We start from the raw sequence: 71,774 nt of genomic DNA, 5'->3' as shown, positions 1-71,774 counted from the left end.
CTGTGAAGGCAAAACGAGGCCTATCCTCAGGGCATAATGGTATAAAAAAAAAGCAATCCTTAATATCTATAATAATTAAATTCCATTTTCGCGGCAGGGCAGATAACACCGGCAAACCACGTTGCACGGGGCCAAATAACTTCATTTGTGCATTAATGGCCCTTAAGTCATGAAGCAACCTCCATTTTCCAGATTTCTTTTTAATAACAAATATGGGAGTATTCCAAGGAGAGACAGATGGCTCGATGTGTCCTAAATTTAACTGTTCTTTTATTAATTGTGTTACTGCCTCTAATTTTTCAGAGGATAAAGGCCACTGAGGAACCCACACCGGGTCCTCTGTTTTCCATGGTATAGGTTGTGCTATCTCAGCGGCCCCTAGGAAAAACCCAGTCCCTGTTTTTTATAATTTTCCTTTGGTGCAATAGGCGTTATTCGTCCCTGTCCTTGTGCACCCAGTCCCTCCCCATCTCTATAACCCATCTTGGTCATGATATGCTTTGCTCTATCTGAATAGTTGCCTTCTAAGGAAACTGTCTCATTAGACAAGACGAGACTCATGTGCTGCATGATATCCCTTCCCCAGAGGTTAACCGGGAGCGGGAGCACATAGGGTACAAATTTTCCCTGCTGACCTTCGGGGGATCTCCAGGTTAAAGCAACAGAACTTATAGTGGGACAGGATTGGTATCCCAGACCTTGTAACGAATGAGATGATTCTGTGGTGGGCCAAGTTTTGGGCCACCAATGTGTGGAAATTATACTTTTGTCTGCTCCGGTATCTAGAATGCCCTCGAATTCTTTCCCATTTATCTTAAGGCGGAGCTTAGGTCTGCTATTTAACGATACCACTAAGTAGGCCGAATCACTTCCGGAGGAACCCATTTTCTTCACATCCTGTCCCACAGGCTCCTCTCTGGCATTATCAGGGAGGAGCAATAGCTGGGCAATCCTGTCCCCTTTGTTAATAGAGAAGACTCCCCGAGGGCTGGAACATAGGACTTGAATCTCAGGAGAGTGTTGGCGATCCACCACTCCTGGGTGTACCACCAAGCCTTGTAAGGTGAGCGAACCTCGACCAAGAATAAGGCCCATGGTCCCCGGGGGCAAAGATAATACAGACTCCACCGGGACCGGTTGAATGTTCATTTGGGGCATTAGTAGGAAGTCGGTGGCGGCACGCAGGTCCACCCTTGAGGGTCTTCCTGGGCCTCCTCTCTGGTTGCTTCCTGGGTCCTGAAAAATCGGTTCCCATATCTTTGGGGGCCCTGGGACCGGGGGCCCGGTTTCCCGTTTTTTGTTACACGAGGAAACTCTTTAGTATCATTAGCCTCCTGTGGTGCAAGTAGCCTGCCATTGATATCTCTGACAGACCGACATTGATCTGCCCTATGATAACCCTTACCGCACTTGGTGCATAGGGTAAGGACCCTCCTCTCACGAGGAGGGGCCCTGCAGTCTCTTTTGAGATGGCCAGGCTTGCCACAATTATAACATGTTTTATGTCCCTTTTGTCTTGTTGCTTGCTTTTGCGACTGAAGAATTGCAGCCGCCAGGCCTGCATTAGTAAGGGGTCCCCCCAACTCACGACAAACTCTAAGCCAATCCTGTAAGCCTTTGCTCTTTCTAGGGGCTATAGCTGCTCGGCACTCCTGTGTGGCTTGTTCAAAAATTAACTGTTCTATTAAGGGGTTTGCGGCCTCAGAGTCCCCAAAAATTCTCTCAGCCGCTTCTGTCATTCTTGCCACAAAATTGGAGAAGGGCTCTTGGGGGCCCTGAATAATTTTTGATAATTGTTGATTGGCCTCACCCTTGTTTGATAGAGCTTTCCATGCCCTAATAGCAGAATGTGCAACTTGCGCATAAGCTCCCCATGCATAGTTGTTTTGATCAGCCGCATACAGGCCCTGCCCTGTTAACAGGTCGAAGGTCCAATCGCGTTGTTCTGGGGTGAGTGCTGCCGCATTAAACCTAGCTAGATTTTGGGCTGCCTCATGCCATAGGGCTTTCCATTCCATATACTGTCCCATGGTTGGTAAAACAGCTTTGGTAATCATCTGCCAATCTGAAGGAGTGAGCGGATTTATGGCCAATCTATCTAGTTGCATCAATGTAAAGCTCCCTGTCACCCCATATTTCCTTACCGACTCCGCAAGTTCCTTAATTTGATTATATTCTATGGGTGCATAAACCCTACCTCCTTCCCCATTATCAAAAACGGGGAAGGCTTGTGTCACTTTATGGCGGGTTTTTTCAGAAAGAAGTGAAGAAGATGCAGGTCGTGCCCCATAAGGGGGTGGGGCAGTAGGGGTAAGCTGCATGCATTGTTGGAGTGGGGGCTGTTTTTTATTTTTATACCTTGGGATCCTTTCTTCATATCTAGCTGCAGCTTCCTCTAAGTCCTCTTCCTCAGAGGAGTCAAGTTCATCGCTCGAACTTGAGCTAATTTTCAGTTCTTGAAGTTCCCTTACTGGGTAGATACTCTCCCCTTTTTTCTTATCATTATTAGAAGGGTGATCCAACCTTATAGGTTGATCAGGCTTCTCTCCCCCTTTTTTACCTTTTCCGGGGGGTCCCTTTTCTCTTTTCTTGGATATCCCTTTTGTATGTGCTCGAGCACCCAACCTCTCACCTGACATGCTATCTTGGACTGATTCTAACGTGTGCTGGCCTTCCTGTCTTACTGGACCGCAGGTTTCATCCTCTAGACAGTTGTTAACCATCTTCCAAATGGCCTTGGTCCCAGGGTGAAGATCGTCCTCTAACAGTTTTCTATCTAGATCTTTTCCCAATTTTTTCCACGAGGCGCGGGAAAGTGATCCGGAGCAGGCGTACCATGGCGCCACACGGTCAACTTCCTTCACAAAATTTTTAAGTGTGCGGGGTGCAATCTTAATGTCCCTTTGTTTAAGAAGGTTATCAAGGGCTTGAACCACAGATTGGGACGAACCCATTGTAGATGGTGCCTGCGGTTTATCTACACCCGACTTACGTAGCACGGCAGATTTCTACCTCCTCGCGGCTTATCTACGTCTGTCTGACAGGAGATCTGACAGGAGATCTGACAGGAGATTTGACAGGAGATTTGACAGGAGATCAACGGCCGAAATGTCAACGGTCGCAGGGCCGCTTATCTACGTCGGACTTATCCGCAACCCTCAACAATACAACACCAGGAAGAAAAGGAAGAAGACTCCGATCACTAACACCGCCGCCTCGGGCAAACCCTCCCAAGGTGGAGACAGTTGAAGACCAAGATTAGAAAAAAATCCGACACACCTCTCCGGGCGGAGTCCACTGCAGTTCTGAATCCACCTCAACGCTGAGGGGTCTCCGGTGGTGCGAACGATGTCTCGAAGTCCCGGGTTTTCGGCACCACTTCTTGCGCGCGTCCGACTCGACCAGCAAGAACGACACGGCACACAAGTAGGATCCTTCTGCAGCCAAGCTTTAATGCATCTTGAGAGGGAGAGCATAAGCTTACACACGGATGCGAAGACTCTGAGGAACCCAGCCCTGTGCCTTATATAGAATTTTTGTCCCGCCTCTGACGTGGCGCATCCTCACAGGGCCATTTCCAAACGGACAAGATAACGTACTTAACGGATGTATGTCCTCGCGGACAGGGACTATCCAGAGACATGTGCAGTAAGCCTTTTTACTTGTTCAAACACCCAGCTCATGTGCCATCTTGTAATGGCGAATGTGGGAGCGGCTTTCCACAGCAGGAAGCTTAGCAGAAAGTAGACTTCAGGTAGTGCAGGCCAGGAGAACCAGCTGGGTCCCCGACATGAGCAGTCACCACAGTCATCCAGGAATACTAAGGCCACTAATTGGCCTGGCTAAACTCCTCCTGGAGAGAGGCCAGGCAGTGAGGCCAGACTCCTGAGGGCCTCAAACCTTGAATTGAGGGATCCTCTCTCCATGAACTGTGGTTCCACCTAGCTCTGGGTGCACCAGTGATTGGCATTCAGGATTTTCCTGTGGGTCCCCATACCTTATACCCTGACACCTCAAAAGGCCATGTATGTTCTGAGGGACAGAAATCCAAACATTCACCATGGCCTGCTCCTGAATGCCATATTCCTTTCATCTGCCTGCTATCCACTGTTACAATGTCATACTGAGGACAAGGAGACCCACTGTATTAGGGAGGGCTCCCCTTCCCCCAGTAAATTGGTCTGGCAGCTTCCTCACTGCTAGCTAGACTTTGTAGTTTGGGAAGGTGTTATGCCAATATGACATAGGGGTAGCCAACGGCTTTCTGATTAGACCTGAGGCCTGTGACCCAGGAAGGAATTCATGTCTGACACTTTAAACCTGGTCTAAATCCCTGGGCCGGGGAAGTGACAGGCCCTGATGTAGGAGCTCAAGTTGTTTTGCTGAATGGATGTGATGTGGTCAAGAAACGGCCCTTGAAATATCAATGCTTATCTCTCACTGTGTTCTGCCAGAAAAGCTTCTGTTGTTTGTTTTGAGACAAGGTCTCTCTCTCTAGCTTTGGCAGCCCTGAAACTTGCTTTATAGACTGGGCTGGCTTTACACTCAAGAGACCTACCTGTCTCTGCCACCAAAGTGATGGGATTAAAAGGCGCCACCAGTCAGCCTAGAGAAGCTTACATTCGGGGCAGCAGTAACTGTGGACTCAGAATGAATGGCCATTTATTTATTCTGAGAACACTCAGCCATAACTGGCACATCTGTGTCACCAGTGTGCTAAGGCTTGAGAAACAGCAGGGAAGAGAGGGCAGAATGTAAGAGCGGACAATGAGGTGGACTGCTGTCACAGTGGAACACACAGCACAAGGCCTGGACAAGAATGGGCCTGTCAAATCCTGACATGGAGGAGGAGGGACACACTGGCTCCAGACTTTCCTGAGGTTGCCGGGGAGCGAGACATGAGTGTACGCACATATACATATAAAAGATGAGTTGTAGGTTGGGCCCACCATCATCACATAGGGCCATGGAGAGCTATACCGGCCTGCAGCTAAGCCCAGGAGTGGCCACTGGGGGCCGCCACAGCCCTGAATGTGCTGCTCAGAGATTGACACAGCCTGGCCTGGGGAAGAAGGCTCCGGACAGAGATGCCCCTGAGGGATGACATTATACACTGCTGACTTTTATGAATAAATGAAAAAGTTAGTTTTGATCCAATTCTAGGACAGCTCAAAGCCACCTCCCAGGTCTGGAAGAAACTGACTGAATTAAGCCTTAGACCCTACTCCAGCCAGGAGCTGAATATCCAAAGTGCCCACCCTGAGAGGAGCTGACTCTCGCCAAGGAGGGCCCTCAGACGTCTTATCTGGAACCGTGCACCCACAGACCCTTAATCCAGGGCTTCAGGTTGGAGGGAGGTGTTAATCCCAAGATTTGCAAAAGAAAAACCAGTTTCACAATTTTTGAGACAAATTTGAAGTAAGCTTTAATTAAATACTGACCAGGACCACCCTCTGGAATTCCCAGCAAATGGTGATGACACAGGATTGTAGGGGCTTCTTAAGGACAAACCCCTATGGCCATCGTGTTTCCCCATATGACGTTGTTATTAAGAACTACAGCTCCCAGCATTCCAGGAAGTTACCTGGTCCTTGGGGCAGGGGGTGGGGGTGGGGGGGCTTACAGGTTAACTTTGGGTCTTACAAAGGGAGAAGAGTGTTGGAAATGTCTATTGCCTGGACAGGTGAAGGTTGGTGTGTCGCTCAGGGGTTCCCAATAGAGCAGAGCAGCCAGGAAGAGGATAAGGAGCCCTGGATTCTCGTTCGTGACTCGCAGTCCAAGCATGACTGTCCCTACACCCCTGGCCAGGCCCTGGTGAATGCCCTCTGCCTGCCTCCATACTTCTAATGACTGATCCTGCAGAAGGGCCCCAGACATTCAGGAAATCCCACAGCTAGAGAGAGGCTATTCTGGTAGGTCAAGATCTTGCTGTCCTAGAAGGTTCCAGACATTGATGTGACCGTGAGCGATGACTGAAGCAGGAGCCAACGACCCAGTGCCCTCAGGGAAGGCAGGTCTGTCCCTCCTGACCCTTCCCATCCTGCCTCACAGCCACTCCCAGGGGCCTCAGTGAGACTTGCAGGGAAGGGAGAGTCCTGCCTCCAGGATGCCAAGCCAGCCCGCCTGCCCACTGTCCCCTCACCTCCAAGTACTTCAGAGCCCTGTCAGCAACACTAGGGTCTGAGAAGCAGCCAGCCCAGAGTGGGGTGAGGTTGGAGGGATAAAACTCCAGGTTCTTCTTCCCCTTTTCCAAGTCGTAGTCGAACCAGGCACCCTTCTGCTCGTCCCACAGGACGGCCTCCATGGCAGCCAAGTGCTGGGCCTGTTCCTGTTCATCTGGCTTTGGTAGCCTCTGTATTGTTCTGCCTTTAGTCTCAGCAGGCATGGCTCTGCTCTTGGGTAATAAGGAAACTTTATCCTTTAGTAATTTCTAGAACAAAAGGTATTATCTCCTATCTCCACATCCTGCAGGAGCCTCCCAGACCCCAGGAAGGTCCGGCCAGCCCTGACATCACCAGGATGCTGAGTCTATCTGCTGTATCCTGTGGGTATATCAGAGACTCACGTCATGCTGTACCATCTTCTGTCTCACTGACAGTAACAGTTGCTGCAGAAGGTGGTCCTGTGCGCAGCAGTTCTGAGGGACTGTCTTACCTTTTTTGTCCTCTGAAGTCCTTGTTATACCTCTTAGAATAAAATCTACTAGTTGTCCGATTGCTTCCTTTATTGTTTATTTATTTTGTATGTTTGTGTGAGGTGTGTGCAGCACACACGTGAGGGGTGACTATGAGCACACAGAGACTAGAGAAGGATGTCACCGCTTTGTCCCCTGGTCAGAGTTTCTCACTGATCTGTGCTAGCCTGGCAGCTGGTGATCTGCAGGGACACCCTGCCTCTGCCCTCCACACACTGGGGTTATAGGCCCTGTTGGCAATGCCTGGCTCTTTACTTGGGTTCTGGGGATTTTAACTCAGGGTCTCGAGCTTGCACACTTGCCCTCAGCCTGTACAGGTGCCCCTTTCCCATCATGCCCCATGACTGGTCATTCATAAGCATGCACTATAGCTCAGTCTTCAGAACACATCCCTTGTCAACCTGCTTGGCCCCAGCCCCAGCCCTACCATGAGCCCTGACCCCCTCTTTCCTTGAGCCATCTCTGTTCCGTGACCTGCTCCTGCTTCTATCCCAGACACCCAGGTCTTCGTGACCCTTGAAAGATAACCTCAGGCTCTTTGCACTTCAGACTCTTTGTCTGGCTGTGCTCTCTCTACCTGCTCAGGGATGATTCTGTCCACACTTCACCTCCTCTGAGACATGTCCCATCCTGTAAAACACCCTCTGCTCACCTTTCCCATGGTCCCACAGTTCTCCTTGACTGTTGTTACTGCTATTGTACGAGATGGGTGAGCGTGTTGTGCGCCCGCACGGAGTGAGGCAAGACGCTGCCCTTGTCTCTGGTTTTGCTGCTAGAAGCTGAAGCTCAGAAGGAGGTTTGACATCTTCTGACAGAGAGCATCAGGGTAGGCTGAACCCCAGGGGCTCTTCACCCCTGGGCTCCCCTCACACCCAGACTGGGAAAGGTTTGCTTGAACAATGGAGAGAACAGCCCTGGGCGGTCCACATAGCAGCCCAGAAGGAAGGCTATGTGGCCAGCAGCCCTGGGGCCTCATGTGACTGACCACAGCTTGTCGTCGGAAGGTGTAAGGTTGATCTACCTGAGGGAGGCAACTTTGCAAGGAAGAAGGCTGAGGCTTCCCCTCGCAGAGAACCGTCCAGGGTCCACAAGGGATGCTTGCCTCAGTGGGCTGTCTGATGGCAGAAGGGAATGCTTGGTGGTGTGACCTCTTGGAATTCTGTGTCCTACTCTGGGCTATTCCAGACAGGAAAGAACTAGTTGGGGGCAGGGGGGGGGTGCGGGTGGAGCAAGGCCTGCTGGGTAGGGGTGGAGGAGGAGAGGTGGAGGAGAGGTGTAGACTAGGTCCAGGCACACCGGACTTACTTCTCTGCAGTTTAGCTGCCAGCTTGAGCCCTGCCCTGCCATCCCTCACCCCCAGGACAGAGCCTCCCATTTGGCCAAGGACTCTACTCAAACCACAACCACCTGTGGGTCAAAAAAAACCACAGCCTTTGTATACAACAACCGGGGGGCAGGGGCTGGGGAGAAGCATGTCTCAGGCATCCTTTTTCTTTTCTGCACGGGACAGCAATTTTGCAGAAAGGGAGTGGAGGAGGCATGTGGGCCCCACAGCAGGCAGCTGCCGCAGCCTGCCCGCCTCTGCCTACTCTACCTGCCCAAACTCTTGTTAGCACCCCAACCACCGTGGCTTCCTGTCTCCCCGTGGGAACATGGCATGGGGTCTGGGTGCCCACCATGCCCACATGACTGAGCAGCTCCCGGCCACAGCTCATGTCAGCAGAGTCAGTGCCACCTGAGGATCCAACCCGGGTCAGGCTGCCCCCGTGGTCACTGTCTGCTGTGCAGTGCCTGAGATTCACAGTGTTCATAAATCTCCATGAAAGACATTTTAAACCCTAGCAAAGCCAACCGAGGACTGGGCTACACCCTAACAGGCTCAGGGTCACTAGTTGGCTGAGTTCCTCTGCCTTTGTAACGCTTCCATTTTTGTCTTTTTTGGTGTGTTTTATATTATTGATTTTGTTTGGTTTGAAACAGAATGGATCTCACTACGGAGACCTGACTGGCCTAGAACTCAATGTATAGGCCAAGCTGTCAGATTCACAGAGATCTCTGTCTCCTAAGTGCCGGCATCAAAGAAAGGCCTTTGCTATCATGCCCTGCTAGTTTGGTTTCTGTTTGTTTGTTTTAAAGAGAGATGGATTAAGTTTGTTTTTAACAATTTATTTATTTTATTTATATGACTACACTGTCCCTGTCTTCAGACACACCAGAAGAGGGCATCGGATCCCATTACAGACAGTTGTGAGCCACCATGTGGTTGCTGGGATTTGAACTCAACACCTCTGGAAGAGCAGTCAGTGCTCTTAACCACTGAGTCATCTCTCCAGCCTGTTTTGTTTTGTTTTGTTTTGTTTTGTTTTGTTTTGTTTTGTTTTCTTTAAGTCTTATTTTTAAGTGTGTCTGTGTGTGGATGAGCCCGTGTGGGTCAGAGGCATTGGGCTCCCTGAAGCTGGACTTACAGGCTGTTGTAAGGGCCTGACATGAGTGCTGGGAACTCAGGTCCTCAGAAGAGCAGTACAGACTCTCTAGAGCCATGGTTTTGTTTTTGTTTCTTTCTGGGATAAGTTCTGATAGCGCAAGCCGGTGAAGAACTAAGTGGCCCAGGTTGGCTTCAACTCATGGCCATCCTCCTGCTTTAGTCTCTTGTGCTGCACAGTCTCTTTAACCCACTAATGTCCTAGGCTCCTGTCAAATAAGACGAACACACTTCCTCCCTGTTAAAGTCAATGTTTCTCAGATTTCTGTCCTGTCTGCGGCTGAGTGGCATCTTTAATGGCACCCTCTGCAGAATGGTTCTTGTTGATCTCTGAGTTTGGGGTCAGCCTGGTCTATAGAGTAAGTTCTAGGACAGTGAGAACTACACAGAGAAACCCTGTCTTGAAAAACAACAAACAAACAAACAAACAAGCATAAAACAAATAAACAAAAACAAAAGAAAAAACCACAACCCCCTCCCCGCAAGCCCCACTTCCCATTAGGACCCATATGTCCATGACATTTCCAGTCAGGTGACAAGGTCTTGTCCTCTGTCTCTTTCTGTGCATGTAGGAGTGCATGTATTAGAAGGCAGAAGGCAGCGTGAAAACTCTTTCTCAATTGCTCTGCATTTCGATGTCTGAGGAAGGTATTCCTACAAAACCCAGAGCTCACCGATTTCACTACACTGGCGGACTAGAAATTCCCAGGGATGCTCCTGCCTCTGCCTCCTCAGCACTGAGACCACTGGCGGAGTGCTGGAGATCCAAACTTAGGTCCTGCAGCTTGTGAGGCAGGCATTCTGGGGTCTGCGCCATCACCGCAGCCCCATTTGGAGCTGTTCGGTATTCGTGCCTGCCCCATCTGCGGCCAGCTGAGACTACAGGAAGAGTTAAAAGCGCTCAGCCCTTAAAACATACAGACAAGTAGCATTCTACAAGCTGAACAGGTTGTATTTATGTATCTAGGTATACACACACACACACACACACACACACACACAGAGTGATAATTTATGCAAAAGAGAGGCAATGAGCCGGGCATGGTGGCACACGCCTTTAATCCCAGCACTCGGGAGGCAGAGGCAGGTGGATTTCTGAGTTCGAGGCCAGCCTGGTCTACAAAGAGAGTTCCAGGACAGCCAGGGCTATACAGAGAAACCCTGTCTCAAAAAACCAAACCAGAGAGAGAGAGAGAGAGAGAGAGAGAGAGAGAGAGAGAGAGAGAGAGAGAGAGAGAGAGAGAGAGAGAGAGAGGCAATGAATTTGAAATAAAAAAAAGAAGGGGTATTATAGTCTCAAAAAATAAGAGAAATAATTTTAAAGGCTGTGTTGTCTACATAGGCATGCTAGCAGCTGCTCCCCTGCTGGTGTAGGCTGCCAGCTGCCTTCCTCACCCTTGCCTGTCAGGTGTGCCCCTGTGTCAGCCGCCTGCACTTCAAGGCCTTCTCAGGCAAAGAGCTCCTGGTTCTCTGGATGTTTGGTGATGCCACAATGACATGACTTCTTTGTCCCAGTCCTGGGGTGCTGAGGTGGTCAAGGTCATGACCCGTGACAAGATATCTATGGACAGCAAACTGTTAAACTGCCCCACGTATCCTGCTCTGCCGTGCCCCGATATATGTAGCCAACTAGAATGTCATTTGAAAACTAAAAACCCCCATCAGGCTGGGCGGTTTGGCCCCATTTGGCAGGAGGGGAAAGGGCCAGTGTGGCTGCAGGCTGGCCCTAAACATCAGCTTCCAGCCCAGGGAGCTGCAGGCTTCCGGTGCTGGGCGGGGCCAGAGCCGTGGGACCGCAGGCCTCGGTGGTGTGACTGATCCTCTGAACACTAATAGGAAGCCACACACCGTTCATTCTCCTAGAATAGCTACGCACCTGCAGATAAGCAGTTTCTGTTGTGGTGAGAAACAGCACAAGAGAGAGATGTAAAGGTAGGCCAGGGCCCAGGCGGTCCCGACCGTGACAATTCTTTTTTGTGGTGAAGTTTTTGTGGTCCTCACACCTCCTACTCACTTTCAATCAGTGCCACCTGCAAGCCATCGGCCACTCGGGCCACACAGACACCTGTGCCGAGGGCCAGCCAAGCCTGTCCCCAGACCACTCACCTGAGATTGCTGAGGCCACTCTCACTGAGAGCCTTAGAGATGGGCCCTGGTTTGGCCTCATTTGGTCTCCATAAGTCCATTGCAGTCACTATGGCTTGTTGGGGTCTTAGTTTCCTCTTTTGCAAAGCAGGACTAATGGTAGCTCTCTTCAGAAGCTGTTGTGAGATGGAAGGACCACATGTGGCCAGCTGAGGTCGGTGCCTGTCCTGATTATGGGTGGAGATGCTCCAGTTGGCCTCCTGCCCTATTGTGCAGCCTGTCCCGTGGCTGAGGAATACTCCACTGAAGCTTGAGAGAAGGTTTGACTAAGATGTGATCTGTGTGCTGGCTAGTTTTATGTCAACTTGTCCCAAGCTGGGGTCATCAGGGAGGAGGGAGCCTCAGCTGAGACAATGACTCCATAAGATTGGGCTTAGATGAGCCTGTAGGGCATTGTCTTAATTAGTGATTAATGGGGGAGGGCCTAGCCCATTCTGGTTGGTTCCGGGTTCTATAAGAAAGCAGGCTGAGCAAGCCAGGAGGAGCAAGCCAGTAAGCAGCACCACTCCATTGCTTCTGCATCAGTTTCTGCCTCCAGGATCCTGTCCTGCTTGAGTTCTTGTCCTGACTTCCTTTGTTGATAAATGGTGAGATGTAAGGGTAAGCTGAATAAACCCTCTTCTCCCCAGGTTGCTTTGGTCATGGTGTTTCATGGCAGCAATGGTAACCCTGGGGTCCATTGCTAAGGTCCCTCTAGGACAGTGCTCTTAGTCTTCCTAATGCTGCAGCCTTTCTTTCATTACTATTATTATCTTACTACTGTCATGAAATGTGATACAAACATCTGTGTTTTCTGATGGCCCTAGGCAACCCTGTGAAAGGGTTATTTGACCCCCAAAGGGTCTCGACCTCTAGGTTGAGAACTGTTGCTCTAGGAGGGCTTCCTCAGCCACCACAGCACAGCTGCTCCTTTTGGACTTTCCTGCTTATGTGACCCCAGCCTGTGGCCTGAGACAAAAGAGGAGGGCTCACCTGGGAAGTGTCTTCACAGCACAGGTCAGATAAGCAAAGGGCCGCCTCAAAGCACTGGAACAGGACCGTGTCCTACAGGGCCTTGTCCTGGTCTGTGTGGTGCACTGTCTCCTAGCTCAGCTACTCACATGAGAACAAGATAGCGTACAGGGAAGATGAAGATGCCTAGGGCCACAGCTCAGCAAGGGAAAGAGAGAGAGCCAGAAGAGAGGAGGGAGAGGAGAGCAAGGGGAGAGGGAGGAGATGGAGAAGGAGTAGTAAAGAGGGAGACAAGAAAGAATAGGAGGGGAGCAAAAGAAGACAGAATAAACGGGGAAAGCAGAATCAGAGTCGGTCAGATGCAGCACTCATCTTAGCACTGGGGAGGCAGAGGCGGGCAGATCTCTGAGTTCAAGGTCAGCCTGGTCTATATAGTGATTTCTAGGACAGCTCAGGTTACATAAAGAGACCTTGCCCAGGGATGGCTCAATGGCCAAGAGCTTTGGCTGCTCTTCCAGAGGACTTAGGTCCAGTTACTAGCACCCACATGGCAGTTCACAACTGTCTACAACTCTAGTTACAGGTGATCCAACACCCTCATAGAGACATACATGCAGGCAAAACACCAATGCACATGAAATTGAAAATAAATAAAAGAAATAATTTTTAAAAAGAGACCCTGAGGGGCTGGTGAGATGGCTCAGTGGGTAAGAGCACCCGACTGCTCTTCTGAAGGTCCAGAGTTCAAATCCCAGCAACCACAAGGTGGCTTACAACCATCCATAACGAGATCTGGCGCCCTCTTCTGGAGTGTCTGAAGACAGCTACAGTGTACTTACATATAATAAATAAATAAATCTTTAAAAAAAAAAAAAGAGACCCTGGCTCAACAATAAAACAAAAAACAAACAAGAAAAGAAAATCTTGGAGGTGGGATAAGCCAACGTAGACAGGTTATCTCCAAAGCTTGGCATTCTTTTTTTTTTTTTTTTTTTTTTTTTTGGTTTTTTGAGACAGGGTTTCTCTGTGTAGTCCTAGCTGTCCTGGAACTCACTTTGTAGACCAGGCTGACCTCAAACTCAGAAATCCATCTGCCTCTACCTCCCAAGTGCTGGGATTAAAGGCGAGTGCCACCATGCTCGACAAATCTTGGCATTCTTTTTTTTTTATTTTATTTTAAAGATTTATTTAATATCACACATAAGTACACTGTAGCTGTCTTCGAACACACCAGAAGAGGGCACCAGATCTCATTATGGGTGGTTGTGAGCCACCATGTGGTTGCTGGGATTTGAACTCAGGACCTTTAGAAGAACAGTCAGTGCTCTTAACCGCTGAGCCATAACCTCACCTAATTAGCTTATGTTTACCAAACCTTATCACTGTTGGGAAGGTGTTAAACACTCAGCAGCATAATTTAGAACTAAGCATTAGCCAGGTGAGGTGGTCCATGCCTGTGGTCCCAGCTCCTGGAGAGGCTGAGGTGAGAGGGCCCGAGCATAGTGGTTGAAACCAGCCTAGGCAACATAGCATGGCCTTGTCAAAAGAAAGAGGCAAGTAGGGAGAAAGGAGAGAAGACAGCATGTCCGGGACTGCTGGATCAATCAGGGGCCTTGTATCTTTCATTAGTTCTGAAAGCCTTTCACCCAGTGTCTGTACTTTCTGTCTGTATTTTGCCAGTTCTCCTTTTCTTCTTTCCTTCCCTTTGTCTTTGGATCTGGAAGCTCTGGGCGGGATGCTCTATGCATTCGTTGGCTCCTGTTTAGTTCCCTCTAAACAGTGCAATCTTCCTATCAAAGTGATATTGTTTGTTGCATAGTTTCATTTCCTACAAGAACTGGGACCATAGCTCAGCTTGTCCCCCAGAACCATATAAACTGGACATGGCAGACATGTCTATTATCTGGGTATTTGGAGAGTAGAGAGGCATTAGGATTTGAAGTTCGAGATCACCCTTAGCTATGCATTGAGCTGAAGACTAGCCTGGGAATCTATTAGACCCTGTCTCACCAAACAAAATATCAGAACTGTAACAAGTCTCATGGAAGGGGAGGGTAGCAATTTGTCCCTGTCGCTTCTCCTCAGGCCAGGCTCAAGCTGCTTTTGGTTGAGGCAGGGACCTCCTTTGACTAAGACACAGGGCTAATCTTTATTATAGCTTACCTGGTAGGAGAATGGGAGAAGACAAAAGGAGAATTAATAAACAATGAAGAAATGCTCAGAACAAGTCTTTTCTGCAACTAGTGGGTCGCCCATGCATGCTCAGTGCAATTTGCTTCCTGCCTATACTTGTCCTGAAGCTTTGTGGGCTGAAACAATCCACATTTTTTTTTTCAGACCTGGAGATCAAACCCAGGGTCTTAAGGATTGCCAGGCAAGCATCCTACCATTATGATACATCTCCAGTCCAAACTGTCCTTGAGGCATATGGGCTGTCAGCTGTGCAGCCTGCCCTGTGACACTATCCCTTTTATCATATTGGATGGGAGCCCTGGGGACCTACCTTGTCACAGACATGTTCTTCCTTTTTTTGTGTGTTTGTTTGTTTTTCAAGATAGGGTTTCTCTGTGCAGCCCTGGCTGTCCTGGAACTCACTTTGTAGACCAGGCTGGCCTCAAACTCAGAAATCTGCCTGCCTCTGCCTCCCAAGTGCTGGGATTAAAGGTGTGCGCCACCACACCCAGCTAGACATGTTCTTCCTTATCCTGACAGTAGTTACAACCCAGTTTCATTTTTCCAATCAAGACTGGCTACTGAATATAGTGTTAAAATGCCTGTGGGTCCCTTAGTCCCATGTGGGCAAGGGGCAACCTGCTTCTAGTTTTAAGGATCCATTTTGAGTTCCCTGGTGGAGGATTCTCCATTGAGAACCAAAACTTCGGGACCAACAAAGCTCAAAGCTGCCTTGTAGCTTGAACTAAGTAACACGTAATTTGTGGTAGGCAGTTCACAGCCCCTTGACTTGGTAACACATACTTAATGTGGTGGCTGAAGGCTCAAGTTGTGCTGTGTAGCCATGGCTGTCCAGAACTTGTTTTGTAGATCAGGCTGGCCTCAAACTTGGAGATCTGCCTGCCTCTGCCTCTGGAGCACTGGGCTTAAAAGGCGTTCGCCACCACCATAAAATCTAATTTTCAGTCTGTTTCCTGGGGCCACTAATAGCGTGTATCTATCAATCTAGAGACAAGAAACAGATAACCCACTCTGGACAAGTTAGCGTGAGGAGGGCTTATTAACAGGCAGAGGGGAATCTAACAAGGAGCTGACAGGAGGTGGGAAGCAGTGACAGACTTCAGTCTGAGATGAGTTGAAGCAGCTAGAGAGCCCACCATAAAGGAATGGAAGGAGCTAGAAGACTGTACTCTCCTCTTTTTCTCTGAATCTCTGAGGGGTGGTGAGAGGGTTGGATATCCCTGATAAGTAAGTCTAAAAGGAAGCTGGCAATCTGAAGCTAACTTAGTTCACACAGTCAATCTATGGAGAAAGAGAGGAAGCACCTGGAAGGTAGATGTTTGGTACCCTAGACTTAAGGGAGGATTAAAATGTGGCCATGGGAACCTTACTCCTCCAGCATGGAGCCCTATCCCTACAGCAATCTCAAGTGGTCCTTAGGTAGAGGATACTCCCGATGCCTTCATAATGACGATGTAGCCACAGAGCTGATTTTCAAGGCGGATATGTGAGGTGTGACTTTCACACATTAAAACTGTATCTGCTTTAAATCCTGAACTCCTGTTATCCTAAGACAGCACTTGTGTTATACTCCGCATCACCAAATCTAGCAAGATTAAGAGTTTTTGAGGGGAGGAAGGAGAGAGAGGGAGGGAGAGAAAGAGAGAGAGAGGGAGAGAGAGAGATGGAGAGAGACTGGAGTCTTTTTGTCACAACCTCCAAAGCATCTAAACCCTTAGGTCAGCATTCTGTCTCATACCCCTTTCCCACACAACTCTTTGCATTGGCAAACATGCCTGGAACCTACAAACTTTTGAAGCAGAGGCAGAGTAAGAGTCAAAAGGCCAGCATGGGCTGCATACAAAGCTTTCTCAAAATAAAGAAGCAAAGCCCAACTGTGCATCCTTTCGGGACTCATCTGTCCCCCAATTCTACAGTGCTCTGGACAATCATCTTTGAGCAGAGCCCTCCACATTTTCATTGCTGTAGCATGCCTTCCCATTCAGTTCACAACAGTGGGTTTCTACACGCCTGTGGCCGGTTGGGACCCCTTTGGGTTGGAATGACCCTTTCACAGGGATTGTCAGAGGCCATAGGAGAACACAGGAATTTACACTAGCAACATTTCAGTTAAGTGGCAACTAAAAAAATCTTATGGTTGGGGGGACCACCACATGAGGAGCTGTATCAAAGGGTCACAGCATTAGGAAGGTTGAGAACCACGGGTTTACAATCAGTTTATGGGTATTTATAGAAGTGTGCTAAGCAAAAAGCCAAAAAAATTTTAAAAGTTGCCTGGCAGTGGTGGAGCACACCTTTAATCCCAACACTTGGAAGGCAGAGGCTGGTGGATTTCTGAGTTCCAGAACAGCCTGGTTTACAGAGTGAGTTCCAGGACAGACAGGGCTACAGAGAAACCTTGTTTCAAAAAACATAAAAACAAAAAAAGTGTGCTAAGGTTAGAAATGCAGACTCTGAGCTTAAACTAAGGGCATCTTGCAGTTCCCTCCACCCTCTTTCCACTAGAGGCTGATCTTTGCCTAGCAGATTTTGTTTCATCTAAGTAGACTCCTGGGGCTGGGAAAGGACTGGCAGGATCCTTCCTGGGAGTGTCTACTGATTTTTTCTTGTTCTTTAAGATTTAGGAATATACACAGCTTTACACTTGACAATAACTCTGGGAGCTGATGATTTAGAATCGCAACCAATCTTGGTTCTTCACCTCTGCAATGGAAACTGTGTGTGCAGTGGGCAGCCTAGGGTGGAAGACTACTCAACTAGTTTACTCAACTAGGCTCACAAGAAAGTGGGCTGGCCGCACCACTTCAAGTACAATGGTAACATATTCTCCGATTCCTAAAGGCACAACTTGCTTCAAGAACATACATACAAGACACCTGAAGTTCCAGTGGGCTTTTATTGAGATAAATTAACAAAAAGAATCAAGATTTTACCAACCATCTTTTCTGAATGAACCATGTATATAACTCCTTAAAGACTCAGGTCCATAGACATGTACATACACTGTAACACATCCCAACAAAAACAGACCCTCCCCACTGGAACATTTGCCAATTAAACAGAAAGCCAATTTTCCCTTTCCCCAAATGTTTTCAAATTTTTAAGTTCCTACTGCTCAAGGTGGAACTGGTCCCTTGTGACTAGGGACATTAGAATTTTCTTATTTTTACTAAACAAAAAAAATGTTTTTTTTTTTTTTCTAATTTGTTTTGTTTCAAAAAAGGGAAGTGACTTTGTATTCTCCAGCATCCCTCCCCAAGAACCACTGGTTAAAATACCGCAGCCTGCAGCTCACTAACCCAGGCCCACCCCTCCCTTGCCCTGCCCAGCTCTGTCTACTGGAGATTTAAATACACTTCTGTTGGAGTCTGTCAGCTGTGGAGGGGCAGAGTCCAGGCCAGGCCAGCTCCCTCTGACCTCATATCTGTTACAACCCTTGGACACTTAACTCTTTATTCCAAAGATGAGTTTTTACATTAGAGAAGAAAATAGATTTGCTTTGGGAGTTTTAAAAAACTATCTTTATGAATATAAAGTAGAACTACAAACTCACCAAAGTCCACATAAATTCACCCAAAATCTGGCTTACTTCACCTCCCATGAGGCCAATAATTTTGCCTGACAAAGTTATTTGGCAAGAAAATCATTCCACAGTAACAATTTTAAAGATACACAGAGAGTTGAAAAAAAAAGTATCCAATTAAAATAACATGGCTTAATTCCCACAAACTTATTTCATCTTTTTGTTACTCATCTAAAGGTCAGGAGTGTGTGTGGCTAAAGGCAGTTTCCCATGAGGTTATGAGCTTCCAAAGTGTTTCTAAATCCTTAGTGCAGACACCCTCCCTTTTGGGACACAGTACCCTCCCCTCCCACCCCTATTAAAAAAAAAATAAACCAAATGATCAGAATGAGATGTTTTGTTTCCAACATGTCACTCCAAGCTCTGTGCTGTGCTCTGTTCTCACTGAGCATGATGGTGTCCAGCACAAAGCAGGTGGCCAAGGAAAGATGCCCTCATCTCATTCTGAAAAACGAGTATGACAACCACCCACCCCACCCCACCCCACCGGGTCAACCAATTGTTATGATGCTGGTGCCCATCTGGAAATAATTTAGAGCTACTTAGGTTTTCCTTTCCAGGAAAAACATTTTATGGTAAATGTATTCCATTCCTAAGAAAGTTTCTTTCATGTTCAGAATACTAAGGGAGAGAAAAAACAGGCCCTGAGCAGCAAGGTGTGTAACAGTCTGTAACTTATTACACAACTACATGACCAGAGGCTAAAAGCATTGAGATGGATATTAAAAATAGGACATAGTTTTTATCGAAATGAACTACTGGAGAAAACCAAAACATAACCATTACTTTAAAAATTACTGGAAAGAACCTGAAAGACAATTTCCAATAGTAGCAATATTCCTTATTAAGAGGGATTAAAAAGGATAAAAAAACAAAACAAAACAAAAACAACCAACCAGGCTTTGACCTGGTCAGTAGGGCATCTTCCCATTAACAACAGCTCAAGTGAGCTAAGCACCACCCCAGCACCGCCTCTCCAGGCAGCGATCTCCGGGGTGGGTGCCCAGCTGTCCAAGTGCCACCCTCAGCAGAGGCTGTACTTCAGAACACTCCCCATGGAGTCTGTGCTTTAAGAGGGACTCATAGGCATGCGGCACCTGGCAGAGCAGTCCAAGGTTGGCAAGAGACTGCACTTTGTTGATCACCCACTTGCCCTCTGGCGAGACAGCAGATTGCATTTGTACTCCTTTCCTGCTCACGTTGCCCTACGGGGCGATCCCTCATCTCGCCAAAGGCAGGAAGGAGGAGAGCTGCATCGGTACAAGGGCAAGATCTGTTGGTCAAAATAAAGAGTTTTTAAGACCCCACTCCCACCCTCCCTAAAAAAGTGACTTCCTTATTAATTTGGTTTGTTTTGTAGCCAACACTTGACTGGACTTGCCTTTGGGGGTTGTACCGTGCAGCTCCTGCTACAGTTGTTACAGAGTCAGGGTTATCTCGGATAAGGAGGCATCTGTAGGATTTTGATCCCCAAAGAATTTGGGATAAGTCACAAATAGTTTTGCTTTAGAACTAGGCAAAGTCAAAGCAACTTTGAATAACCGACTCCTCTCTTCAGGCGAGTTAAGCATGGAAGCAGACTCGACATACCTTGTCATTTAAGGTTTTCAAAGTGATGGAATATGAAAATCAATTTTTTTTAATTTTGTTTTTTGCTTTTTTTGTTCCCTAGATGCCTCCTGACCTAGTATACTGGGTTAAAAGGGAATTAAAAACATTTTTTAAAAAAAAGTTCACTGGTTGATTCACCTCCCTCCTTTTGCCTGGAGATCAGGCCAAACATCAAGCGTGTTGGGAGGGGCACAGTTTAAAGCAACACTGCCCAGCTAAAGCATCTGCCAGCGATTTACAATGCAAAACGACAGACAGCAACTCTTAGTGCGGCACAGAGAACGGGCAGCAAGCAGCTTTCTGCAGCATGGAAGTTAACAGCTCTAACGGGCTGCCCCTTCCTGCAAAAATGTATTTATCAAGGTAGGCAGAGGGCGCTGCTCACACACAACAGGAGGGGCCGCGGATAACTAGGCTCCACAATGGCCAAGCCCGCCGAGGCTGCACTGGCTGGTCCGGTGACATAAAAATCCACGCTCCACACACTCTCCTCTAAGACTGCACTCTGTACACTTCTCCCACTCCAAGGAAGAGTCATCTTTGTTCCCCTTTGCAGAACTTGGGAAGTTCCTCAAACGTTTAGGACAGGAGAGCCAAACCACAGAGCTTCTCAAAGCCCTCAGGGACCACAGCCTTGCAAAGCTCTCTTGCTGTCTGCTAAGATCGCTGCCTGTGCATTCATTACAAGAGCAGTGTGGCTGGGCTTCTGGGCCCCTTTCCAACACAGGGCCTGCAGAGGTCTGCTTCCTACAGTTAAGAGGCCAAAGCACTTTTTAGAATTTAGTGTTGCAGAAAACTGAGCCCCTCTCATCTTTAGCTGCTCCCATAATCACTCTAATCCCTTAATCCCAGCAACCTTCATCCAAAAAAAATAATATATATATGTATGTATATATATATATATTTATATATATATATATGAACCCAGAAAAAAAACTTATTTACAAAGTTTATACAAGTATACACATCCAATTTTCTACGGGTCACGCTTTGCCACAGAGGAAAGAGGATCAAGGCTCCCTCCGACAAGTCTTTACAGCGAGTGCCTTCCTGCTCATGGACGCGTGTGAGCCAGCGTAGTGTTCTGCTGTAGAGCACAGAGGCTTATCATCTGGCTCTTGCAGTGAGAGGCTGCTCTTTCCTTTGGGAGCGACGATGGTGCGTCTACTCAGCCCGGAAGAAAATTTTACTTGGTATTGTTTTTTTAAATACATGTATGTACAGTGTGGATGGACTGCAGTTGTGAATCAACTCCTCCATATAAAGAAAAGGAAAATGGCGCTACCATCACTAGTCCACCTTCCGGCCCTGGGCGTGAGTACTGGTAGAACAGGAAGTGAGACTTCAACTTGAAACCAAAATGAAGAGGCAAAGAAATAAAAAAGAAAATAGAACATGACTCTGTTGATTCCTTGGGCTGTGTGTAAAGATGATATTCTTAATGGTCTTGTAGCATAAGGCACTTCGCACAAATAAGTAATAAGCTCTTCAGGCTTAAAAACGGATGAATAATCAGGGAGAAGTTGAAATGCAGTAGAGTCAGCTAGTGGAGAACTTTAGACAGGTGCACGTGTTCACCCAAATTCTTCTCTTTTTTTTAGGGTTTCTCCCCTTCTTTTCTTTTCCTCCTTCCTTGTCCCCTTTCCCCAGAAAACATCTTTAAAAACCAGCAGTTAGTGCAACGAATGTTCAGTCAGCACACAGTGCAAACAAGTGGAACAAAAAAGGTCTATGTCTTCTTTTCAGTTTTTCTTCACCAGTTTAAAAAAAAGAAAAATGTCTGAGCTCTTATATAACTCTTCATAGTTCCAAAATAAAGATGAAAAAACCCACAAAGAGAAGAGCACCCCCCCAAAATGATGTGTCACAGATCCAAAGAGCCTTCTGTAGTTTGTCAAAGCCTATGGGAAAAGTTTAGAAATTTAAAATTAGTATCCATATATCCACTTTATATCCAATATAAAAAAATGAGACGTGTTTTCACAAACCTTACAGTAAGCTCTCTCTAGCACTTTCTCCTAAAGTGATCTACTAGTTACATGGAAGATTTCACTTGGCTGTGGCAGCTCGTGCAGGCAAGTCCAGTCTGTTTCAGTTGAGCTAGGGCTAAAGGCTGGCTGAGAAAAATCAACTAAACTACAAGTTTCCCACATACCCCAGGACAGAATGAGACGTTCCAAGTTCTGACTGCAGGCAGCCTTCATTCACAACTAAGAGGCCACGGGTGTGGCCGTCATCCCTAATGCCAGCACTGGGAAAGTGGAAGCATGAACATTGGGTTTTCAAGACTATCCTACAGTAGATGAAGAGTTTGAAGGCACCTCTGGCTGCCTGAGCCTCTCTCAAAAATAAATACATAAAAATTAAGTGAAAGAGAAGTATCACAGAGAAGCCTTTTGTGTTCTGAATAATAGGGCTATGCAGCCCTATTGACTTTAGTTCCCCAATTCAAGGTCTCCAGAGTGCAGCGACTGCAGGCGCTCGCTCGCTCGCTCGCTCGCTCGCTCACACTGGGCAGGGTTTGGAAATCCTTGAAGGTTCTAAGGTTCTGTCAGGGTACTAGGTACATACGCGCTTGTTATGGTTTCTCGTCTTCTGCAGGCTCACTGTGGTATTCTGCCACATACAGGCTCTTGTCAATGTTGCTTGGGATGGGTTTGATCTCTGTCCCCAGCTGCTCCTCAATACTCTTCAGGTTGAAGCGATCATCATATGTGATCAAGTTGATGGCTAAGCCAAGATGACCAAAGCGACCTAAAGAAAAATGTGCTTAATGAGTTTAAAATTGGCAAAAAGTTTAAGTGGTAAATAAAGTGATTCAAATATAAAAGTATCTATCTCACATGTTGTGAGAGCAACATGTATGTACAAGTCTGTAATATGCCAAAACACAGAGCAGCAATAGATTCATTTGGTGGCATTCTGAATGGCACAAACAAGACTGAACAAATCAGAAACAAAACAACTTAGGTCTTTCCCTTGGCACATCAACTGTACTGAACAGGCAGCAGACTTCCGGACAACTACTCCCTAACCATACAGTGTAACATATACACCGGTTATATGCTAATACCACAGGCTTTTAAGAACTACCCAGACTTTGATGTCCGCAAGGCTCCTGGAGCCCATTGCTCATGAACCCTGAGGACAGCTATACTTAAATTTTCTGGTTTTGAAATGACAAACTGGATACGACTGTCAAAATACACACACTGAACAATACACTTGTACACTACACCGTTCAATCAATCCAGTTTTCTTGTGTTTCACTTTAAGTATATAGTAATTACTTTAGCCCCTTTCTTTCCTTCTTTCTTCTTGTGAGATACTATGTGACTTAACTTTTTGTTATTAACAAGGTACAGTCACAAGTGCTTTTATGTCACCTGATGTGGGTGCTGGAAATCAAACAGAGAGCTTTACAGGCTCTGTGAGAGCAAACCCATTTCTCCCAACCCCCTACCAACTATAATCATGATCCTCCTGCCTCAATCTCTCAAGCACAAGGATTACAGGGTATGTGCCACCATTTCCAGCTTACTTTAACTCTCCCAACCCCCGAAATTGAGTCTCAATCATGTTTTTTGAGGCTGGCCTCAAAATCAGTTTGTAACCCCAGCTGGCCTCTTAACACACAAATGTTCAGATGTCACCTGCCTCCTCTTCCCAAGTGTACCTACCACATATAGTCAGCTTACCTTTAAAAAACATTCTTTAAAAAGTTTTATAATTTAGCCGGGCGATGGTGGCACATGCCTTTAATCCCAGCACTTGGGAGGCAGAGGCAGGTGGATTTATGAGTTTGAGGCCAGCCTGGTCTACAAAGTGAGTTCCAGGACAGCCAGAGCACAGAGAAACCCTGTCTCAAAAAAACAACAACAAAAAATACATTTTTTTATAGTGTGTGTGTGCTGACAGCTGTTTCTCTCTTGTTACATAAGTACCAGGATTGGATTCAGGTGCTCTATCAGGCTTAACTCTAATAAATGACACAAGGTCTTGGGAGACTGAGGCAGGTACATTTTAAATTCCAGTATAGCCTGGGCTTTCTATATATGTAGCCAGACCCTGTCTCCAAATATAAATGATTAATAAAAAAAATTACTTAGTTTTAAATATCAAACAAGTCAATTGCTGTGATTTCACTGCTCTCACAGCTATTATACTTTACTTCACAAAGGAAAAATGAAAGATTGTATTTCTCATCAAGCAATGTCTGCGAGGCTACCCCTATTCTTACTTACCTGATCTTCCAATACGATGAAGATAGGTCTCTGCCAGCTTTGGGAAGTCAAAGTTTATTACCACATTCACAGCTTGTATATCAATACCTCGGGTAAACAGATCTGAAAAAACAAACAAACAAGTAATGATTTTCATTATTGAAAGGTAATTCACTAATTATGCTTTTAGAAGTCCTCCATCCACTTATGGAAAACAATTTACAACTCATCTAAGTAAACTAATAGGCAAAGTCCCTCACACTCACAACAGGGTCATAATCAGAGTTCCTTCCTTTCTCACAACAACCTTCCAAAATCACTCATGACACTGAATTCTATTTGAGGTGGGGACTGCTGGTGGCCCAAGCTAGTCTTGAACTCATGTTCCTCTGTCAAACCCCCAAACATCAGGATTATGGGCACACACTGCCATTCTATGTAGACCTTTATGGACTATTCTTTTTTTTTTTATTACATCTTTTCCTCAATTACATTTCCAATGCTATCCCAAAAGTCCCCCATACCCTCCCCCCTACTTCCCTATCCACCCATTCCCATTTTTTTTGGCCCTGGCGTTCCCCTGTACTGGGGCATATAAAGTTTGCATGTCCAATGGGCCTCTCTTTCCAGTGATGGCCGACTAGACCATCTTTTGATACATATGCAGCTAGAGTCAAGAGCTCCGGGGTACGGGTTAGTTCATAATGTTGTTCCACCCATAGGGTTGGGGATCCCTTCAGCTCCTTCAGTACTTTCTCCAGCTCCTCCATTGGGGGCCCTGTGATCCATTCACTAGCTGACTGTGAGCATCCACTTCTGTGTTTGCCAGGCCCCGGCATAGTCCTTTATGGACTATTCTTTTTTTTTTTTTTTTAAAGATTTATTTATTTATTATATGTAAGTACACTGTAGCTGTCTTCAGACACTCCAGAAGAGGGCGCCAGATCTCATTGCGGATGGTTGTGAGCCACCATGTGGTTGCTGGGATTTGAACTCTGGACCTTCGGAAGAACAGTCGGGTGCTCTTAACCACTGAGCCATCTCACCAGCCTTTATGGACTATTCTTAACCTAAGTCTTCAAACTTGAAATCTTTTTTTTCTCCACATCTCAAATTTACCCAGTCCATAAAGCCAATTAATACCCCATCCCTTCTGAAACTACTTGACAGCTATTACTCGTGTATTCTAATAATCACTAGGATAATAATTACATTACTCCCTTGTCAACCAAGCTCAACCATCTTTACTACAGGTCACTGTAGTTCTAGCTGGCCTCTGGCTAGCAGAGAGCAGGAAGGTCTTGAACCTGAAGTGACCTTCTTGCCCCTACCCCAAGTGCTTGCTGATTGCACAACACCTGGCACCAACTAGTTTTGTTATTGTTTTTTTGGTTTTTTTTTTTGTTTTTTTTTTTTGTTTTTCGAGACAGGGTTTCTCTGTGTAGCCCTGGCTGTCCTGGAACTCACTCTGTAGACCAGGCTGGCCTCGAACTCAGAAATCCGCCTGCCTCTGCCTCCCGAGTGCTGGGATTAAAGGCGTGCGCCACCAACGCCCGGCTGTTTTTTGTTTTTTATAATTTTATTTTTAATGCTCATTCATTTGTACTCCATCTTAAAGCTGATTCTGAGATGGCAAAGTCAAGTACTTTTAATGAAGATGGTATGCAAGTTTTAATACTAACTTTCTAATTAATTTAACATTCCTTGAAGGAGAAGTGGCATTTTCTTATTACTCTGCTTTTTTGAGACAAGGACTCAATCTGTAGCACAGGCTAGCCTCAAACTGTGTCAGCCACCCTAACAGGTAGGATTTTATATACCAAAGCATTCCACATATACATTAAGAATCTTGAATGAGTGCAGTGCATAAAACCCTAACCCTAGGCAATCCTAGGATTCCAAGATCAAGTAAAACTTGGCAGATTGGTACCCACAATCCTCTGCCTCAGGAGAGGAAGCAGGCCATCCCGAGCTGAACTTTAGGATCTCCTGGCTTACATGAGACTCTGACTCAATAAACAAATAAACCAATTAACCGGTGTAGTAATACTATCAATGTCTGTCTTTTTCTTTTAATGTTGGGATTGAATTCACAGCTCTTAAGCCCCAACTTTTTTTTTTTTTTAAAGATTTATTTATTTATTATATGTAAGTACACTGTAGCTGTCTTCAGACACTCCAGAAGAGGGCGTCAGATCTCGTTATGGATGGTTGTGAGCCACCATGTGGTTGCTGGGACTTGAACTCTGGACCTTCGGAAGAGCAGTCGGGTGCTCTTACCCACTGAGCCATCTCACCAGCCCAAGCCCCAACTTTTTATTTAAAGTTGAAAAATGGAGTTGTGGACAGGTGCCTGATAGCAAGAGTCTCAATTTTCTTATGAATATTCAATTTGACCAGCAACTTTTACTTTCACTAGTAAGCTATTTTATAGGTTTCCCAAGTGTCCAAAAACAAAAAACCATCTATACACAGCTAAATATTTAAACAACTTTAAAAAGCTAACCACTCAATAACATGGCTGCCTCCATAAAGTTATTTTTTTTAAAAGATTTATTTATTTATTTATTATATGTAAGTACACTGTAGCTGTCTTCAGACACTCCAGAAGAGGGAGTCAGATCCCGTTACGGATGGTTGTGAGCCACCATGTGGTTGCTGGGATTTGAACTCCAGACCTTCGGAAGAGCAGTCGGATGCTCTTACCCACTGAGCCATCTCACCAGCCCCATAAAGTTATTTTTATAGTTACTTCCAATAATTTGGTTATTAGGAATAACCAAATTTAATATCTGGTAGCAGTAACAAGTATTTTGTTTATGTGCATTTTCACAAAAATTCTGACTCAAATATTTTAAAATAGGTGGCTAAAGAGATGGCTCCCTGGACAGGAGCACTTGCTGCACTTTAAAGAAGTGCTGCGTTCATCTCCAGCACCCATAGCAACAGGCTCACAACTGCCTGAGAACTCCAGTTCCAGGGGATACAATGCCCTCTTCTGGCCTCCGCAGGCACCTGTTGTGCAAGCGTGGTAGACACAGAATAGACACAGACACAAATTAAAATAAATCTTTAAAAATATATATGTATTATGTATATAATTGTGTCAGGTGTGGTGCTGCACACCTCTAATTTCAGCACTTAAGCGGCCAAGGTCAGCTAACAAAAGAAGTGAGTTTAAGACCAGTCTGGTCTACATATCCAATTTCCAGGCCAGTAAGAGCTATATAGTAGTATCCTGTCTCAAAAACAAAACAAAACCAACCAACCAAAACCTCTTAAATACAATTTTATCTTAATGTATAGGTACATGCATATGTGAAAATTCACATAATAAAGATGAGCAATTTACCAATATATACATTATAGTTCAAACTCCAAGTCCTTCTACTTCCTCAAATGATTCTTCCTCTCACACTAATAGTAAGATTAAATTCTAAGTACATGGGGGGAGGGCACCATTCTATTACTTTCTGAGCTAAATTTGTGTCTCCCCCTCCCTACCCAGGTTTATTTTTCTATAGTAATAGAACAACCAAAAATTAGAAAATCTTGGCTTAGGGTATAGAGTAATGTGATTTTGGGGAAAAAAAAAATCAAATAGACACAACAACTTCTACAATGTAATTTCAAGTAAAGTTTATTTTGTGTCTGCTCACCTTGTATGTGTTAGAACTGTTCAGAAAGCATATAAATTCAAAACCTACCTTAAAGCCACGTGTGCAGCATAAGCACTAGGAGGAACCCAAGGTCAGGCACTGAATAACACCTGCTCTCAACCTAGAACTAAACAGCAGGCATCCCTGTCTTGAGAAGCTGTCAAAGTGGCAGCAGGGTGTAAGGAGCTGTCACAGGTTTCACTATGTGACAGGAAAAAAAAAAAACAACCAGCCAATTAAGAAAACAGTGGGTCCAAGAAATACAAGAACTCTTACCAGTGCAAACAAGATTGCGGCATAAGCCATTTCGGAAATCATGAAAGACACGATTTCGATGTTCCTGGAGGGTAGAGGGATATATAAAAACTGAGTAAAATTTATAGACAACTCAAAATTTTCATCATGGTTTCTCTTACCCAATCAGTTCTTCAACCCCAAATTTGTCTATACAACTACCTATGCTTCTGTAGCAGTCTAGAGCTATATCATTCAATGTCTGTATGATACACTTCATTCCATCATACAAGCATTCTATCAAAAAGGACAGGCATAATAAGCCATGCTGAGATCAGAGTCATGTAACATTTATGACAAATATAGTGTCATATTTATTCTATTTTATTATCCTAGTGAATGTTTTACCATATCTAATGTATAAACTGCATCATAGCAAGCATGCACATACAATCTGGTACTGTCTATGATTTTAGGTATCCGATATGGGATCTCAGAACTCTCCTTTGTAAGGAGGAGTTACTGAGTATTAAAATCTAGAGCAGTGCATTCTGTTAAAAAAAAAAAAAATTGCACTGGTATTCTCCAATAATGTAGTCACCAGCCTCAGGGATTTGACTAAGTAACAAACCTTTCAATTGTATTTGCTTTTACCTAGTCTAATGGGTACGTGGAGCTATGTAATAAAGTTATTGCACTAAACACAACAAATCTAGAAATTCCCCTCAAAAAGAATGTCTCCTGTGCCCTTCCCTCCCCACAGGATTTCATGTCACCCAGGCGGATTTCAAACTTAGTACGGAACAGAGAGAATGACTCTGAGCTCTTCACTTACTTTAAATGCTAGGACTTCATGGACAATCTGACATTTCTTTTTTTAAAGATTTATTATTATTATTATTATTATTATTATTATTATTTCTAAGTACACTGTAGCTGTCTTCAGACACACCAGAAGAGGGCGTCAGATCTCATTACAGATGGTTGTGAGCCACCATGTGGTTGCTGGGACTTGAACTCAGGACCTTCGGAAGAGCAGTCAGTGCTCTTAACTACGAAGCCATCTCTCCAGCCCCAAGATCTGACATTTCTGGACTGCTGTTTAAACCTATTGGTTTAAGTGAAGGGTTCTTTGTCTACTAAATAGTCCGTTCATTTGTTCTTTTTCTGGAACACTGCTCTACCACTAATACAGCAGTACCTACCTTAAGACAACAGTTTACTCTCACACACAAGGCATTTATAAAACATTATAACAAAAGAAAATGTAAGAAATACTTAGGAAAATATTTCTTTATTAAATCTATGCAACTTCTCGAAATTATCCTTACCTGCCTCATTTTAGCATGGATATAAAAGCAAGAGTAGCCCAGCTGAGAAATCTTCTTGGCGAGTAGCTCGACTCTCTGGGAGGAGTTGCAGAAAATGATGGATTGGTTTATCTGAAGCTAAGCACAGAAGATGAGAAAGATGAGAAAGACAGAAGCATCTGTTTAGCCAATCATGAAAATATCTAGCCAAGCTTTCAGATGAAATTTGGTTGAACTACAGAAGAGTATCTCATAAGGGCCACCTAACTTGCAGAGACAACACAGTAATGTCCTACAATACCACTGCTAACACTGATTCAGCAAATAAGAAGCTCTGCTTTGAGGCTAGAGACGGCTCTGCAGTGAATAGCACACACACTGTTATTCAAGACGACCCAAGTTCAGTTCAGTTCACAGTGTGGGCCTCAACTGCCTGTAACTCTCCTTCGGGCGCTCTAACACCCTTTTCTGGACACTCCCAGAAGCTGCACTCATATGCGTACAACCCCACACAGACACAAACTCATTAAAACAAAGAAAACAAACAAACAAGTTAAAACAACACTGTTTCTAGGGAAAATGACAAGTATTTGTGAGCCTCTGGTGACATTTTATAAATCAGTAAACATGCCAATTTATGTGTTTTCTTTAAGCATGTCTTATTTAGTATGTCTATAGTCCTAACCAATATAACCCATGCCTGCTGGAGGTTTATCCAGTACATGTTTTCCCTGTGTAGCACACATCAGTCTCCCTGTGCTTCAGAACACAGGTAAGTACGTCAGCAGCAGTGAGGCTGTCATTTTGGAATGAATGATGAACAGCACCAAAATTTGAAAAACAATTGTAGCATTTATAGGTAAAACAAGAAGACAGAACGTTTGTCTTCTTCTTGGACCTTAGCTGGGATCTTTTTTTTTTTTTTTGTCCAAAATGTATATGTCTAAGAATAACCAAAACCTTCAGTATTAATTTGGGGGTCACAAATAAATTTTAGCAATTAGTATTCACAAACAAGGATGAACTGCAATTACGGTGAATTATTTAACAATATAAATAAAGCACCTGGGTCAATCAGTTCCAACTGTAAGCCAATTAAAGCTACTTTTTACAGTGAAAATAAAGTCAAAAATAAAATTAAGAAGAAAGAAAGAAAGAAAGAAAGAAAGAAAGAAAGAAAGAAAGAAAGAAAGAAAGAAAGGGAAAGGGAAAGAGGAAAGGGGAAAATGATCTAATTGTCCAACTTGCTAGGAATTAGTGAAGGACAGGACTCAGCACAAAAGCCCACGACTTACCCTTGAGAAAAGTGTATTGAGGCAGTGCACTTTTTGGCGCTCCGTTACATATGCGTAGTACTGAGTTACTCCTTTCAGAGTTAGTTCCTCCATCAGGTTTATCTCGTAGGGTTTTTGCAGATGGGAATTCTGGAGTGGGAGGGAGCACAGTCGTTAAGTAAAGACTTTCAGGCATGCTAAGGCAAGAGCTACCATTTCTTGCCCCAAGTTTATACCTTTTTTTTTGTTTTTTGTTTGTTTTTTTGTCTCTTGCTCTAAAGGATGAATCTCTTTTCAAAACCAAGTAGTCATAAAATAAATAAGTTATACTAAAATGGTAGACCTCAGATTCAAATGTACCTCACAGAGATGAGCTATAACCAACTTACGATGGGATGTCACCTTGGCACAAAGAGTGAAAAAAAAAAAAAAAATCACAACTCCTCTCATTTTGAAACAGGGTCTCATGGCCAGCCAGCACTACACATAGAAACTGTCTCCAAGGGAGGCAGAGGCAGGCGGATTTCTGAGTTCGAGGCCAGCCTGGTCTACAAAGTGAGTTTCAGGACAGCCAGGGCTACACAGAGGAACCCTGTCTCGAAAGACAAAAAAAAAGAAAAAAGAAAAAAGAAAAAGAAAAAGAAAAAGTCTCCAAAAATCAAAACCAAGAAAAACAGACCAACTGACAGACGGATGGACAGATGGCATGGAACTCATGTAAACCAGGCTAGCCTCAGAAAAAATAGAGGTCATTTAATTAAAAAAAAAAAGTGCACATATATTTTTAATCCCAGTACGTGGGAGACAGAGACCTCTGTGAATTTGAAGCTAGCATACTGGCAAGGGCCACACAGTGAGACCCTGTCTCAAAAAACTAAACCCATGCACAAATCTTATTGACCATATTAAAAAAAAAAACAAATCCAAAACCCTAAAATAACATATACTCTGATAATACGATGTAATTACAGGTAAAAGCACACTCAATACCACGACAGCACTGATTCCAGGTACTGAGCTAATACTCACCATAAACTTTTGTACACTAAGAGGGAAAGTAGCGGAATATAGTAAAATCTGCCTATTCTTAGGTAGTGTGAGAATAATATCCTCCATTATCTGCACAAAATCCTGTGACAACAATTTATCTGCCTGTAATACAAAAAAAAAAGTTACTTTTAAAAAAGAATAAGGCATTAAAAGTTTTGGAGAGCAATATAAACAAAGGGCAACCCACAACCTACACAGGCTCCTCCTGGCTAAGACTCCCATATATACAATGTAGTGCATAAGGGGGAGGAGCCCAGCATGGTAGCATATGCCTGTAAGCTCAGCACCTGAGTGGCTGAACTGGGAGAGAAGTGACAATCTGAGGTCAGCCTTGGCTACATTATGAATCTGTCTTAAAGCAGAGGCTATAATCCCCAAGGAAAAAAATATGTAGACTGTCAAAATCCTTTTCTTTGACAGAATTTAAATGTGATTGCCATTAAAGAGATAATAAGAGTATATTGGTCAAAAATGTGTTTTGAGCTGGATGTGGTTGGCATAAACCTTACTCTCAGAAGGTAGAAGAAACAGGATGGTAAATCCAAGGCCATTTGGGCTGAAATGTTTTACTTATTAGCTGTACTGTGTACCACTTAGCCATGTTTCAATGGCTATCCATACCCCCATAACAACCTCTATCTTATCAGACTAAATATCACATTATGTGGTCAATATATAATATTTACTGTTATTCCTCATTAGTGAAAAGCCAGAAACTAGTAATCTAAAACAAAACAGAACAGGAAAATAGCTGTATACCAAAACACTAATACTGACACACTAAATGCATATAGCACTGCTACACCCGAGAGACACAGGAGTAGTTTTTTATTTTTAAGACAGAGTCTCACTGTGTAGTCCTGACTGGCCTGAAACTTACTATGCAGTCCTCAAATTCAAGACAGACATCTGACTCTACCTCCCAGGTAAAACATTTGGCTTCAGTTGAGTAATTTCTTAAAAGGAATTCATATTAGGTTATAACCTAAGGAAGTAACAAATTTCACAGACACACATGAACCAAACAATATAAAGAAGCAGATGTAAAACAAAGGGTTAAGAACTATCGCTTAGCTTACATGCTTTTAAAATGTTAACATTGAGTAGAAAGACGTAAAATGAACTCGGCTTGGTTCTTTACAATCACACGTATCCAGGACAGGGTGTAAGCTAAGCTCAGGAGAGGACAATCAGGAGACATTACCTCATCCAGCACTATCATCTGCACGTGATCAACCTTTGCTACACCTTTCTTGATGAGATCCAGGATCCTGCCGGGGGTAGCAATCACCACATGCACTACAAAGATTTACAGGGAGAAATAAAAAAGATTCAGAAATATATACACTGTTGTTAATTTTACCTAGGACGGAAAAAAAACCAAACTTGTAATTTTATAGTATGTATTTAGCATCATAGATACTATTTATAGAGGTACAAATTAATACCAAAAGGTACAAAGATGTATTTTGGGCTGTATATTTTCATCTCTTCTCACAGCAGGTAGACAATACTTGTTTCAACTCTTCAATAAATGGGCTAGTTTCCCAAATTACTAATTCCAACTAAAGGCATACAACTTTTATCTTATGACAATCTGCAAGAAATAACAGCCAGAATACAGGGTTTCTCACAGAAAAGACACGTCTTCACTCTGGGCAGTGCTGCTCAGACTGTTTTAAGGGGAAAAAAGACTGATCACTAAAACAAAAATTGTGCAAGTTAAAAAATATAGCCAAGTAAGCAAATACTAATATATAAAACCTGACTCTCGCTATTCTGTTACTATTCTTCACCCAGCATGATACAGCGAACAGCCCTTCATAGAAACTCAATACAAGTCAGTAAATCTTTCCTTATTTTGTTACAACAGGTTTATCATGTGCCACCGGCTGACCTTGAACTCATTCTGTAGGCAAGGATAACCTTGACTTTTGATCCTCTGACTTTCACTTCCCCAGTGCTGGAATTATAGGTGGGTGTCACTAACTCCAATTTGTTTGGTGGGGAAATAATCAAGGTTTTGTATGTGCTATGCAAGCAATTTACCTACTAATCCACCCTCAGTCCCTTAGTTAATTATTAAAGACGTATTTTAGGGCCAGACAGTGGTAGCATAAGCTTTTTATCCCAGTAACTGGGAGGCAGAGGCAGGTAAATCTCTGAATCTGAAGCCTGCCTAGTTCACAAATCAAGTTTGAGGACAGCCAGGGCTACACAGAGAAACCCTGTCTCAACAAAACAACCAACCAACAAAGTTTTAGTTATTTCCTAAAAGGAAACCCTTGGAGACTGGAGAGGTGGCTTAGTGGTTAAGAGCTCATATTGCTCCTGTAAAGAATTCAAGTTCAACTGGCAGTAGCTACTAAATAATTCTAGAACCGGGGGATCCACTGCCCCCCATAGGCACCTGCACACACATGTGCATAGCCACACCCCACCTCCACATAAATACAAATAAGTCTGAAAAATAAACGAGACATTTATAGCTATAATCACATAGCCCTGCTGCCTGCCTCATTTCTTACCTGTATCATCAAGCCTCATTATGTCATCCCGTAAATTGGTTCCTCCGGTGGTTGCCATCACTTTGGCCCCTCCCATGTGTTTGCTGACCTGGATGCAAATCTGACTGACCTGTAGAGCAAGTTCTCTAGTGGGAACAATCACCATTGCTAGAAAATAGCAAAGAACAAAGGAGCGGGAGAAGAGAGAACAAGAACATACCATCTTTTAGAAATTTAAGAAGCTATAAAAATAGTTTCACTGAGGCAGTATGTCTAAACACACAGGCATAACATAAACATTAATATAATAGTCTTAAAAACTACATTTGCTTGACATAAGAGTCACTAATCTAAATACTAAAGAATACTAATGTAGCAAATGCATCCTATTCAGGTTCTAGTTACATCAACGACAGGAGAGAGAGCTAAAAATTGAAACTTGGGCAATTTAAGGAATGCTTTAGAGGTAAAATCTTAATTATATGAATTGACTCCAGATACAACTATAGAAATTTACTTCTTTTCTACTGTCTAAGCTCTTACAATGTGATAAACTCAAGGCTCTACAACCAGAAGCATTTACTGTTTCTACACGGAGCTCTGCTTACGTGGCTCCCACGGGGAGTTTGGCTGCACAGGCTGTGAGCAATGACTCACTCAGCCTCTCACCAGTTCGGTTTTACTTACGTTGCTTATCACACCTGAACTTTTTAAAAACTGTTTATTGATCATGAAAAAAGTACTCTGAAGATGGGAAATTCCCTTTAAAAGTTGAAAATAATTTTTAGAAACTTAAGGCAAATATACTAAGAGAGTAGATTATATGAATTCTGACCAAGACTAAAAGCTACAAAGCTCCAAGTACAGCCAGTCCTGCCCCCACCCATCCCACTTTATTCCGCTAACCTTGAATATTGTCCTTCTTCAGGTCCAGCCGTTCAAGTAAGGGGATGAGGTAGGCACCGCTTTTGCCTGTTCCATTTTTTGCTCTAGCTAAGATATCCCTACCAGATAAAGCAATGGGAATGCTCTCCTCCTAAAAGACAAAGATGCAAAAATTACTTGTGAATAAAAAAATTACCAGATTCTTCTCTATGTTACACCTTAGAATACCCTTTTGGTACTGCTTTGAAGAGCACTATGTATGTTGCATGAATGCCAAAGACCCAAGTGGATTAACAGGACCAGTGAGTATTAACACCATTTTGAACCAAAAGTTTGCTAAAACTGTTAACAGAAAAAAAATATTAGGCTCATCCAAGCACAACAGAAAGGGTGGTGAGCCGGGTGTGGCGTGGTGATACAAATCTTTAATCAGGTAGATTAGTGTGAATCAAGGCCAGTCTGGTCTTGGCAGCCAGGGCTAAACTTAAAACCCCCCTTCTCAAATAAACAAAAGTGTGCATATGTGAGGGGGAAAAAACCTCAAAGGATTGTAAATAGTCCTCAAACAAGACATTTTTGTTAGAAATAAAAATAGCCACATAGTAGCTCCTTCCTGTAATCCTAGTAGGCATGAGCAGTTCGACACTAGCTTGACAAATATAAGAGCCTGTCTGAAAACAGGGGAAAAAGGGGCACTAACTCCAAGGAAAGCTTATAGAGCACATGCTATTTTCTTTTTTTTTTCTTTTTTTTTTTTTTGGTTTTTCGAGACAGGGTTTCTCTGTGTAGCCCTGGCTGTCCTGGCACTCACTTTGTAGACCAGGCTGGCCTCGAACTCAGAAATCCGCCTGCCTCTGCCTCCCGAGTGCTGGGATTAAAGGCGTGCGCCACCACGCCCGGCTGCTATTTTCTTTCTTAAATTTATTATTATTATTATTATTCAATTTACATCCCACTTACTGCCCCTCCCCCTTCTTCTGAGTGGGGGGGTCCCCTTGGGTACTCCCCCACCCTGGCACATCAAATCTTTGTGAGGCTAGGTGCATCCTCACCCACTGAGGCCAGACAAGGCAGTCCAGCTACAAGAACATAGCCCACAGACAGGCCACAGCTTTTGGGGTAGCCCCAGCCCATTGTTCAGAACTCACATGAAGACTGAGCTGCACATCTGCTATCTATGTTCAGGGAGGCCTAAGTCCAACTGTGCACACTCTTTGGTTGGTGGTTTGGACTCTGAGAGCCCCAAGGGTCCAGGTCAGTTGACAGCACATGCTGTTTTCAGACTGGCAAAGTCAATCATGCCATATGAAAAATGTGCACACGGGCTTGGAGGTGTAAGTCACCGAGTGTATGCTGAGACATTTGTAAGGCCTTTGCTTCAATGCCCAATACAGAAACAAAACAAATCCCTAAAATCCCAGAGGGGGAGAAAAAAAGATGAACACAAAATAGAAACATAGAACTACGCTGAAATCACTTATCTCTGGGACCTAGTTGGTACTTATTTTTTATTACATCAACTTCCAGAGTATTTATCAACACACAACTTCTCTGTCCTGAATCATGTTTCACTAAAGACAGGATCTGTCACATCACTGAAAGTGACATTTCATTTTCATTTTTAAGTTTACTTTATCATGTGTGTTTTCAATAACCACAACAAAAATAATACTTATTATCTGGGACACAATAATTACCAAGTTACTGAAAATAAGTACACATATAGAAATTAAAAGGGAAATAGGCAAGGTAAGACAGAATGTATATTGTTCAGTTACAAAATCCTACAAATAAACCTGTTCACAAACCTGTCAATAATGACCTCTTAGCTTTTATAAAACAAAGGGTTTAGAAAGAGTTCGTGTAAAAATAAGCTTTTATAAAAAAAAGAGCCGGGCATGGTGGCACATGCCTTTAATCCCAGCACTCGGGAGGCAGAGGCAGGCGGATTTCTCTGTTCGAGGCCAGCCTGGTCTACAAAGTGAGCTCCAGGACAGCCAGGGCTACACAGAGAAACCCTGTCTCGAAAAATGAATCCCCCCCCCCCAAAAAAAAGATATTTACAGGGCCGGAGAGATGGCTCAGCAGTTAAAGAGTAGTCACTTCCAGAGGTCTTGAGTTCAATTCCCAGCAACCACATGGTGGCTCACAACCATCTGTAATGAGATCTGATACCCTCGTCTGGTGTGTCTGAAGACAGCTACAGTGTACTCATGGTGTATGTAAAGTAAAGAAATTAAAAAAAAAAAAAAAAAAAAGAAAAGAAGATACTTATATGTATGTATATTTGTCTGTGTCTGTCTGTCTGTCTCTGCCTTGCTCGCTGTCTCTGTCTCAGTTTCTTTCTTGATCTCTCAGTACAGGAGGAGCCAAAAGAGGGTGTGTCAAGAGTCCCTGGAAGTGAGTTAAGTGCCACTGAGATGTGGGTGCTGGGAACCCGACTCAGGCCCTCTGCAGGCAGATGTGCTGTTAATCATAAACCATCTCTTTAGCCTCATAAAAACCAAGGCTATAGAATTCTGAAAAGAAATTACACCTTTATCATTTTATACTTTAAAGCAAAATCAAGTACTAAAATCAATGTTCTGCCACTCTCAAATTTGACATTACAGTCCAGCTAACTATGCAAACCACTTCCTTATCCTAAAACTTCATATAATGGCTCAACGTCAACACGCTTCAGAGACAAACAGCTTTGGCCATGAAACTCCAGGAGCGACAACTTAAAACAGTAGTGGAGAGCAGCTGCTACTAGCTGTCACCATCACTAAACATTCAGGCACAGAGCCAACCCTTCAAGTTGGGGAGAGACTCACCCCTCCTCCCCCGAAAACACACACAAGCTTCTTTCTCCCTTATTGATCTCAAAACCTAAAAGCATGAGAAGCACTCAGTGCTTTCTGGTTTGCTCTGTCATGGCTCTGTGAGTTTGAGCCCAGGCTGGCCGCAGACTTAGGAACCCTCTTGATTTGCTCCCGAGTACTACCTTTCCCAGCCTGAGCAGACAAGCTCAGTGAAATATTTCAAAGACAATGTTTTTGGGGTTGTTTTTTATTTAAAGATTTAATTATTTATTTTATGTGAGTACACTGTCACTGTCTTCAGACACACCAGAAGAGGGCATAAGATTCCATTACAGATGGCCATGAACTACCATGAGGTTGCTGGGAATTGAACTCAGCACCTCTGGAAGAGCAGTCATTGCTCTTCCTCGCTGAGCCATCTCTCCAGCTCCTCAAAGACAATGTTTTAGAAAACTGTATACTGTTTCCGAGCCTTTAGCCTTCCCAATCCCCTGACCCCTAACCAATTCCTAGAGTAAGTATATAGTATATAAAGAACTTATTTTAAACTGAAAAAGCTCAGAAAACTGGCAGGTAAAATGGCTAAGAGCACTTGCTGCATAAGCCTGCTGACCTCATCCCCGCATCCCATGAAAAAGGAGAAAGCTGTGCTTGGATCTACACACGGGCAGGCAGGTGAGTACACAACCTCCCATACCTTCTGCCCCCACATTTAAAAAAGCTCAGGCAAGTCAAAGAATTTTGAGCCTGCTCACTGTTCCTAGTGCTCCAAATTCAACATATCATCTTTGAATAAAAGGTCAACTGTAACAATTTGCTAATTATACCAAATACATTTTATTTATCTCTATTGAGAATAATAATCTGTATTTGACTATTGGTAGAAAGGAAGGAAAGAGCCAAGGATTGCTTGTATCCAAAGTTGGCCTCCTAACTCACACAGATGACTCTGAAATTCTCATCCTCCTTGTCTCCATTTCCCAAGTGCTGTGACTGCTCAGTTTATCTGGTGCTAGATAGATATCAAACCCAGGGCTTCAAGGATGCTAAGCAGGCATCCATCCTACTGAGCCACACTCCAGCCCCTTCCTTTAAAACACACACACACACGCTTTTTTTTTTTTTTTTTTTTTGGTTTTTCGAGACAGGGTTTCTCTGTATAGCCCTAGCTGTCCTGGAACTCACTTTGTAGACCAGGCTGGCCTCGAACTCAGAAATCCGCCTGCCTCTGCCTCCCAAGTGCTGGGATTAAAGGCGTGCACCACCACCGCCCGGGCAAACACATAACAAACAAAAACCCTGTAGTTTTAAATACTGAAAAAGAGGATGGTTCATTTTAAGGGAAAACAAGAAAATGGGTAACAAACAGCTGGGCAGTGTCTCATACTTTTAATCCTAGCAGAAAGCAGGCAGATCTGAGTTTGAAGCTAGCTTGGTTTACACAGCAAGTTCTAGTATAGCCAGGGTTACATAGAGGAAACCCTGTCTTGAAAAGCCAAGAAAAGGGAAAGGGTAAGGAGAGAAGGTAGGTAGATAAAAGGCAGGTTTGCTGGCCCATGCCTACAATTCTAGCACTTGGGGAGGTTAAGGCCAGAAGATCTTGAGTTGGGAGTCAGCTTAGCTATATAGCAAAATTCTGCCCGAAGAATAAGAGCGGAGGGCAGCCTATCCTGAGGCTCATTTTGTTCCAGGTGAATTGTAAATCTCTTTTTGGATCTAGACTCTTGAGTGATTCTAAGAATCACTATTTTATGCTTTTCACAGGTCTGATGCTCAGTACTGCATGAACTGGGTGTGAGGTTTAAGGTCATTCTCAGCTACACAGGGAGCTCAAAACCAGCCAGAGGTAAACAAGGCCCCTTTTGTTTAAACACACACACCACACACACCACACACACCCAGGTGTGGTAGTCTACTGTTTTAATTCCAGTACTGGGGAGGCAGAAGCAGTTGGATCTCTAAAGCCAGCCTGGTTTACAGAGTGAGTTCCAGGACAGACAGAAATATACAGTGAGACTGGGTCAAAACAAGAACAAAAAACTTCACTTACTTTCTCACCTTTGGGGAATCACTAGCTGTATTTCCTTAGCACACTGGTTCTCAACCTTTCTAATGCTATGACCCTTTAATACAGTTCCTTAAGTTGTGGTGACCTGCCGGGCATGGTGGCACACACCTTTAGTCCCAGAGGCAGAGGCAGGCGGATTTATGAGTTCAAGGCCAGCCTGGTCTACAAAATGAGTTCCAGGACAGCCAGGGCTACACAGAGAAACCCTGTCTCGAAAAACCAAAAGAAAAAAAAGTTGTGGTGACCCCCCCCCCAATCAAAAACTTATTTCTGTTGCTACTTTGTAACTATATACATGTAGCTGCAAAAGGCTGGTGGTGGAAATTGGTGGTGAGTTGCTTGGCTATCATGACCGAGGCCCCAAGTCCAGTTCAATCCTTAGCATGGTAAACCCCAAATATGCCTTTAAAGGCACATACAAGGGCAGGTTCCTCTTTACAAGGACCAAATGTGAAAGGACCAATTAAGCTGAAACTCACTACAACCCAGACCAATGGGATCAAGGAAGACTAAAGATGGTAATTAGGAGATTATCATAATAACCAGTAAAGCTTGACAGACAGAAGGCTACTTGCTTGGTTTTAAATCTTCTCTAGAACGTTTAGATTAGCTTTAATAGAGGGGCAAAAAGTAGTAGATGCCATACATTATGGAGGACAACATCAGACAAAACTTTGGATTGCAACAAGACAATCCAAATTAATGACGTCACCAATCAGACAGGCTAGATGCATCTTCAAATTCAATACCTAGAGAAATCTGCTTTGCAGTATTTTGCTGAGAAAACATGACTTAAGCCAAATCACAAAGATTCATCAGAAATGTCTGCTTCAAAAAATAAATGGAAGAGCCTGGAGACGTAGCTCAATTGGTAGAGTATTCTCCTGGCAGGCACAAAACCCTGACTTCCATCTCCATCCAGCACTATATAAACCAGAGAAGACTTTACAAGCCTGTAATCACAGCACAATTCTACACCAGGGTTACAAGTTTAAGGTCACCTTTAGATACAAAGAGTTTGAGGCCAGCTGGGAAACATGAGACCCTATCTCAAAAAGCAACAGGGTCAGTAAGATGGCTTGGTAGATAAAAGTACAACACCCTGAGTCTGTTCCCCAGAATCTACACAGTAGAAAGAGAACGGACTCCTGTACGTGTCTGACCTCTGCACATCCACAAAATGTTAAAATAAAATCCAGGAGCTGAACAAATAGCTCAGCAGTCAAAAACACTGGCTACTTTTCCAGAGAGTTCAAGTCTGATTCTCAGAATCCACATGGCAGGACAAGACCACTTAAGATTCCAGTTCCAAGGGATCCAACATCCTTGCCTGGCCTCCTCAGGCACTGAACACATGTGGTACATGAACATACATGCAGGCAAAACAATCACATAAAAATATAAATTTTAAATATAAAAAAAGAAATATTGGGGCTGGAGAGATGGCTCAGTGGTTAAGAGCACCGACTGCTCTTCCGAAGGTCCTGAGTTCAAATCCCAGCAACCACATGATGGCTCGTAGCCATCCATAATGAGATCTGATGCCCTCCTCTGGTGTGTCTGAAGACAGCTACAGTGTACTTACATATAATATAAATAAAAATCTTAAAAAAAAAAAAAAGAAATATTGAAACCATCAACCAATGACAATAAAGAACCCTAAAGGCACACAACCCCTATTCTTGGGAAATAAACACCAAGACTCAGAAGTAAAGGGATGGATTCTGTGACTTAACCTTTAAAAGTTCAAGAAAGGTGGAATGGTGATGCTTGCCTATAATTCTAGGTTTGGGAGGGCGAGGTAAGAGCTCAAAGACCATTTTCGACTACAGTTCAAATCCAAGGCTAGTGTGGATTAGAGCAAACCCTGTCTGTCTGTCTGTCTGTCTATCTGTGTGTACACACAGACACGTTACCATGTTACACTATGGCTCCTAACCATCTTTAATTCCAGTTCCAGAGTCGCTGAGGTCCTCTTCTTGCTTGGTACCAGACATATAAGCAGATAAAACAGCCCATACATGTGAAATTTATTATTAACTAATTAATTTAGTTTTGTTTTCTAAGACAGGATCTCTGTGGTCCTAACTGTCCTGGAACTTACTCTGTAGACCAGGCTGGCCTTGAACTCACAGAAATCTGCCTGGCGTCACCCCCTGAGTTCTGGGATTAAAGGTATATGCCACCACACCCAGCTGTATTTTTTAAAATGTTTGAAGTGTATAATGCATGATACATAAACTTCATCTAACAAAAAGGATGAACATACCTGGATAGGAGATGGTTTTTCCCAGCCCATTTCAAAAATTCCCATTAGCAACTCTCGTTTCAAACAGTAATCTTCAAACTCATTTCCTTTTGTGGAGGTCACATCCTAATCAAACAAAATATATTCAAGGTTCTTTTACAGTTAGCATGCTTAAAAAGTATGCCTGACAGACTGAACTCTTTCCCCACTTCAATCTAAAAGCACACATTACTACTGCTTCAATCCCTATTTAAACTTTCCCTGAGGAGTAACTACTCTACCTTCAACAAATGAACACCACCTTAAAAATGGAACGTTAGGCAAAACCACATATGACCATAGTCTACGTTAGAGTATTTCTACATAAATAATATTCAATTAGTTACAAGATGTAAAATCAAACCCTAGTTCTCCCCACTCACTAGCTACCAACATCTCTGGCTATGTTTGGGTTTCTCAAGCACAGTGCTTTGACATTTGTGGTCAGATCATTGTTTTGAGGATCTCTAGCTATTATTAAATGTTCCCTGGGTCACCAAAAAAGGAAAAAAAAAGTCACCCTTGGTTGAGAATATTGAAATAAAAGAACTTCTGTTCTTACATACTCATACATAGTAGTTATTATAATACCTAGCCTGTATATCTCCCTGAGAGGCTGAAAAAAATTGAGAAAATAAAGTTATGATATGCAGCTAGGCTGAAGGCAGAGGCAGAGGCAGAGAGGCAGGTGGATCTCTGTGTGTTCAAAGTCAGCCTGGTCTACAGAGCTAGTTTCAGGACAACCAGGGCTATACAGGAAAACCCTGTCTGGAAAAAGAAAACAAAATAACCAAGATATGCATGCACACACACATTACTTAATATGTTACCCCTACTATGTAATCCCACCAAAGACTGGTAGGAAAATTTTGGCAACCCAGTATCTATTAACTATACAGTTTCAACTATTTCAACACACAGAGCCTCAGCTAAATAGTGAAACCCTATCTGCTCAAAAATAAAAACCTATGTGCTAGCCTGATAGCACACACCTAACTATACTCCCAGCACTAATGAGGCTATGAAAGGAGAACCAAGAGTGTGTAGTAACCCTGGACTATATAAGATATTATCTCAAAATAAAACAAAAGCCGACACACGCAGCGCCGTTTCACACAATTCTTTACTTGTAATTGTTCAGTTCTTCCGTTTGAAATCTACACCCCAACTTACCGAAGTTTTGATTCTTAGATCCTTTGGAGGGAGTTTTAATGTCTTTTTCCAGTCATCACCAGGTCTAGAGAGAATATAGTAAACGTGAAGTTATCACAATTCATAGCTTCCTCTTTAACAACGCAAAGGAAACATCTCAACTATTACCATCCTTCTAACACAGGGTTTAATGGACTCAGGCACTCTACACAACTAACAAGGGCATCAACTTCAGGGACCTGTTCTTGAGAAATCATTAAGGATATAAAGACACAAGGGCTGGAGAAGCCAAGTGTTTGTCAAAACGTGTTTTATTTCATCCGTAGTTTTCATTTTTTTTTTTACCAGCAAACATTTAACACCTAAATTTCATGTAAAGACTCCGATTCTGGGGCTGGAGAGATGGCTCAGGGGCTAAGAGCACTGACTGCTTTTCGAAAGATTCTCAGTTCAATTCTCAGCAACCACATGGTGACTCACAACCATCTGTAATGTGATCCGATGCCCTCTCTGGTGTGTCTGAAGACAGCTACAGTGTATATAATAAATAAAAAATAAATCTTAAAAAAAAAAAAAAAAAAGACTCAGATTCTGGATTTAAAAAAAAAAAAACAAACTGCTAAATTCAATCCATAGCACTTCAGGGAGACACATAATTTTTCAAATTCTAGTACAGTAACAGTTTGGTAAACCTTAGTAACTACATTTTTTTTTTCTTTTTTTGTAATGCTAAGAAACTGAACTCAGGTCACTGGACAAACTAGGGAGTTTCCAGCAGACTACCTAGTAACCAGAACTTAAAATCAACAGGTGATCCCTTTAAACAGTAAGTACCTTCTAGTTTGACACAGTACCCTATGGTCAACCAAGCCCGTAACTAAACGATTCTTGTTAGAACCAAGAGTATCTGTAGTCTTAGCCACCTACGAGAATGAGACAGAAAGACCGCCTGAGCCCGGAAGCCCCAGGCTCATCTGAACAGAAAGACCCTGACTGCAAACATAAATGCACACAAAGACCTAAGTTTCTCCATCTGATTCCTATTCCTTCTGCGATGTTGTTCCAATTACTCCCCCAACCCTCTATTCTCTCAAATACAAACTGGGTGTCTAATAATTTCATCAATAATCTATATAAAGGTGGCCCAATGGCACGCATCAGATAATCCCAGCACTTGGGCGGTAGAAGTTGGAGGGTTAGGAGTTGAAGGTTACCCTTGGCTACACAGCCTCTTAGGAGGCCAGTCCAGTTTACATGAAGTGACGTCTCAAAAAGCAAAAAGGTAATTTTGAAAAGCAGTTAGTACTATGCTTAACAAAATAAGACCATCTCAGTCATTTCACCTGGAGACTCTTGAAACTTGAACCATAATGGCCGAAGCTTGATTCTCTAAAGCTAGAGCCTGATATATAAAGTGCAAACATTCTAACACAGGTACCTTCCTTTCTTTTATTTAAATAAGAGTGGATAACAGCCTAGTAAAACAGCTTGCCACTGTCAAATTGAACAATGCATAATACATAACATGTAGTACAAAAACTGATCCACAAATTACACTCTCTTTTTTTCTTTTTTTTTTTGGTTTTTCAAGACAGGGTTTCTTTGTGTAGCCCTGGCTGTCCTCGAACTCAGAAATCCGCCTGCCTCTGCCTCTTGAGTGCTGGGATTAAAGGCGTGCGCCACCACCACCCAGCCAACTATATCTTTTTTAAAAAGACTTATTTTTATGTGGAATGGTGTTTTGTCTGCATGTGTCTATGTGATGGTGTCAGATCCACTGAACTGAGTTACAGACCGTTGTGAACTGCCATGTGGGTGCTGGGAATTGAACCCAGGTCCTCTCAAAGAGCAGCCAGTACTCCTTACCACTGAACCATCTTTCCAGCCCCCAATCATTAATATCTTAAAAATGAAAAATCTACTCTTCCTGTCCTGGTCCCCATCAGAGAGCAGCAGCCATGGCTCTGCGCTACCCCATGACCGTGGGCCTCAACAAGGGCCACAAGGTGACGAAAAGCGTCAGCAAGCCGAGACATAGCCGGCGCCGCCTCACCAAGCACACCAAGTTCGTGTGGACATGATGGGGGGGGGGGGGTGAGGCTCCGTGCCCTACGAGTGAGTGGCGCGCCAAGGGGTTGCTCAGTGTCCAAGGACAAGAGCGCACTCAAGTTCATCAAGAAGAAGGTGGGTACGCAGAAGAGAAAGTGGGAGGAGCTGAGCAACGTGCTGGCAGCCATGAGGAAGGCGGCGGCAGAGAAGGATTGATGAACCCTCCCCAATAAAAGATCGCTCCTCAAAAACAAACGAAGGAAGGAAGGAAGGAAGGAAGGAAGGAAGGAAGGAAGGAAGGAAGGAAGAAAGAAAGAAAGAAAGAAAGAAAGAAAGAAAGAAAGAAAGAAAGAAAGAAAGAAAGAAAGAAAGAAAGAAAGGAAAAATCTAAGTGAGAAAATAGGCAATAGAGATGTATTGAGTTCTAAAACAAATGACAAAATTCAGACTACTTCAAAGAGACAGCACACTAAGGTGCAGAAAAAGACAACAGAACTGGAAAGAAACCACTAATCCCAGAAGAAAAACTTTTATCTCAAATTAAAATTCTAACTGAACAACACTTTCATAATGAAATATCTGCCTTTGGGAACAAAAGGAGCCTAAATTTTGCTTGCCTATTTGTCAGTGTTAAAAGAAACTACAACTTAGAAAGTATTCTCATTTCTGTACTAGTTAAAACCAATCCCACTATGCTTCTAATACTAGCAAATGGGAGGCACAGGCAGGCAGGCAGGCAAAGAGCAACCTGGTCTTCATGTAGGGGTCCAGGTTAGCCAGGATTAATAGTGTGTGTGGTCCTGTCTCAAAACAGTAACAACAAAAAAGTGGGAACTCTTAGAGATCAATACTAAATGGCATAGCAATAATCTATACATTCTAGCACCCAGGGAAGACAAGTTTTGCCTAGAAAAGTCCAGGTTACAAAACTCGAATGCAAGTTCAAACTCAGAATGATGACACACACCTATAATCCCAACATTCAACCAGGGGAGTGCTACAAAGACCCCCATCTTAAAAAAAAAAAAACAATTAACAAGAAACAAAAACAAAGCAAGTCAATAAACCAAAATATCACTATAAGGAGATTTGTAAATGCTAAATCATTTTATGAAAGTCTTTATTTTTAATAGAAGCCCAACTTCCATCGGGGTAAAGTTTTTGATATTAATTCTTTATAAATCAATCTTTAGAGTGACACTTTCTTTTTCCTTTTCTTTTTTGTTTTTTTGTTTTCTTGAAACAGGGTTTCTCTGTGTAGCCTTGGCTGTCCTGGAACTCACTCTGTAGACCAGGCTATACTCAGAAATCCACCTGCCTCTGCTTCCCAAGTGCTGGGTTTAAAGGCATGGGCAACAGTTTCTTTGACTGTCCTCCAACAGAGATCCACCTGCCTCTACCTCCCCAGTGCTGTGATTGAAGACACGGGCCACTAATACCCAAGCACTTAAAGATGGTAACCTACAAAGTCTGCTTTAAAAAATATTCTGTTGTGAGCTAAGGCTACAAATCTCACCACCTGAGAGGTCTCTTGAGATAAGTGGATCACAAGCTTAAGGCCAGTTTGGGTCACACAGCTCAAGGCTAAGCTGAACTTCATAGCAAGACCTTATCTCAAAAGCAAGCAAAATGAACAAATAAACACCCACATACAGTAAGATGACAGCTCTAGAGTTTGAAGTTTAACATATTTAAGACTTCCTCAAATAAAAAACCATATTCCCAAGAGTTCAAAATTCTATAAATTTCTATGATTTTGTATATATCCTCAGAGGAGAAACATTTTCTTGGCAGAGGGGCTGGGCTGACATAATGTCTTACTATGTAAAACATTCTAGGCCTTATACACACTGTATAACTCAGGCAATCTTCCAATCCTAGTCACCACACCTGGCTGAAAAGTCAATTCCAAAAACAAACAAGGTATGGGTGAAGTGTGAGTGAGTATCCTTGGAGCTCAGAAGGCTTGTTAAATGGGTATAGAGTGGTATATACCTATATTCTAGTACTCAAAAGTCTGAGACCATTCTTAGCCACAAAGAAGTTCAAAGCCAGCCTGCTTTACACACCTAGTTCCAGGCCAGCAGCCAGGGTTACAAAATGAGCCCCTAAGGCACACCTTTATTCCAACACCAGGGAGTCCAATCTCTGTGAGTTCAAGGGCAGCCTGGTATACAGAGAACTACACAGAGAAGCCCTGAAACCCTGTCTCAAAAATCTAAAAAAAAAAGAAAGAAAGAAAAAAAAAAGAACAGGAGCCTCTGTCTGTCTTGGGGTAGAGGGGAGTAAAGTCAGACAGAAATCTGTGTAGCCTTGGCTGTCCTGGATCCACCTGCCTCTGCCTCCCTGAGACTGGAAACCGGGGCGCACACCACCATAGCCTGGAGAGCCTGTCTTAACGTTTGAATCTTTACATTTTCCGTTACAGGGAAGGCTGGAGAAATGGTTTAGAACACTGGCCCAGGCTCAAGTCCCAGCACCCACTAAAAGACTCACCATCATTTATAACGTAAGTTCAGTGGCTTCAACAAACTCTTCTGGCCGTTATGAACACCAGATATGCATATAGTAAAGAAACACACATACAGGTGAAATGCCCAGACACATAAAATCTTTAAAAAATTTTTAAGTAAAATTTATTTTTCAAAATTTCAAGTGATCCTTAACTGTTGTGAAAACCAGGGTAAGTTGCAGTGGTAACACTAGAAGCAACAAACAAACAAACAAACATGTCGGATGTGGTGGCTCACAGGTGTAACCTTAGTACTTTATAGATTTAAACAGGAAGACTGCCACGGGTTCCAGGTCAGCTTTGGCTACCAAGTAAGCCCGCTCAAAAGCAAACAGGATGGGATCATTTTATTCGCAGAACCTGGTATTGCCTTCTACATTGAACTAACACCAGCACATTTACTTCTTAACACACTAATTTATAGACGTCTATGTTCCTTACTTGCTGGGTCAATTACAATGGCAGGTCACACACTATTCGATTACAAATACCTACTGGGCCATGACAAGATGATCTATTCTCCAACTGCAATCAAAACAGATAATGTAAGGCATAAAGTATCAACAACAGAAATGACCGGACACTGCGGGTCCCCAAGGTCTCCTATCACTTACTTAATAGTGGCGGCCATGCTCTGGGCTTGCTGTGGAGTGCCGTTATTGATTGTGCTGGTGTTCTTCAACTGGTTCATCTGTGGCTGTGGCTGTGTGCCCCCTCCTCCAGGGCCAGCACTGGCCTTCACAGGGCCCCTCAGCTGGCCGTTCTGACTGGACAGACCCATGATAACAGGGTTCTCTGTTCTGGCCGTGCTCATGCTTTGTTAGCTGCACAGGTGTCTCTTTCAAACTTCAAACTTTTCAAAGTCAGTAGAGAAACTGTAATAACAGTTTATGAGGCTCTCCAAAATGAAGAGATAAATAAGTCCTGCTCAATAATCTGAGTCCTTTATTGCAGTTCAGGCAAGCACCTGTAAGTCTCTCAACGGTGAGCAGCAGTAGTTAACTTGCTTTCATGCACCGAATCAACTTTTTATTTTTTTTAAAGCCTTCTAACAAGCTTGAATTATATCTGAATTCACTCACTTCAATCTGAAACAAAGAAAAAAATTAAATTAGCAGACAACAAAGTCGGGGGAAAATTGTTCCCTTTTAAAGAGCTCCTTTGGAATGTTCACCTTCTAAAGAACCACTAACAGCCACACTCAGGCCAAATCACTACTTGAGAGAAGACAGACACATCGAAGAACTGCCTTAAAAAAACCCAATCTAGCCGGGCGTGGTGGCGCACGCCTTTAATCCCAGCACTCGGGAGGCAGAGGCAGGCGGATTTCTGAGTTCGAGGCCAGCCTGGTCTACAAAGTGAGTGCCAGGACAGCCAGGGCTACACAGAGAAACCCTGTCTCGAAAAACCAAAAAAAAAAAAAAAAAACCCCAATCTACAAAAAAAATCTAACCTCATACATTTAAAATTCCAAGATCAAAGAAACTTAGAGAAAGTGAGGGAGAAAGATATTGTTGATAAAATTCAAATTCACTCTCAAATAACAATCTGTTTGTTCTTCATTCTCCCCTCTGATGAGTTCTAAGTCCTGCCACCTTTACAAGTCATTACGTTTAATTGCATTAAGACTTGAAATATCACTCAATTTACTTAATGTACATCTAGATTTGACCAAGACAAGGTAATTCACTAACTTTTTTTCTATTTCTGACAAAAACCAAAAACCTTAAAATGAGAAAACTTTTCAAAAGAAAAAAAAAGTTGAAAGCTGTTAGTGTTGCCTTTTAATACAACACTTTTCAAAATAAAGTTCAAAGGTGGGGGTGGGGAGTCCTGTAGTTAAGGGGGAAAGAAAAACCAGAGTTAAACTTACAGGTTTAATAAAATTCTCCCAAATCACCTAGAATACAGAGTCTAATTAACAGTTATTTTAAGAAAGAGTTGGTCAACCTCCTCTACTTTAAATTGTTCCCCAAATGGAATTCTCAAAATTTGGTAAATAAAATATTACTAAGGACTAGTAAGTATAAGTCCAACTCCTTCGGTTTTATTTTGTAACCCCCTTACATTTCACTGGCACCCGAAACACTAGCTTAATTAGTACTGGTTATCTTTGCCACACACCAAGTATCCCAAATCCATAATTTAGAAGTCAAAAGATATCTCAAGTTAAATACATCAACTTGCTCACAAATGCTTCTATCACATTAAGTTGTTTGTTATCTTAATAGGTATTTTCTGTATTGACAGCATATGATCAACAGTATCAGGTCCGTCAAACAGGAAGGCTTACTGTTTGTACAGCACTAAGAGGATGAAGGGGGCAACCTCTGAATCCTAACCGACACCATCAGTACTGTCAATCAAGCACAGTAAAACCTCCTAGCGCCTTAAACCCAGAGACTTCGATAACTGCTCCCTCCAGAAATGGATACCTGCACTGCAGCTTTATGGCTCAGTGGGAAATTTTTCGTCCTACCCCTTCCCAATTTAGATTTGCAAGTTATATTCCTAAAACAAAACCACATAGGAACATAAGACTTAGTTGGGAGGAGCCCCTGGCAGAGTTAATTACAGCAGGGCCCAGACCGTGGTTAGCAATTGACAGTTTTCACACCTAAAACAGTCCCATAAGCTCCAACAAGGGCTTTTGTTTGCAAATACAGGGCGATTTCTATACGCCTCAACAGGAAGTAGGAGTGATTGGGGTTCTTATGAAGGTAAGGGGGGGCTATGGCGAAGGGAAAACCCTAAGCCAAGAATCGGAGTCCGGTAACCGTAAGGCAATAATTCCTCGCCCCCTCCCCCAACTACCCTCGCTTCAAACCCAGCTCCCTCGGATCAAAAAGCAAAAGGGTTTCTGCCCTGCAATCCTATCTGCGCCACAAGAGCCGGAACCAGCTCTGCGAGTGGGAAACAATAGGGACTCCCCCCTCAGAAGGCCCGGAAGAGAACCCCGAAACCGGACCGCCTCTCCTCCCCTCTTACGCCGCCGAGTCTCCCCCAAACCCTCTGTCCCCACCAACCTGCAAGGCCTACTTGCAAGCGAGCAGCCGCGGCTCCTCTCCTAGGCGAGTCCCCGGCCAGCACAGCCCTGCCGCCCCCAGCAGGGCTGCCCTGCCTCGCACTCCCAACCTCACTCGGGTGTCCCGGCCGCCGCTCCGTCCCCGCTCCCGTCTACCGCACCGCTCGCCCAGAGCTCCCCGCCGCTCCTCCTCCAGACCCCGCACACGCCACATTCCTCGGTTCCACTCCTCTCCGCCGCCCCCGCTCTTCTCAGCGGCCACCCGCCCGTCCTCCCGGGCCAGGCCTGGGCCTCGGGCTTCCGCCCGAAGGGGGCTCCCTGCTACCCTCAGGACCCTGCCGACCCCGACCACGCCGCCTCACCCCACGCCCCGCGGCTCGGGCCCGAGTCCTACCACCGAGGCCACTCCCGCTCCGCACCCTCGGTCCTTTATTGTTGACTCGAAGCTCCCAAAATGGCGGCGGCTCCTTCCTCCTCGGAAACCTCCGCCCGCCCCCACCCGGCCCCTCGCCGCGACGCCCGCCGCCCCGCCCCGCCCCCGCCGCGACGCTCGCTGCCCGCGCAGCTCGCCGCCGCCGCTGCTGCCGCCGCCACCCCGCACTACCTCGGCCGGCGCCCGCTGTGCCGGCGCCCCCGATGTCGCCGCCGGGCTGAGCTGACTCTGCTGCTCTGCCCCCTCCCTCGCCCGCCGCCGTCGCCTCCCTCCCTCCTTCCCAGCCGCTCCGCATGGCGGCGGCCGCGGCTCCTCCTCCTCCACACAAGATGGCGAGAGCTCGGCCGCTGCAACTGCAGCGGCCGCGGCGTCACGGCTTCCTGGGCGCGGCGGGCGAGGGTCGGGAGAGACCGGTCTTTGACGGGGCCGAGCTCAGGGAAACACGGGGTTACTTTCGGGACGGAGGGACGGACGGATGGACTGACGGGCGGGAGGGGTTGCCTGCAGAGCTGACGAGACCGCTGGGGAAATGAATGGCGGCGGCCGGGGACAGTCGCCCTTGCCTTCGTCCGTCCCTCCGGAGCTGGGCTGACGGGTCCCGGGCCGGAGGGGACGTCTGCTGACTGCTGACCTCGGACACGCTCGGAGGGCAGCTTGCGCGGGTCGGGAAGCTGAGCTGGGATGGCGGGGAGAACGCTGTGAGGCCTGGGCGTGCAGAAGAGTGGGGCCTTCGGGGCCGATGCTGTCGGAGAGGCAGCGGGAAGGGGCATCGGTGAAAGAGTGAGCCGGGAGCGCCCTCGGTCGTGGGCTACCAAACCCGGAGTGCAAGCGAGGTGACCCTTTGCTCCTGCCCGCAGTGGCACTCTTCTAGGAAGAAGGGCGGATCGCCTCTACCAGTGAGGGCTTCCTGTGCAAATGGGAGACCCGTAGATTCTCCTGCCTGACCCTTACTGCCGATATTTGTGCGTTTGTTTCTATGATTCTCAGATCCTGATGTCTTATCCTTAACCTAGAAAGTTGTCTTGTTCCAAGCAAAACAAACCCTTTTGTTTGTTAAGTAAAAATCGAGCTGGGCCGAAGAGAAAGTTTAAAACTCGCGTCTTACGCTGCTGGAGGGCTGGAAATACTGACAATGGTTAAACCTTTTGGGACAGTGCGACTCCTTACTAAACACCGATGTTTAGGGAATCTTGGACAGTCAGTACTTAGTCACTGACTTGCAGCTTCCATATTTTTACCGCTGCTTCCAACTTGAGACCAATCAGAGAAAGCCAAATATGCTCTCTAAGCCAATGACTCCCTGCTTCCAGCCCTCCTGCTTTTTAGCTAGCAACATCCAATCAGAATAAGTCTGAAGCCCCCCCCCCCTTTTTTTTTTTTTTAAAAACCAGTGCTCTCCTGGTTTTTTATTTTGTTTTTTGTTTTTTACTTGAGAGCCCAAGTCTTCACCAAACTCCAGTGCATGCTTGCCATGGCAAGCACCGAGTAGAATAATAGCCAGTTGTCATTTGTGCCACCACACCCAGCACTCTTAATGTATAAGGATGATGGTGGTGCTTTTTGCAATTCTGAGTTTAAAGCATTTTATCTCCCACCCAGATTTTAAAAGAGCTACTCATGCAAGGGAATACCATGCCCATACCTTGTGTTCACTCTGGAGAAAAGCTAAGTGATCTCTTAGGAAAAGCTATGAGGCTTTGCCCCTTTTGCTTGTTTGGTTTTGGTTGGTTGGTTGGATTTAAGACAATTTCTCTGTGTAGCTCTGGCTGTCCTGGAACTCACTCTGTATAGTCCAGGCTGGCCTCGAGCTCATAGGGACACCTGCCTCTGCCTCCTAAGTGCATTCGCCACCAATCCCTGACCTAAAAATTGTTTTTATTTCTCTTAACGTTTATTTTATTTGATGTGTATGGGGACCTGTATATCTGTTTACCACGTGTGCCTGGGAACTGAGGAGGCCGGAAAGGGTCCTCTGATCCCTTGGAGCTGGAGTAACAAATGATTGTGAGCTACCATGTAGGTGCTGGAAATGAACCATGCTCTTCTGCAAGTGCAGCCTGTGGCTTTTTGTTTTGTTTTGTTTTGTTTTGTTTTGTTTGGGGGGGGGGTTCGAGACAGGGTTTCTCTGTATAGCCCTGGCTGTCCTGGAACTCACTTTGTAGACCAGGTTGGCCTCGAACTCAGAAATCCACCTGCCTCTGCCTCCCAAGTGCTGGGATTAAAGGTGTGTGCCACCACCGCCCGGCCTCAGTTCTTAACTGCTTAGCCATCTCTCCAACTCACATTTCTCCCTCCCTCTGTCACTCTTTCCCTTTCTACTTCTTTCTTTCTTTCTTTCTTTCTTTCTTTCTTTCTTTCTTTCTTTCTTTCTGCGTTTCTGCGTTTCTGCGTTTCTGCGTTTTGTTTTGTTATGTTTCCAGACAGGGTTTCTCTGTTGCCCTGACTGTCCTGAACTCACTCTGCAGACCAGCCACCCTCAAACTCATAGAGATCCACCTGCCTCTACCTCTCGCTGCTGGGATTAAAGATGTCTCCAACACCATGTGGCCGGACTTTTTTTTTTTTTTTTTTTAATGTGGGTTCAGTTTTATGACACATTTTTCTCCCTAATTCAAATAGATTAGCACTAAACTAAATCTCTAGCCCTGATTCTTCACCTCCCTTCCCCCATTCTTATTTTTAAGGTGAATTGTAATTATTAATCTCCATAAAAATACTTTTTTGGGCCAGGCTTCTGTTGCCCAAGTGCCCTTAATCCCAGCACTTGGGAGATAAGAGTCAGGTGAATCTTTGTGAGTTTGAGGCCAGCCTGGTCTACATAGTCCCAGGCCAGCTAGGGTTACACAATGAAGCCGTGTATTTTTTCAAAGGGGGGGGGGTGGAGCTGGGGAAATTGTTTAGTGGTTAAGAGTACCACTGGTTGTTCTTCCAGAGGTCCTAAATCCAATCCCCAACACCCACAGAGTGGCTCACAAGCATCTCTAATGGGATGCCCACTTCTGGCGTGCAGGTGCACATGCTGATAGAACACATACATAACACACAGAAATACATCTCAAACAAGATATTTTTTTTTTTAAAGTGGAGGTTTCCCAGTGGGTAAAATGTTTGCAGCTAAGCCTCAGGACCAGAACTTAATCCTACAAATTGTCCTCAGCCTCACCCCTCTGCCCACACACACAATTAAATGTGATTGAAAAAAAAAAATACAGATGAGAGATAGTCTTGAGAGATGGCTCAGAGGTTAGAAACTAGTCTTGCAGTGGACCCCAGTTCGATTCCTAGCACCCATATGGCAGCTTACAACTGACTCTTAACACAAAGTTCCAGTAATCTGACCCTCTTCTGGACCAGGCACACACACACACACACCATGTGCATACATATACGTGCAAAACAACTATATACGTAGAAAAGGTAAAAGTAAAAATGAGTTGTTTTCTTTACGTTTATAAAATTACGCTTTTTTAGGAAAACGATACAGAAATCTACCTCCAGAGTAAACTGAAAAGTCCTTTCTCAATAGGACAAAGAAGATTGGAAATAGGTGAGACATCCTTCCGGAGACAGCCAGATATACCTTGCAGTTTTATTCGCTATGACAGGTGACGTCCTCTCACCACAGCTCAGCCAGCTCAGCTTGCCGGGTGTCTCTGGGCCTCATCAGTCACACATGGTCGTCACCCAGAGGTCTTGCTATTCATTTCGGTCTTCAATTTCCCTAAGATTACTGTGCACCACTTGTTTTTACTTATTTATTAGTTTGAAAATAATGTGTGGCTGGGAGAACAGTGAAATCTGGAAACTAGGTGTTTAGGCATAAACTTTGGTCTATTCAGATCACGAAAAAAAATTGACACACTCCTCATGCCAGATGCTTTGGTCCCGCTGGGGACTTCCCAGGTCCATTCTGGGGCAGTTGATGAAAGGTAATATTGTGACCTTGATGAGCTGCTGTGATGGCAGGATGGGTACCGAGTCCCAGCGGTGGCTGAGCCTGTGACAGGATGCTGTTCCTGAGCTCTTCTCTGAGTGGGCAGCAGAGAGCAGGAACAATCAAGAATCGTGCCCAGGCCTTGGAAGTAGAACTGTGATTTTTTTTTTCCCGAGACAGGGTTTCTCTGTGTAGTCCTGGCTGTCCTGGAACTCACTCTGTAGACCAGGCTGGCCTCAAACTCAGAAATCCACCTGCCTCTGCCTCCCAAGAGCTGGGATCAAAGGTGTGTGCCACCACCGCCTGGCTAGAACTGTGATTTTAAAACCAAGGCCTGAAGCAGAGCATGGTAGCTCACGCCTTTCATCCCAGCACTGGAGAGACAGGCAGGAGGATCCCTGTGAGGCTGAGGCCAGCCTGGGCTACATAGCAAGTTTCAGGAACCAGGGCGAGATCCTGTCTCAAATAAATAAAATGCTGCTGTATTGTATATACTTGGGGCACACATGTTCTGTAATTCGGGCCTCTCTGTCTTTTTACCTTCATTTGGGTTCTGGAGTTAAATTCCAGTTGCTAGGCATATTCACTGACAACAAAGTGCCTTATTTATTTATTTACTTATTTACTTACTTACAAACAGTGTCTCACTATGTAGCTCTAGTCCTGGAACTTGCTATGTAGATCAGGCTGGCCTGAAAGTTGCTAAGATTCACCTGCTTCTGCACCCCTGGGGGCTGAGCGCCACTATGCCAGCTTCTCTCTTTTTTCATAAATTACTCTGTCTCTCACCGCTTCCATCCCTTAGACTCTCCCTTTGTTGGATCTTCCCTTCAACTTGGATTCATGCTCAAAATCTTTTCCATTCTTTGGTTTGTCTGAGTCAGGGTCTTCTGTAGCCCAGGGTGGCCTCAAGATGACCCCGAACTTAGCCCCTCTTGATCCCACAGATTTTTCTCCATTCTAATCAACAAACTGAAGCAATCTTCCCTCTTTCCTTCATTCCCTGCTAATGGCCTCCTGGGAACAGCTCTGCCAGGTGGGGGAAAGCCCTGCACTTCTTCCTCTATATTATCACTTTCTACCTCACCTCCCACCCCCTACCCCCACCCCTACCCTCACCCCCCATTATTGCTGCCACTGTCCCAAGGCGGGAGATTTTTTCCCCGTCTTGTTTGGACTATTCCAGTAACTTCCTAGCCTTCCTCTGCCTCTCCCTCTCTAGCCCATTGTGCACAGAAAGGCACAGGAATTTTCCAGTCGGATCACCAGCCAGCTCAAGAGGACTTAAAATGATTCTCCATTACTGACAGAATAAAATGGAAGTCCCCATCTCTCTTCAAAACAGTGAAGCTGGACCTACTTCTCTGAGTCACTGCTGAGACTATTTTCATGATTTAAGAAATTTATTTACTAGTATATTTCTTTTATGTGTCTCTGAGTGCTTTGCCTGCCTCTATGTCCGTGTACCATTTACATGTCTGGCAGTATAAGAGGACACCAGATTCTTTGGAGCGGGAATTACAGATGGTTGTGAGCCCCCATATAGGCACAAGAACCTGCACCAGGGTCCTGAGCAAGAGCAGCCAGTGCTCTTAACTGTGGAGTCATCTCCTGCACACCCACACACACCCCTTGCTTTTCTTTTCTTATTTTGAGATACAGTCTTGTTAAGTGACCCTGACAGTGGCGTCCGTTCTGGTGGTCTTCCTGCTTTTGTCTCCTAAGTGTTAGGATCACAGATGTGCAGCACCCTGCTCTGCTGTCTGGCAGGAACGTGTACATACATAAAGGTACTTAAAGCTGTGCCCCTCCCCCTTGCTTGATATCCCATTTATTTGCCATGCCTTGCTTACTGCCTTTGCCCAGCCCTAAAGCAGGAGCCTCCCTCCCTAGCCGCTCTGCTACCTTAGGCAGGAACTAAAACCCAGGTGGGAATGATCCAGCAGCAGTGTTTAGTCAGAGCAGTGTTCTCTGGAAGAACGGGAAGACTCATGGATCAAGAAGACCTCGAAGAGTCTGCCTGCTCATCCGTGAAATGAGGGCCGTCCCGGTGCCTCTGGGGGCTGAGTGTGAGAAAAGCACCGTGGCGTGCTCGGTCTGCATAGGGCCTGACTCATAGCGCGCCGCCGCGCCGCTCACTGCAGCAAACAATGGGCATTCTGACCGGTGGCCGCCAAGCTGTTTTGATGGTAAAGGTGAAGCTAGCTTTTGCAATGAAGTTCTCAAATTTCTAATTAAATGTTGTTTCTAGAACCAACAAGCTGTAATTATTTTCTTATTCAGCTATTCGTGCTTCTGTCATTTAAATAGATGAATGCAAGTGCCCCTGGAGACTTGAGGCGTGAGATTCCGTCATGACAGAAGACTGAGCCCTCTGAGGGGGTGTTTTTACATATTTAGCCTTTGCGCCATCTCAAAAGTTATGCATGCTCTGCCAAGTATACAGTAAATGCTGGTACATATTACTGAATGGTGCTAGCTATCAAGATACCTCCGCAGTGAAGACACTTTGTCCCTAAGTCTGGTGACCCGATGACCTGAATTTGATCTCAGGATCCACACGGTTAAAAGACAGAACTGACTCTTGAAAATTGGCCTCTGATCCCCACGAGCATCCCAGGGCTCACAAACATACACAAAAAAATACATGTAGAAAGAAGTCGAGTGCTAGTCAATGAATAATATTACTACGTGTCTCAGGGGAAATGAAGACTTGGGAGCTATGTATGCCTTCACGTGGGCATTAACTGCATCAGGTCATCGAGCTAGATGTCCAAGATATAAATCCAACCATGTCAGTGGCTCCTAATGTAAGGGTCCGCAATTTGCTGAAGAATGATGCCCCGGACTCAAATAGTTTGTAGACAACGCAAAGAGTGTTTTATTCTGCAGAAGTCCAGCATGTTGGGGTCCACCATCTACAAAGATGGAGAGACCCAGAAGTGAGCTCTCAGGCCCGATTTAAATAAAGCACATTAAGGGAATTCTGGTGATGGGGTGGGGGTTGGGGGGTAGGTGACCTCTATCTTAATCTTGGCTCTATCTCTAGGAACATTCCAGAACCACCATTGCTGGGGCCTAGGGGTGGGGAGGGGGTGTAAACTTTGCTGAAGAAGTCTGGAAACAGCTGCTGACCCATTGTCCTTGCCTCAGGCCAGGTGGCAGGGCCGCTTCGGAGGCCTGGATTTGTCCAGTTCTTGGAAACAGGGACTTAGGCCTAGTCTCCTGAACTGCGGATTTGAAGCCTGACATGGAGTCAGTCTAGCCTTCTCAGTAACACAATCAAGAAGACACACCATTCCTCTAAGCCTTGACATCTGTGACCTCCAAGCAGGCGGGTATCTCAGCCCAAAGGGAAAACATCAAGGTGTTGGAATCCTGTCTCCCAGTTTCCTTCCTTCTCGTCTAGTCCTATCTCCCATAGAGTCTAGCCTTACCTCTCTGCCTGAGAACTCTTCCTGTCAAGTGTACAAGCAGAAGTTAATGGCTCTCCCTTTGTGGTACCAAGGAGCAGATTTCTATTACTGTGCGATCTCTCAGTGTCCGGGGCACCTCTCTCTCTATTTGCCCTCCAAGAGGACCGATCTAACACGGTTCCTGTGTCCCACAGCATGCCCACGGACTGGCATTTGCTGGGTGTTTTGATATGTTTGCTTAAGGAGCTCTTGAATCTACTTCGCATTCCATCCTTCCCCTTAGTCTCCTGGAGCACTAAGCCTATTAGGTTTCATCTCTAAAATAGTTCCTGGGGGTAAGGGGAGAGAGGGTCAGTACCTATGAGCACTGTCTGCTCTTGGCAGAGCACCTGGGTTTGGTTCCCAGAATCCACATGATATGACAGCAGACAATCACCCCCAATTCCAGTTCCAAGGGATCTACAACATCTGTCCTCCACAGGCACCAGGTATACACATGGCACACAGACATACAGGTACATAAAAATAGATGTCCTGAATCCACCCGGTCCCTCTCATCTAGCTGTCCCCACATTCATTCTGATATAAGTGTCCTTGTTGACCTGTCTACTGCTGTAGTTCTAACTGGGCTTCCTGTGACCCTTTTGTCTTCCTCCTACAGAGGGCTCTGGCTGGTTTACAGCTCCTCTGTCTCGCCTAGTCAAACATTAAAACAAGGACTCTAGCCCGAACTACCTTAATTTGCAAATTCTTTAGCTTTTCTAATTTATTCCTTTTTATTTGCTTGTTTATTTTTATTTTATTTTAGAGAAAGGATCCTACTTTGTAGCCTTTCCAGGTCTGGAATGTACTATGTAGTCAGACTAGCCTCAACCCCACAGAGATCTGCCTGCTTCTGCCTCCCGTGTACTAGGAATAAAGCTTTGCCCTTTAATCATGAGCTGGCTTGATTCCTTCATTTTCACTTGCTAATAGTTTGACTTCCCAGACTTCCTCAGTAGACCTCTCCTACTCCCTACGCCCAAGCTTCTGCCCGACTTCTCCTGTGACTGCCACAGGAGCAGATTGGGTCTAGACTTCATTCACAAAGGGAGCAGTGCTGACCAGAGTCCTCAGTGACCTTCTCTGCTAATCCAGGGCCAGATGACCCCATTCTTGGCCGTTCCACAGCTGTTCTTCCTGAATTTTGTTCTGCACAACACAGGCCTTTGAGCTGCTCTGGTAAATACAAAATTACAAGTGTCTTTATGCTCTTCTTCCTCTTACATACTTCTTGGGTTTTAGGCAGTGCTCCACCCCCGAGCTATAAGGATCACAACTGTGAGTTACGACTGTGTGTGCACAATGTGATAGGGTGTGGATGTGCATACACAACTGTGAATTACGACTGTGTGTGCACAGTGTGATAGGGTGTGGATGTGCATACACAACTGTGAGTTACGACTGTGTGTGCACAGTGTGATAGGGTGTGGATGTGCATACACAACTGTGAGTTACGACTGTGTGTGCACAGTGTGATAGGGTGTGGATGTGCATACACAACTGTGAGTTACGACTGTGTGTGCACAGTGTGATAGGGTGTGGATGTGCATACACAACTGTGAGTTACGACTGTGTGTGCACAGTGTGATAGGGTGTGGATGTGCATACACAACTGTGAGTTACGACTGTGTGTGCACAATGTGATAGGGTGTGGATGTGCATACACAACTGTGAGTTCCGACTGTGTGTGCACAATGTGATTGATAGGGTGTGGATGTGCATACACAACTGTGAGTTACGACTGTGTGTGCACAGTGTGATAGGGTGTGGATGTGCATACACAACTGTGAGTTACGACTGTGTGTGCACAGTGTGATAGGGTGTGGATGTGCATACACAACTGTGAGTTACGACTGTGTGTGCACAATGTGATAGGGTGTGGATGTGCATACACAACTGTGAATTACGACTGTGTGTGCACAGTGTGATAGGGTGTGGATGTGCATACACAACTGTGAATTACGACTGTGTGTGCACAGTGTGATAGGGTGTGGATGTGCATACACAACTGTGAGTTACGACTGTGTGTGCACAGTGTGATAGGGTGTGGATGTGCATACACAACTGTGAGTTACGACTGTGTGTGCACAGTGTGATAGGGTGTGGATGTGCATACACAACTGTGAATTACGACTGTGTGTGCACAGTGTGATAGGGTGTGGATGTGCATACACAACTGTGAGTTCCGACTGTGTGTGCACAGTGTGATAGGGTGTGGATGTGCATACACAACTGTGAGTTACGACTGTGTGTGCACAGTGTGATAGGGTGTGGATGTGCATACACAACTGTGAGTTCCGACTGTGTGTGCACAGTGTGATAGGGTGTGGATGTGCATACACAACTGTGAGTTACGACTGTGTGTGCACAGTGTGATAGGGTGTGGATGTGCATACACAACTGTGAGTTCCGACTGTGTGTGCACAGTGTGATAGGGTGTGGATGTGCATACACAACTGTGAGTTACGACTGTGTGTGCACAGTGTGATAGGGTGTGGGTGTGCATACACAACTGTGAGTTACGACTGTGTGTGCACAATGTGATAGGGTGTGGATGTGCATACACAACTGTGAGTTCCGACTGTGTGTGCACAGTGTGATAGGGTGTGGATGTGCATACACAACTGTGAGTTCCGACTGTGTGTGCACAGTGTGATAGGGTGTGGATGTGCATACACAACTGTGAGTTCCGACTGTGTGTGCACAGTGTGATAGGGTGTGGATGTGCATACACAGACGCCCACCCCTGCTGGTTGAGGTGGAGACTAGGGATTCACAACTGACGCCTTCCTCAATTGCTTCTCTATCATTTATTATTTTTTTGAAATAGGGTTTCTCTGTGTAGCTCTGGATGTCCTGGAACTCACCCTGTAGACCAGGCTGGCCTTGAACCAGAGATCTGCCTGCCTCTGCTTCCCAAGTGCTGGGATTAAAGCATGTGCCACCACCACCACCATCAGGCTCATTTATTTTATTTTATTTTTGGTTTTTTGAGACAGGGTTTCTCTGTATAGCCCTGGCTGTCCTGGAACTCATTTTGTAGACCAGGCTGGCCTCAAACTCAGAAATCCGCCTGCCTCTGCCTCCTGAGTGCTGGGATTAAAGGTGTGCGCCGCCACCACCACCCGGCTTTTTTTTTTTTTTAAGATTTATTTATTTATTATATGTAAGTACACTGTAGTTGTCTTCAGACACACCAGAAGAGGGCGTCAGATCTCGTTATGAATGGTTGTGAGCCACCATTTCGTTGCTGGAATTTGAACTCCAGACCTTTGGAACAGCAGTCAGTGCTCTCAACCGCTGAGCCATCTCTCCAGCCCCCTCATTTATTTTTCTAAACAGGGGCTCTCTCTGTACCTGAAATTCACTGGCTAGATTGGCTGGCCAACAAACCCCAGAATGCACCTGTCTCTCCCTGTTAATGCTAGGGTTACAGATATGTGTTGCCCTGCTCCACACTTTACACACTAAACCATCTCTTTAGCCCTGAAATAACTACTCTTTCTAATCCTATCTTACAACTGATTAGAACAGAAATGGAGTCATACTCTTTCAAGAATCTTGGCTAAGTAGAAGGGAAAAAAAAAAAAAGAAATCCGTTGTGAAAGGGAGAACAGCCTTGACAGTTACTCTAGAGTGTAGTGGGTCAGAGCACGGTTGGATACTCAGAGTGGCGTTACAGTTTAGAACAGTTAAGGGGACAAAAGAGTTATAAAGCAGGGAGTGGCTTCTCCACTTCCTCTGTAGGGCATGTGCTGCAATAATCCAGGCAGCACTTAAGTGCCCGGGCACACCATTGTATATAACCTGTGCTCATACTGCTGCATAAGTCATCTCCACATTACTTATGTCTAATACAATGCAAATGACGTCTAATCAAATGCTATCTTCTATTGTCTAGAGGATGATAACAAGAAGAGGTCTGTAGGTGCTGAGAACGGATGCAATTGCTTTTTCAAATATGCTTAACTTCACATAGTTGACCCCAAAGATACGGAACCCACAGTTGCAGAAGGCAAAATGTTTCGAATGAATGACCAAATGGTTCGAGGGGCAGGCTTTCAGAGAAGGTGGGAGGCCTGCGGTAAAGTATCCAGACAAAATACAGGACACCCAGTTAAACTGGCATCCCATATAAATAATTTTCCAGCAAATATGTCTTAAGGATTGAATTATGGGGCTTAGGGATGTAGTTGAGGGACCGAACCCTTGACTGGCGTGTGTAAAGCCCAAGGTTCCATTCCCAGGAGTGAAAAACGGTTGAATTATCTTGCTAGGTGGCCCTGCTTGGCCTGGAACCTGCTATGTAAACCAAGCTAACTTCAAATCTGTAGTGATCCTCCTGCCTCTGCCTCCTACGTGCAGGAACTCTTGTCTGTACAGCAGCACTCCTGCTATGATAATACAAAGGAAATAAAGGACCCCCCAGAGGGACATAACAAGTGGCTTTCAAGAGAAAATTAAATATACATTGAGACTTTTAAGATGAGTCAGAATTAGCCAGAGAAAAAATGAAGGGCTAAAAATGGAATACAGAAAGCTTACAGACAAAATGGAGTTTGACAGAGTTGATAGAAAGTGGCTCAGCTTGGATGAAGAATAGAGTCATAGGGAAAGAAGAGACTAGAGAGAGGGGAGGGGAGGGGAAGGGGATGGGGAAGGGCCATGAAAAGCCCTGTGGGTCAGCTAAGGAGATTGCTCTTTATCTAGTGGCTACAGAAAAGTCATTAAAGCAGGTGGTCAAACTCAGGTGCCTTCAGGGACAAGGCAGGTGACAAACAGGAGTATGGTACTAGGGGTAGTGGGGACTGCAAGACTCCAAGAGTGTGTGGCTCCTGAAATGCTGCCAGAGTCAAAGGTTAAAACTTTTACCCCAGGAGTGCCACGAGTTGTGTGACACTATTCCTGGGAGATAGAAGCAAACGTGGATTTACACAGATAGAGAATTGATAGCTCATCCAAGTAAGGATACCACCAAATTGGTGAACCAATGACTTTTTCTTGGGGTTACTAGCCGAGTATAGGTAAGGGGTTACTTATAACCGTTATGACTCAAGGCTGCTATGTCATCAAAAGTCCACCCCAGCATGGGTGATGGCTCACAAGAGCTGGAACCCTTTAGTGACTGCATTACTTATAGGTAGCTCAGACAGGTCAGAGAGTCTCTTTCACAGAGTTCAGTTGGTCTAAGCCTCTTCCAGGGAGCTCAGCTGATCTTCAACTCCTCAGCATATAATCTTGGGGAGAGAGGAACCTAGTGCTTCTGGCCAGTTTCAGGAACTTCCTAAGGCTTCTGAGTTGTGTATTTCCTCAGCTCCCCCAACCCCCACCCCTGTACCCCTTCCTTCCCTACAGCCCAACAGACAAGGTTTCTCTGTGTAACAACCCTGGCTGTCCTGGAGCTTGCTCTATGTATCAGGCTAGCTTTGAACTCAGCCTGCTTCTGCCTCCTGAGTGCTGGGATTAAAGGTGTTCTCCACCACTGTCAGGCTTACTTCCTGTATCTTAATGTGCCTCCTTTCAGAATTTCCCCGAGTGTTTAGAACTTGCTGAGTCTCACCTAGCTTCTTCAGAGGAAATTGCTACACAATGTATTTGTATTTTGGAACAAGACATTAGAATGCATAGGCAGTGCAGGTTAAATCTGAGGCAGGAAAGCCAAAAGCTGTCCCAGTGAGATAGGAAAAGTGTGAGCTAGAATGGAGCATGACACAAGAAAGATAGCTGCTTGTAGAGATGTTTAGGAGGAAGATAATAGCTTTTATAGATCCATTCAATAGGAGGCTAAGGGAGGCTAGGGAAAAGTTACTATTGGTATTGCAGAGCAGATTCGGTTGCATACATCGAAAGATAACAAGGTTCGTGATAGGAAGAACCAAACGGAAGGAGACACAAATAAATAATTTTTATGAGGGATAAAAATGGAATGTGGTGGGTTGGGGAGATGGCTTGGTGAGAAAGAGTGCTTGCTGCAAATGCAAGAGGACTTGACTTTAAATCCCAGCACATGCAAAACACAGACATGGCCACGTGTGCCAATAGCTTCAGGGTTTGGGGTGACAGTGGCAGAAACCGGTGGATCTCCAGAGCTCAATTGCCAGTAAGTGCAGATGAAATAGCAAGCTTCCAGTTCAGTGAGTGAGAGAGAAATCCTGTCTTAAAACCAAACCAAACAACCAAACAACCAAACAAAAACCAAGGTGGGGAGCAACAGAGGAGACCCTGAAGTATTCTTCTGGCCTCTGCATGTGTGTGTAGAGATAGATACGCACACATGCCTCCATGCATACATTTGTTAAAACTTTTTTTCCTTTAATTTAAAGAGCACATGAATCAAAATAATTAGGTTTGGGTATTTGTTCCTGGATTCTGGGAACAGAGGCATGGAGGTAATTAAAAGCCTAAAATTCACTCAGGAGTTGCAAAGACACATTAAATTAAATATGTATTTAATTCCCATCCCTTCCTAAACCTCACTAAAGTGATAGAAAAAAAGACTTTTCAAAAGCCTGATGAAGGCAAAGCACCCCTGTCACCCCAGCACTCAGTAAGGCAAAGCAAAGCACCCCTGTCACCCCAGCACTCGGGACAGTAAGGCAAGAAGATCTGCCAAGAGTCTGAGGCCAGCTGGTTACACAGCAGGACCTATGGCAACAAACCCAACCCAAAACAAACCAAAACAAAAAACCCAGTTGGGCAGAAAGGGCAGGAGAGGGGACAAAAGCTACCGGAGTTAGCATAGCTAGGGCTTGTGCACACTTAATTAACAGAGGAAAAGCCAACAGGCAACCTATTTTCACCAAAGAATTTCCCAATGACTTTTGGAATTTTCATAGGTATTTCTGGAAGTCTGGGGTAAGTGAAAGAGTTTGGGGGTGAAAAAGTCTTGACAACCATGGCCAAAGAATGACAACCACACCTCTCAACAGACCTTATGCAGGAGATTTATTGGGAAGGAGAGGAAGGCAAAAGGCTTCCTCTGGATGACCCAAACCAGAGGGACCATGTGGTGATGGTGGGGTCTACAGCGTAGGGAGCCCGTGCATAGAGAAAAACGTGTGAAATGGAGCATGCGCTAGGAAATTACAAAAGGAAGGAAGGGTCACATTAGTGACTGGGGAAGGGGGAAAACTGGCACTAAGTCCTTGAAAGGGGGGGGGGGGACCTGTTTCCAGAATGTGGTTGGTTCTTAGTTGACTATCAGTAAGCAGAAATTGCTGATAGTAGACTGGTTGAGAATCAATTTAAGCTGGGCATGTCAGAAGCAAGTGGAATCTCTGTGAGTTCGAGGCCAGCCTGGTTTACATAGTTACCAGGACAGCCAGAGCTACATAAGAGAGACCCTGTCTCAAAAACAAGAGGAAAATCAAGGTTATCATATGCCACTATGGTACATACTTGCAATACCAACACTTTGAAGGTAGAGGCAGGATGGTCAAGAGTTCTAGGACAGCCTCAACTCTGTAGTGAGTTTGGGACTAGCCCGGGCTATGTGAGATCCTGTCTCGAAAAAAACAAAAGAAAATAATAAAAAATAAAAAATAAGAAACTCACCAGGCTGTGGTGGCACATGCCTTTAATCCCAGCACTTGGGAGGCAAAGGCAGGTGGATCTGTGAGTTCTACCTTGTCTGCAGAGCTAGTTCCAGGACAGCCAGGGTTACACAGAAAGGAACCCTACCTCAAAAACAAACAAGAGAGACAGAGATGAGAGAGAGAGAGAGAGAGAGAAGGAAGGGGGAGGAGGAGGAGGAGGAAGAGAAGAAGAAGAAGAAGAAGAAGAAGAAGAAGAAGAAGAAGAAGAAGAAGAAGAAGAAGAAGAAGAAGAAGAAGAAGAAGAAGAAGAAGGGAAGGAAGGAAGGAAGGAAGGAAGGAAGGAAGGAAGGAAGGAAGGAAGGAAGGAAGGAAGGAAGGAAGAAAAGAAGAAAAAAGAAAGGAAGGAAGGAAGGAGTGAAGGAAGACAGATTACTAAGATTACTATGAAGTTAGACTGTAGGGTAAGAAGTCCAAGCTTACTTCTGGGTTTTGAAAACCCACCAATCCCTGAACTTGCCCCAAGATCGGGCCACAAAATTCCACCAATCCCAGCTCTCCTGGAAAGTACCACTCCCAAGGAACCCTATAGAAAGCCTGCCTCCTGCTCAGTTCTTTGGAGAGACAACCACCCTTTTGTGTCTTTCCCAGTAAGTCTCTTGTGTGACATTTGTCCTGCCGTGTGACTTTGTAGTATTCCTTGGCTCCTGCTTTGCAGGACACAGTTCCTTTCAGAGCTATAACATTTGCAGTGGAGAAAGCTTTCCCTTCAGAGCTACCACACTTACATAGACTTCCAGATCCCATCATGGCTCCAAGCAGCTCTTGGATTGTTGGTATCTCCAGAAAAAAAAAATGGAGGTCTAGTTTCTGACCTTGGGTGACTATGGGGAGACCTGAGGCTGCCACCTCTGGACATTTCCAAAGGTAACAACATAGCCAAGTCAAATGAAAGTCCCAAGTGACAGCACCTTTCCAGAAACAATGGACAGGAGAGGACCCCCAGGCTATCAGGAATGTTGTCTTATATGAAGGGACACCAAATAGGAAGACAGGAGGAGGAGTCACGGTGGGGACGTCAGGAGTGGCTGCTGAAGTAAGGCACACAGAAGCATGCCCTCTGCCATGTAGCCAGATAAGTAAATAAATGCAATAAAGATTTACAGTCATCTAAAAAAAAAAAAAGTCAACATGAATGGCAAGAGCACAGCATCGATTCTGAGTTGTTCCTGCCCTGCCCACGGGACGCAACTTGAGTCTGATCACTAGAAAACAAAAACTGAGGCATGTTGTACAAAGCAGTAAAAACAAGCAATCAAAATCCCTCCAAACTCTCAAGATCATGAAAGTTAAAGAAACCCTATGCAAGTTTCCAAAGTGAGAGACCTGAAAGGTATCACAGAAAATGTTATAAAAAATTGATACAATGCATGGAGTGGTGGTGCACGCCTTTAATCCCAGCACTTGGGAGGCAGAGGCAGGCAGATTTTTGAATTTGAGGCCAGCCTGGTCTACAAAGTGAGTTCCAGGACAGCCAGGGCTATACAGAGAAATCCTGTCTCGAAAAACAAAAAAACAAAAACAAAAAAAAAAAATTGATCCGATAACTAAAATGGCTAATGTTCTAAAAATACTCTACTGTTAAGTTCTGGGGAGCAAAGGGTCCAGCAGGAAAGCAGGGTTCTCACAGTGCACTGGGACCTCCTTGCCGGAGACACTGACATGGTCTTAGAGGCCCAGCAACCTCAGTCAGACTTTCCTACTCTGACACTTTTGCCCTAGGTGTGTCGCCACAGCTGAGTGAGAAAATTTGGTCCAACTGTGCCTCTGTAGGCAGCTGAGTACAGCTTAAGATGCTCTGACAGATACCTCAGGGGAAAAAAAAAATAACGAACAAGGGGAACACATTTTTTTCCTGCCTTCAGAGGTTTCTGCCCATAGTTACTCAGTCCCATCACCATGGAAGGAAGGGAACAAAAAAGGAGTCATGGAAGTGGGTTGGTCATTATGAGTTCGAAACCAGCCTTGTCTATCTGCCTAATGAGCTTCAAGCCAGCCAATAGGGCCTATAGATAGAGCCTTTATTAAGACAAGATAAAACAGTTTAAGGGCTGGGCTGATTGCTTAGTGGGTAAAGCCCGTGCCATGCTTATCTATGTATGAGAAAGGTCTTACTTGTCGGAGCAGGTCTCTAACTCCTCTGCCTTCCGTCTGCCCACAGGCTGGAAGGAGCACAGGGCTCAGCCTTCCAGTACACAATTACATCCCTGTCTACTGGCTTTATTTTTTATTTTTTTCTGGAGTTTTATTTGGTTGTTTTGTATGTGGTGCTGGGTGTTGAAATTGGACAAGTGTTTCCTTTACCAGGGCTGGGCTATATTTCCTACCCTGATTTTGCTTTTTCAGAAATCACCTACTTCCTCTCTTAGGAAATATGGGGACTTCTTTTACACACACACACCCCACCTCTGCAAGGATAATTACATCATAACTGTGATTATTAAATTGTTTAAGAAACGCCGGGCGTGGTGGCGCACGCCTTTAATCCCAGCACTCGGGAGGCAGAGGCAGGTGGATTTCTGAGTTCGAGGCCAGCCTGGTCTACAAAGTGAGTTCCAGGACAGCCAGGGCTATACAGAGAAACCCTGTCTCGAAAAAAAAAACCAAAAAAAAAAAAAAAAAATTGTTTAAGAAAATTCTAAGCCGGGCTTGGTGGCACACGCCTTTAATCCCAGCACTCAGGAGGCAGAGGCAGGCGGATTTCTGAGTTCGAGGCCAGCCTGGTCTACAAAGTGAGTTCCAGGACAGCCAGGGCTATACAGAGAAACCCTGTCTCGAAAAACAAAACAAAAACAAAAAAAAAGAAAATTCTAAAATGAGTTGAATTTAATGAAGTTTATTCAGGAAGGGAAAAGGTCTGAGGATGGGGCAGTATTCCCAATGAAGTTACGTCCCAAAGCTGTCCCTCACAACCACTACATAGGTTACATTTATAGAGGAAAGAAAATACACAGAAACAACCTGATTGGCTGCAGTTATTGTTTGCCTAACCTGAACAGGCTAGTAGAGCCATGGTCTCATCAACTCGGCCGCCTGTGATTGGCTGAAGCCCAGTGTCTGTCTCATTGCTGAAGCTTGGCTGCAGCACGGATAGGATCCTGAGTTAGTTTGTAAGTAGCGGCCGAGATGCTCAGTATGAAACAGGACATTTATACCCTCCCATCTCAGGCTCAGGGGACAGTGGACAAGGGGTGGTGGCAGCATGAGAGACCCAGAGGATGGGAGAAGAGATGCTGTCTTCTGGGCAGGTGTGGCCTATGCAGTCATGACCTCAGAGCAGCTGGGGCTGCCTCCAGTGCATCTCTACAAGCCTGGGCCTGTTGACAGTTGATCGTAGATTGGGAAAGGGTTTAAAGGACTCTAAGCCTCCCTGCTGAGCAATTAGCTACTGATGAATTCTGCAGAAGGGGCAGTCCTTAGCTGTGTGCCCAGGGAGGAATTCACCAAGCTCCAGTTCGGAACCCTCTGCTACACAGATGATCCTGGTTAAATTCAGTGGTCTCAGGGCTGGGGAAGTGGCTCAGCTGTTTAGAGCACTTGTAGCTTTTTTTGGAGGCTCCAGCACAACCACGATAACCCATAATGATCCATAACTTCAGTCTCAGGGAATCCGATGCCCTCTTTGGCCTCCACGGGCACCATGGTGCACATATATTAATGTAGGCAAAACATCCATTCATATAAAATAAATAAATCTGAAAATATTTTAGGGCCTCCAAACAAACAAAATGACAGCATCTACAATAAAAAAGAAGTCATGTAAGAAGGGAACTTGGGGGAGGGGTAAGAGGGGTGAGAAGGAGCCTGGGGAGCCACCATAACCAAAATGCACTTTACATATTGTGCTGGATAGTTTTACGTCAACTTGACACAAGCAAAGGTTATCCAATAGGAGGGAACCTCAAGTAACAAATGCATCCATGGGCTAGAGAGATGGCTCAGCGGTTAGGAGCTGAGGTACTGAGTTCAATTCCCAGTAACCACATGGTGGCTCACAACCATCTGTAATGGGATCCAATGCCCTCTTCTGGTGTGTCTGAAGACAGCTACAGTGTACTCACTATATATATATATTAATAAAAGAAATGCATCCATAGATTGGACTGTAGGCAAACCTACATTCTTAATTAGTGATTGATGTCCACCCAGTCCATTGTGGGTGGGGCCATCCCTGCGTTGGTTGTCCTGAGTTCTACAAGAAAGTAGGCTTAGCAAGCTATGGGGAACAAGCCAGTAAGCAGCTCCCCCTCCATGGTCTCAGCATCCGCTCCTGCCTCCAGGTCCCTGCCCTGTTTGAGTTCCTGATCTGACTTCCTTCGATGATGATGGACAGTGACGTGGAAGTGTAAGCTATGCCATCACTTTACTCCCCAACTTGCATTTTGGTCATAGTGTTTCATCATAGAAATAGAAACTCTAAGTAAGACATATACGTACGAAATTATCAAAGAACAAAATTAATTAAAGTGGGTTTTTAAATTATATTTTATTTGTAGATGTGTGTGTGGTGTGGTGTGGTGTGTGTGTGTGTCCATTTACCTGTGTACAAGCAGATGATTGATTCATCATTCATGGAGAAGTCAAAGGACATCTTTGTGGCGTTGGTCTCTTCCCTCCACCATCTGGGTCTGGGGAACTGAGCCCAGCCCGTTCATCCTGGGGAACTGAGCCCAGCCTGTTCATCCTGGTGGCAACCGCTTTTACCTGCTGAGCCGCCTTGCTTTTCTCTCAAAAAAAAGTTCAGAAAGCAAACAAACAGCAACAAGCAGCCCAGGCAGGTGACTCACATCTCCCCCTCTCTCTCAGCAGTAAGAGGCTGAGGCAGGAGGACTGCTAGCCAGAAGGACCGAGGGCCCCACTGCCACAGATTTACTTATATGCCACTTTTCTAGCAGGACAAATATCAATGAGCATAGCTGTTCTCATCTCTAAGAAAGAAATACTCTTATCATCCCAGCACTCAGGGGACAGAGGCAGGTGGATCTCTGCAAGCTCTAGGCCAGCACGCTCTATAAAGTTAGTTCCAGGATAGTCAGGGCTACATAGAGAGAGACTTTGTCTCAAAAAGAAAAAAAAGAGCCGGGCATGGTGGCGCACGCCTTTAATCCCAGCACTCGGGAGGCAGAGGCAGGCGGATTTCTGAGTTCGAGGCCAGCCTGGTCTACAAAGTGAGTGCCAGGACAGCCAGGGCTACACAGAGAAACCCTGTCTTGAAAAACTAAAAAAAAAAAAAAAAAAAAGAAAAAGAAAAAAATTAATAATGTGAGAATAGTGAATAAAGATGTATATTATTTTATTACTACTTTGAATGTATTCAGAGGATTGTATTAAAAATATTTCTAGAATAAGAACTCTGTGTAGACAGAGCTGCTTTTTTTTTTTTTTTTTGGTTTTGGTCTTGGTTTTTTTTCCGAGACAGGGTTTCTCTGTGTAGCCCTGGCTGTCCTGGCACTCACTTCTGTAGACCAGGCTGGCCTTGAATTCAGAAATCCACCTGCCTCTGCCTCCCAAGTGCTGGGACTAAAGGCGTGCGCCACCACTGCCCAGCCAGAGCTGCTTTCTTGACCTTGCAAAGCCCCCAGGACATGTTCTCATCCGTAGCTGGGGTCTATTCCCTGTATATACTCCTGAATGAATCTTCGGTAAAGGAATTAGAATA

General features: G+C 44.8%; 1 protein-coding gene and 1 pseudogene across 5 annotated transcripts; one reads left to right on the top strand and one right to left on the bottom strand.

Moving 5' to 3' along the window:
• Positions 1-17,342: 17,342 nt before the first annotated feature.
• Positions 17,343-51,407, bottom strand: Ddx6 (DEAD-box helicase 6). Of its 5 annotated transcripts, none has more exons than XM_085844562.1 (14): positions 51,303-51,407; positions 48,288-48,761; positions 43,134-43,197; positions 41,943-42,047; positions 34,823-34,952; positions 33,938-34,084; positions 32,614-32,708; positions 31,389-31,511; positions 30,381-30,509; positions 29,107-29,223; positions 27,818-27,881; positions 23,904-24,005; positions 22,231-22,413; positions 17,343-21,560 (listed from the first exon to the last, which is right to left on the bottom strand). In XM_085844562.1, exons 2-13 carry the CDS (start codon positions 48,485-48,487, stop codon positions 22,238-22,240), a joined length of 1,452 nt encoding a protein of 483 aa, XP_085700688.1. In that variant the 5' UTR covers positions 48,488-48,761; positions 51,303-51,407; the 3' UTR covers positions 17,343-21,560; positions 22,231-22,237. The 5 variants fall into 5 exon arrangements, with proteins under 5 accessions (XP_085700688.1, XP_085700687.1, XP_085700689.1 ...); XM_085844561.1 differs by lacking the exon at positions 51,303-51,407 and adding an exon at positions 51,093-51,187; XM_085844563.1 differs by lacking the exon at positions 51,303-51,407 and adding an exon at positions 51,118-51,187.
• On the top strand, positions 45,055-45,377 carry LOC110302252 (large ribosomal subunit protein eL36 pseudogene; annotated as a pseudogene).
• Positions 51,408-71,774: the final 20,367 nt, after the last annotated feature.

This window comes from Mus caroli, unplaced genomic scaffold (assembly GCF_978045245.1).
Source record: "Mus caroli unplaced genomic scaffold, Mus_caroli_1 scaffold_11, whole genome shotgun sequence".
NCBI classification, from domain to species: Eukaryota; Metazoa; Chordata; class Mammalia; order Rodentia; family Muridae; genus Mus; species Mus caroli.
Note: the sequence above shows the minus strand (reverse complement) of the source record. Positions and strands in the feature narration are given on the sequence as shown.

Coding starts and splice junctions, on each gene's coding strand:
- Ddx6 (XM_085844562.1), bottom strand. CDS start 48,487: ATGAGCACGGCCAGAACAGAGAACCCTGTTATCATGGGTCTGTCCAGT. Junction 30,510..31,388: donor TTAGTGTACAAAAGTTTATG/GTGAGTATTAGC, acceptor CTCCCACTCCAG/AATTCCCATCTGCAAAAACC. Junction 24,006..27,817: donor CCGCAATCTTGTTTGCACTG/GTAAGAGTTCTT, acceptor TTGTTTTTTCAG/ATCTGTTTACCCGAGGTATT.